The following is a 72,089-nucleotide window of genomic DNA, read 5'->3' on the forward strand; positions in this document are numbered from 1 at the left end:
TCCGAGGCCATGTCTGTACATGCTAGGCTCGTCAAGTCAACCTAAGTGTATTGCGTGTGTAAATCTGGCTTACACCCGTTGTATTCGAACGTTAGAATCTATCACACCCGATCATCACGTGGTGCTTCGAAACAACGAACCTTCGCAACGGTGCACAGTTAGGGGGAACACTTTTCTTGAAATTTTAGTGAGGGATCATCTTATTTAAGCTACCGTCGTTCTAAGCAAATAAGATGTAAAACATGATAAACATCACATGCAATCAAATAGTGACATGATATGGCCAATATCATTTTGCTCCTTTTGATCTCCATCTTCGGGGCTCCATGATCATCGTTGTCACCGGCATGACACCATGATCTCCATCATCATGATCTCCATCATCGTGTCTTCTTGAAGTTGTCTCGTCATCTATTACTTCTACTACTATGGCTAACGCTTTAGCAATAAAGTAAAGTAATTACATGACGTTTATGTTGACACGCAGGTCATAAATAAATTAAGACAACTCCTATGGCTCCTGCCGGTTGTCATACTCATCGACATGCAAGTCGTGATTCCTATTACAAGAACATGATCAATCTCATACATCACATATATCATTCATCACATCCTTTTGGCCATATCACATCACAAGGCATATGCTGCAAAAACAAGTTAGACGTCCTCTAATTGTTGTTGCAAGTTTTTACGTGGCTGCTATAGGTTTCTAGCAAGAACGTTTCTTACCTACGCGAAAACCACAACGTGATATGCCAATTTCTATTTACCCTTCATAAGGACCCTTTTCATCGAATCCGATCCGACTAAAGTGGGAGAGACAGACACCCGCTAGCCACCTTATGCAACTAGTGCATGTCAGTCGGTGGAACCAGTCTCACGTAAGAGTACGTGTAAGGTCGGTCCGGGCCGCTTCATCCCACGATGCCGCCGAATCAAGATAAGACTAGTAACGGCAAGTAAATTGACAATATCGACGCCCACAACTGCTTTGTGTTCTACTCGTGCATAGTAACTACGCATAGACCTAGCTCATGATGCCACTGTTGGGGAACGTAGCAGAAATTCAAAATTTTCTACGCATCACCAAGATCAATCTATGGAGTAATCTAGCAACGAGGGGAAGGAGAGTGCATATACATACCCTTGTAGATCGCTAAGCGGAAGCGTTCAAGTGAACGGGGTTGATGAATTCGTACTCGTCGTGATCCAAATCACCGATGATCCTAGTGCCGAACGGACGGCACCTCCGCGTTCAACACACGTACAGCCCGGTGACGTCTCCTACGCCTTGATCCAGCAAGGGGAGAAGGAGAGGTTGGGGAAGACTCCATCCAGCAGCAGCACGACGGCGTGGTGGTGGTGGAGGAGCGCGGGACTCCAGCAGGGCCTCGCCAAGCACTACGAGAGACGAGGAGGGAGAGGGGTAGGGCTGCGCCAACAGGGGAGGAACTTCATGTGTTGGGCTGCCCCTTTGCCTCCACTATATATAGGGGGAGAGGGAGGGCTGCATCCCCACCTAGGGTTTCCACCCTAGGGGTGGCGGCAGCCCCAATCCCCATCAGGGGTGGCGGCCAATTGGGAGGGAGAGGGAGGCGCACCAAGCATGGGCCTTCGGGCCCATCTACCCTTAGGGTTTGCCCCCTCTTCTCTCCAGGCGCATGGGCCTTGGTGGGGAGGCGCCCCAGCCCACCTAGGGGCTGGTCCCTTCTCACACTTGGCCCATGTATGCCTCCGGGGCTGGTGGCCCCACCTGGTGGACCCCCGGACCCCTCCGGTGGTCCCGGTACGCTACCGGTGATGCCCGGAACACTTCCGGTGGCCAAAACCATACTTCCTATATATCAATCTTTACCTCCGGACCATTCCGGAACTCCTCGTGACGTCCGGGATCTCATCCGGGACTCCGAACAACATTCGGTAACTGCGTACATACTTTCCCTATAACCCTAGCGTCATCGAACCTTAAGTGTGTAGACCCTACGGGTTCGGGAGTCATGCAGACATGGCCGAGACAACTCTCCGGTCAATAACCAACAGCGGGATCTGGATACCCATGTTGGCTCCCACATGCTCCACGATGATCTCATCGGATGAACCACGATGTCAAGGACTTAATCAATCCCGTATACAATTCCCTTTGTCTAGCGGTACGATACTTGCCCGAGATTCGATCGTCGGTATCCCGATACCTTGTTCAATCTCGTTACCGGCAAGTCTCTTTACTCGTTCCGTAACACATCATCCCGTGATCAACTCCTTGATCACATTGTGCACATTATGATGATGTCCTACCGAGTGGGCCCAGAGATACCTCTCCGTTTACACGGAGTGACAAATCCCAGTCTCGATTCGTGCCAACCCAACAGACACTTTCGGAGATACCTGTAGTGTACCTTTATAGCCACCCAGTTACGTTGTGACGTTTGGCACACCCAAAGCACTCCTACGGTATCCGGGAGTTGCACAATCTCATGGTCTAAGGAAATGATACTTGACATTAGAAAAGCTTTAGCATACTACACGATCTTTGTGCTAGGCTTAGGATTGGGTCTTGTCCATCACATCATTCTCCTAATGATGTGATCCCGTTATCAACAACATCCAATGTCCATGGTTAGGAAACCGTAACCATCTATTGATCAACGAGCTAGTCAACTAGAGGCTTACTAGGGACATGGTGTTGTCTATGTATCCACACATGCATCTGAGTTTCCTATCGATACAATTCTAGCATGGATAATAAACGATTATCATGAACAATGAAATATATATGAATAACTAATTTATTATTGCCTCTAGGGCATATTTCCAACAAAAGGTCCCATATAATCAAAGCCCCAAACATCAAACGGTTCAATAACAAGAGAATAATTCATAGGCATTTCTTGACGTCTACTAATATTACCAATTCTTTGACATTCATCACAAGACAAGACAAACTTACGGTCATCCTTGAAGAGAGTAGGCCAATAAAAACCAGATTGCAATACCTTATGTGCAGTTCTATCTCTAGCGTGGTGTCCTCCATAAGCCTCGGTATGACACTTGCGTAGGATCTGTTCCTGTTCATGCTGAGGTACACAACGTCTAATAACACCATCTACTCCTTCTTTATAAAGATGTGGGTCATCCCAAAAGTAATGTCTCAAGTCATAGAATTTTTTTCTTTTGTTGGTATGAGAAGCTAGGTGGTATAAATTTAGCAACAATATAATTAGCATAATCAACATACCATGGAGTACCACGAGAAGTACTTATAACATTTAATTGTTCATTGGGAAATCTATCATTAATAGGTAGTGGGTCATCAAGAATATTTTCTAACCTAGAGAAGTTGTCTGCAACGGGGTTCTCAGCTCCTTTCCTATCAACAATATGCAAATCAAATTCTTGTAGCAAGAGAACCCATCTAATAAGTCTCGGTTTAGCATCTTTCTTTTCCATAAGGTATTTAATAGCAGCATGATCAGTGTGAATAGTTACTTTAGAATCAACAATATAAGATCTGAACTTATCACAAGCAAATACAACGGCTAAAAGCTCTTTTTCAGTAGTAGCATAATTTCTTTGAGCATTGTCTAGAGTCTTACTAGCATAATAAATAACATTTAATTTCTTATCAATTCTTTGCCCTAGAACAGCACCTACAGCATAATCACTAGCATCACACATAATTTCAAAGGGTAAATTCCAATCAGGTGGCTGAACAACAGGTGCAGAGACTAATGCTTTCTTAAGTATTTTAAATGCTTCTACACAATCATCATCAAAGACAAATGGTATATCTTTTTGCAATAAATTAGTCAGACGCCAAGAAATTTTTGAGAAGTCCTTAATGAACCTCCTGTAAAATCCGGCGTGACCAAGGAAACTTCTTATACCTTTGATGTCCTTGGGACATGGCATCTTTTTAATCGCATCAACCTTGGCTTTATCAACTTCAATACCTCTTTCAGAAACTTTATGTCCCAAGACAATACCTTCATTAACCATAAAGTGGCACTTTTCCCAATTCAAGACAAGATTAGTTTCTTCACATCTCTGCAAAACTCGATCAAGATTGCTCAAGCAATCATCAAAAGAGGAACCATAGATGGAAAAATCGTCCATGAAAACCTCACAAATCTTTTCACAAAAGTCAGAGAATATAGCCATCATGCATCTTTGAAAGGTAGCAGGTGCATTACATAAACCAAAAGGCATACGTCTATAAGCAAAAGTACCAAAAGGGCATGTAAAAGTAGTCTTTGATTGATCTCTAGCCGATGCAGGTATTTGAGAGAAACCAGAATAACCATCTAGAAAGCAATAGTGTGTATGTTTGCATAATCTTTCTAGCATTTGATCAATAAAAGGTAAGGGGTAATGATCTTTCTTAGTAGCTTTATTTAATTTGCGGAAATCAATTACCATCCTATAACCTGTAATAATTCTTTGTGGAATCAATTCGTCTTTATCATTAGGAACAATAGTAATACTTCCCTTCTTAGGGACACAATGGATAGGACTTACCCACTGACTATCAGCAACGGGATAGATTATACCTGCCTCCAGAAGCTTGAGTATTTCTTTTCTTACCACTTCTTTCATTTTAGGATTCAGACGTCGTTGAGGATCACGAACTGGTTTGGCATCTGCTTCCAAATTTATTTTATGTTGACATAGAGTGGGACTAATGCCCTTAAGATCATCAAGAGTATATCCAATAGCAGCACGGTGCTTCTTCAGAGTTTTCAATAATCTTTCTTCTTCATGCTCTGAAAGGTTAGCACTAATAATAACAGGATATATCTTCTTTTCATCAAGATAAGCATATTTAAGATTTTCAGGCAACGGTTTAAGCTCAAACACGGGATCACCCTTGGGTGGAGGAGGATCCCCTAAAATTTCAACAGGCAAATTGTGTTGCAGAATAGGTTCCTGTTTAAAGAATACTTCATCTATTTCCCTTCTTTCATTCATGAACATATCATTTTCATGGTTTAGCAAATAGTGTTTTAAAGGATCACTAGGAGGTACGGCAATAGAAGCAAGACCAATAATTTCATCCTTACTAGGTAATTCTTCCTCATGATGTTGTTTACTAAATTTAGAGAAATTAAACTCATGAACCATATCATCCAAGCCAATAGTAACAACATTCTTTTTGCAATCTATCCTAGCATTAATAGTGTTCAAGAAGGGTCTACCAAATATAATGGGACAAAAGCTATCTTGCGGAGAAGTAAGAACAAGAAAATCAGCAGGATATTTAGTTTTCCCACACAGGACTTCAACATCTCTAACAATTCCAATTGGTGAAATAGTATCTCTATTGGCAAGTTTAATTGTGACATCAATACCTTCTAACTTAGCAGGTGCAATTTCATTCTTAATTTCTTCGTATAAAGTATGCGGTATAACACTAGCACTCGCACCCATATCACATAAGCCATGATAATAATGATCTCCTATTTTAACAAAAATAACAGGCACGCCTACCACAGGTCTATGTTTATTTTAGCACAAGGTTTAGCAATTCTAGCAGTTTCACCTTCAAACTGAATAACATGCCCATCAATATTATCAGACAAGAGATCTTTAACAATAGCAATATTAGGTTCTACTTTAACTTGCTCAGGGGGTGTATAAGTTCTAATATTGCTTTTACGAACAACAGTTGAAGCTTTAGCATGATCCTTTACTCTAACAGGGAAAGGTGGTTTCTCAACATAAGAAGTAGGAACAATAGGATCATTATAAGTGACAGTCTTTTCTTCAACTTTAATAGGTGCAACTACTTTTACTTCTATGGGAGGATGATATTTAAACCACTTCTCCTTAGGGAGATCAACATAAGCAGCAAAAGATTCACAGAAAGAAGCTACTATCTCAGAGTCAAGTCCATATTTCGTGCTAAACTTACGGAAAATATCGGTGTCCATAAAAGATTTAACACAATCAAACTTACATGTCATACCTGACTCCTTACCTTCGTCGAGGTCCCAATCTTCAGAGTTGCGTTTAATTCTATCCAATAAATTCCATCTGAATTCAATAGTCTTCATCATAAAAGAGCCAGCACAAGAAGTATCGATCATGGTTTGATTATTATGAGAAAGCCGAGCATAAAAACTTTGCATAATTATTTCTCTCAAGAGCTCATGATTGGGGCATGAATATAACATTGATTTAAGCCTCCCCCAAGCTTGAGCGATGCTTTCTCCTTCGCGAGGCCAGAAATTATATATATAATTGCGATCACGATGAACAAGATGCATTGGGTAATACTTTTGATGAAATTCCAACTTCAATCTTTTATAGTTCCATGATCTCATACCATCACATAGCCTATACCATATCAATGCGTCTCCCTTCAAAGATAAAGGGAAGTCCTTCTTCTTAGCAACATCGTCGGGTATACCTGCAAGCTTAAATAATCCACAAACTTCATCCACATATATTAAGTGCTCATCAGGATGCTTTGTTCCATCTCCTGTAAAAGGGTTAGCTAGCAATTTTTCCATCATACCCGAAGGAAATTCAAAAGGAGTTTCATTTCCAATAGGTTCAGTAGGTTGAGGAGCAACTCTTTGCTCTACTGGACGGGGTGAAGATACCCCGAACAAGCCCCTCAGAGAATTACTTTCCATAGTAGCAAGTGATAGTAAATTTCAGCACACTATATAAATTTTTCCTTACCAAATTCCACCTACCAAAGGCGCTACACTCCTCGGCAACGGCGCCAGAAAAGAGTCTTGATGACCCACAAGTATAGGGGATCTATCGTAGTCCTTTTGATAAGTAAGAGTGTCGAACCCAACGAGGAGCAGAAGGAAATGATAAGCGGATTTCAGCAAGGTATTCTCTGCAAGTACTGAAATAAGTGGTAACAGATAGTTTTGTGATAAGATAAATTGTAATGAGCAACAAGTAAAAAAAGTAAATAAAGTGCAGCAAGGTGTCCCAATCCTTTTTGTAGCAAAGGACAAGCCGGAACAAACTCTTATATAAGGAAAAGCGCTCCCGAGGACACATGGGAATATCGTCAAGCTAGTTTTCATCACGTTCATATGATTCGCGTTCGATACTTTGATAATTTGATATGTGGGTGGACCGGTGCTTGGGTGATGTTCTTACATGAACAAGCATCCCACTTATGATTAACCTCTATTGCAAGCATCCGCAACTACAACAAAAGTATTAAGGTAAACCTAACCATAGCATGAAACATGTGGATCCAAATCAGCCCCTTACGAAGTAACGCATAAACTAGGGTTTAAGCTTCTGTCACTCTAGCAACCCATCATCTACTTATTACTTCCCAATGCCTTCCTCTAGGCCCAAATAATGGTGAAGTGTTATGTAGTCGACGTTCACCTAACACCACTAGAGGCTAGAGAACATACATCTTATCAAAATATCAAACGAATACCAAATTCACATGACTACTAATAGCTAGACTTCTCCCTTGTCCTCAGGAACAAACGTAATTACTCACAAAGCATATTCATGTTCATAATCAGAGGGGTAATAATATGCATATAGGATCTGAACATATGATCTTCCACCAAATAAACCAATTAGCATCAACTACAAGGAGTAATCAACACTACTAGCAACCTACTAGCACCAATCCCGGACTTTGAGACAAGAATTGGATACAAGAGATGAACTAGGGTTTGGAGATGAGATGGTGATGGTGAAGATGTTGATGGAGATTGCCCTCTCCCGATGAGAGGAGCGTTGGTGATGACGATGGTGATGATTTCCCCCTCCTGGAGGGAAGTATCCCCGGCAGAACAGCTCTGCCGGAGCTCTAGATTGGTTTCGCCAAGGTTCCGCCTCGTGGCGGCGGAGTCTCATTGAGGGAGTCCTGGATTAGGGGGTGTTCGGGTAGCCGGACTCCTGGACTATGAAGATACAAGATTGAAGACTTCGTCCCGTGTTCGGATGGGACTTTCCTTGTCGTGGAAGGCAAGCTTGGCGATGCGGATATTCAAGATCTCCTACCATTGTAACCGACTTTATGTAACCCTAACCCTATCCGGTGTCTATATAAACTGGAGGGTTGTAGTCTGTAGGCAATCAACTCCATACACAACAATCATACCATAGGCTAGCTTCTAGGGTTTAGCCTCCTTGATCTCGTGGTAGATCTACTCTTGTACTACCCATATCATCAATATTAATCAAGCAGGAGTAGGGTATTACCTCCATCGAGAGGGCCCGAACCTGGGTAAAAAACATCTTGTCCCTTGTCTCCTGTTACCATCCGGCCTTGATGCACAGTTCGGGACCCCCTACTCAAGATCCGCCGGTTTTGACACCGACATTGGTGCTTTCATTAAGGGTTCCTCTGTGTCGTCGCCTTTAGGCCCGATGGCTCCTTTGATCATCAACGACGATACGGTCCAGGGTGAAACTTTTCTCCCCGGACAGATCTTCGTCTTCGGCGGCTTCGCTCTGCGGGCCAATTCACTCGGCCACCTGGAGCAGATCGAAAGCTACACCCCTGGCCATCAGGTCAGGTTTGGAAGCCTAAACTACACGGCTGACATCCACGGGGACTTGATCTTCGATGGATTCGAGCCACAGCCAAGCGCGCCGCACTGTCTCGATGGGCATGATATAGCTCTGCCGCCGAACAGCGCCTTGGAGGCCGCATACACATCGGTTTCGACCATTGATTCGGAGCATACTGCGCCGATCGAGGATCAGCGGTTAGACGCTGCCTCAGGGGCTGCGATCTCAGAGGCGATCGAGTCGAACTCCAGCCCCGCACTCCGCATGGCCCGTGACTCCGAGGATCCGGACTCCTCCCCGGACTCCGAACCCCCCGCGCCCCTGCCAATCGAATCCGATTGGGCGCCGATAATGGAGTTCACCGCCGCAGACATCTTTCAGCATTCGCCTTTTGGCGACATTCTGAACTCTCTTAAGTCTCTCTCTTTATCAGGAGAGCCCTGGCCGGACTACGGTCAGCGAGGGTGGGATACGGACGATAAGGAAATTCAAAGCCCACCCACCACCCACTTTGTAGCCACTGTCGACGATCTAACCGACATGCTTGACTTCAGCTCCGAAGACATCGACGGCATGGACGACGATGTAGGAGACAAACAAGAACCAGCACCTGTAGGGCGCTGGAAGGCCACCTCGTCATATGACATATATATGGTGGATACTCCAAAAGATGGAGATGGCGATGGAACAGTGGGGGATGACGCCCCCAAGAAACAGCCGAGGCGCCGGCGTCAGCGGCGCCGCTCTAAATCCCGCCAAAGCAAAAACGGTGATTCCGGCACGGGAGATAATACTACCCCGGATAATGCCGAAGAACACCCACCTCAGCAAGATTCGGCACAGGAAGATGGAGAAGCCAGCCCTCATGAGAGAGCGGCAGACCGAGAGGTCAAGGATGATAACTATACGCCTCTCTCCGAAGACGAGGCAAGCCTCGATGACGACGAATTTGTCATACCATCAGACCCCACCGAACAAGAGCGTTTTAAACGCAGGATTTTAGCCACGGCAAGCAGCCTCAAGAAAAAGCAGCAACAGCTTAAAGCTGCCCAAGATTTGCTAGCTGACAGATGGCCTGAAGTCCTTATGGCCGAAGAGTATGAACTCCAACGCCCCTCCAAGAGTTACCCGAAGCGCAGGCCGCTACCCCGATCAGAGGAGGAAGCACCTACATCACCAGCGCATGACATGGCAGACCGGCCACCTCGCGGCCGCGACAGAGAGGCCTCTCGGCCCTCCACCCAAGCCATGCCCCGACGCCGCTCAACTAAGGCACGGGAAAATGCGCCCGACCTGCGAGACATACTGGAGGATAAGGCAAGACAAACAAGATCGATCTACGGATCGCGCAGGCGCCCTACGGCATGTGACAATGATCTTCACTCCGGATACAACAAATCCGGCCGGGCCGAACACAACAGACATAGCGCTTCCGAGCTACGTCGTGATATAGCCCAGTACAGAGGCGCCGCACACCCGCTATGCTTCACGAATGAAGTAATGGATCATAAAATCCCAGAGGGTTTCAAACCCGTAAACATCGAATCATACGATGGCACAACAGACCCGGCGGTATGGATCGAGGATTATCTCCTTCACATCCACATGGCACGCGGCGATGATCTACACGCCATCAAATACCTCCCGCTCAAACTTAAAGGACCGGCCCGGCATTGGCTTAACAGCTTGCCAGCAGACTCAATCGGTTCTTGGGAGGACCTGGAAGCCGCATTCCTCGACAACTTCCAGGGCACTTACGTGCGACCGCCGGATGCCGACGACTTAAGCCACATAATTCAGCAGCCAGAGGAATCGGCCAGACAATTCTGGACACGGTTCCTAACAAAGAAAAACCAAATAGTCGACTGTCCGGACGCAGAGGCCCTAGCAGCCTTCAAGCATAACATCCGCGACGAGTGGCTTGCCCGGCACCTGGGACAGGAAAAGCCGAAATCCATGGCAGCCCTCACGACACTCATGACCCGCTTTTGCGCGGGAGAAGACAGCTGGCTAGCTCGCAGTAACAACTTATCAAAGAACCCTGGTAATTCGGATACCAAGGACAAAAGTGGCAGGACACGTCGGAATAAGCAAAAACGCCGCGTTAACAGCGACAGCAATGAAGACACGGCAGTCAATGCCGGATTCAAAGGCTATAAATCCGGTCAGCGGGAAAAAGCCATTCAAAAAGAATACTCAGGGCCCGTCCAGTTTGGACCGAATACTCGATCGCTTGTGCCAGATACATGGCACCCCCGAAAGGCCAGCCAATCACACTAACAGGGATTGTTGGGTGTTCAAGTAGGCAGTCAAGTTAAGGGCCGAAAACAGAGACAAGGGGCTGCACATCGACGACGAGGAGCCCAAGCCGCCGAACAACAATGGACAGAATGGCTTTCCCCCACAAGTGCGGACGGTGAACATGATATATGCAACCCACATTCCCAAGCGGGAGCGGAAGCGTGTGCTACGGGACGTATACGCGATAGAGCCAGTCGCCCCAAAGTTCAACCCATGGTCCTCCTGCCCGATCACTTTTGATCGAAGGGACCATCCCACTAGCATCCGTCATGGCGGCTTCGCCGCATTGGTTCTCAACCCAATCATCGACAGATTTCATCTCACAAGAGTCTTCATGGACGGCGGCAGTAGCCTGAACCTGCTTTATCAGGATACAGTGCAGAAAATGGGCATAGATCCCTCAAGGATTAAGCCCACAAGAACGACCTTTAAAGGTGTTATACCAGGTGTAGAAGCCAACTGTACAGGCTCAGTAACACTTGACGCGGTCTTCGGATCCCCGGACAATTTCTGAAGCGAAGAGTTAATCTTCGATATAGTCCCGTTTCGCAGTGGCTATCACGCCCTGCTCGGACGAACCGCACTTGCAAAGTTCAATGCGGTGCCGCACTATGCATATCTCAAGCTCAAGATGTCAGGCCCTCGAGGAGTAATTACGGTCAACAGAAACACGGAACGCTCCCTCCGTACGGAGGAGCATACGGCGGCTCTCGCAGCGGAGGTACGAAGTAGCCTTCTCAGGCAATTCTCCAGTCCGGCCATTAAAAAGCCAGACACTGCCAAGCGCGCCCGGAGTAACCCACAGCAGGACCGCCTGGCACACTCTGAGCAAGCGTAGCAATGCGGCCCCAACCCCAGCTATCGCGACATAGCGAAACCAGTACCTCGCGTACATAACTACGCCCTTGAAATACCATGGGCACAGGGGAAGGGGCACAATAACGGCACGCCCAGAATACGGCTTAAAACGTACTAGGGGCTGCCGGATTCTCTTTTTAATTTTTTCTTACCTTCAGGACTCCATACTTCGGATGACCTGTTCGGCAATTTGACTGCCGCACAAACGATGCAAGATCCAGGGAGGCAGACAAGCCATGCCGCACTATGGAACTCCCAGGTGGTCTCTGTTACGAGCGGTATACATGTTTTAAATACAATTCCGCGGCCTGCCCCCGGTCAGGACATACTGAATAGTCCAATATCTTTTGCTTACCGCACTATTTGTATCGTTCGGCTTTGATAAATAGCCTTTATATAAACAATGCATAGCTTTTGTCTATTTTCTGCATTACTCTCTTTTATATATGTTCATTAATGACATGTTGCACCCATACACTGTGGTACGGCAAGTACGCCAGGGGCTTCAGTACCCTTTAATATGGTGTGAGAAGTCCGTACACTTTCACAAGTGCGGCACCCCGAACTTATAGCACTATATGCATCGGCTCCGAATCATGATTTGGGTCAATAGTTGGGTTTGCCCGGCTCCTATGTTTTGGTGCCTTACGTTCCGCTATATCGGCTAAGGTAGCACTAGGAGAACCACTGCGATTGTGCCCCGGTTGAGCTGGGTTAAGCACCTCAGTGGAGAAAGCTAAAACTGACTGTCATGATGAGGCGAGAGACCGGTCGCTGTTCGAGAGGTTTTTTCGAGTCCCTAAAGACTTATGCCGCTTCGAGCGAGGAGCCGGATTTGTCCGGCCAAGGCGTGGATAGCGCCCCGAACTCGGTCTTCCGAACTAGGGGCTTCGCCGAAATTTAAAATTATAAAGTTCTATGGCTAAGTGAGAGTGTTCAAGCATTATAGTCCGATTGCCTGGTTCGTTGTGCTGAGCGCCTCCCTCGAAGGACCCAACTATGGGAAAAAGAGCGCTCAGGTTTATCCCGAACACCCCAGCACTAGTGGCATGGGGGCAGAAGCCGACGACTGGCCATCTCTCAATTTTTTGATAAACGGCCGCACAGAAAATAATATTTTAAATTCAACAAGCATTGCTTAAGCGCCTATGAACAAGTTTTCAGTGCACAGGATAAAAACGAGCGAGTTTATTCAAAAATTACATCCTTGGTACATTCATCCGCCACAAGGCGGGCACCCGCAAGAACATCCTTGTAATAGTTCTCGGGCTTGCGATGCTCCTTCCCCGGCGGCGGCCCATCCTTCACAAGCTTCTCACCGTCCAGCTTACCCCAGTGCACCTTTGCACGGGCAAGGGCCCGACGGGCACCTTCAATGCAGAAGGAGCGCTTGATGACCTTGAGCCTTGGACAGGCCTCCACCAGCCGCCGCACTAGCCCGAAGTAGCTCCCAGGCAGGGCCTCTCCGGGCCACAGCCAAACTATGAAGCCCTTCATGGCCTGTTCGGCCGCCTTGTGGAGCTCGACCAGCTGTTTCAGCTGGTCGCTCAAGGGCACAGGGTGTCCGGCCTCAGCATACTGAGACCAGAACACCTTCTCCGTCGAGCTGCCCTCTTCAGCTCGGTAGAATGCGGCGGCGTCGGGTACGCTGCGGGGAAGATCTGCGAATGCCCCTGGAGAACTCCGGATTCGGGTAAGTAACAAGTAGTTTACTTTTATATTTCTGCTTTGCATAAGAATGCCTTACCCGCTGCTATCTTCTTAATCTCCTCCAACTCTTGGAGGGCCTTTTGGGCTTCGGCCTTGGCAGACTTGGCAGTCTCAAGGGCCGCCGCGAGCTCGGACGCTTGGTTCTTTGACTCAAGCTCCAAACTCTCATGTTTTTTCATGAGAGCCTGAAGCTCTTGCTGCACCTCGCCGACCTGAGCCCCAAGTTTCTCTCGCTCAGTGTGCTCCGCGGCCGTTTTCTTTTCGGCCTTGGACATCGCCTGCTTGAGGGTCGCCACCTCAGTCGTGGCCCCTATAATAAGCAGTGCAATCCTGTTATTTTTTGCAATCACGCCTCTCTATAGGCACTTTTTCTGTAAGGTATTTCCTACCTTCTTTTTCCTCGAGCTACCGCTTGGCAAGGCCGAGCTCTTGCTCAGTCCGCTTGAGGTCCTGTTTCAGGACACCCACCTCCGCAGTCAGTGTGGCGGTGGATAGCAGCGAAGCCTACACACGCATATTGACTCTTTATTGTTAGATTCCTGCGAAATTTACTAGATCCTCTATTCGGCTTTTCTTTCCGAACGCCAAACAAAGTATCAGGGGCTACTGTCTATGCGGTTATATTTTTACATATTTTTACTTACCTCGAAGCCCGTTAGGAGGCTAGCGTAAGCTTCACTCAGTCCGCTCTTGGCGGACTGAACCTTCTGGATCACCGTACTCATAATAGTATGGTGCTCCTCGTCGATGGACGCGCCTTCAAGCACCTCGAGCAGATTGTCCGGCATCTCCGGTCGGACGGAGGCTGCCAGCTCAGAAGGCTTGCTCCTCTTGGAAGGAGTTCGCCTACCGCAGTTCGGAACTGTTAAAGATTCCGGCACGGTGTCCGGCACAAAGCCGGACTTGGAGCCCTGGGGGGTCTTGTCCCCTTTACTCCTGGGGTCCGGGAGGTCGCCCTGCGGCTCCTTTAGGACCACCTCCTCCTGCCCCGGAGCTCGTTGCGACGCCACTTCGGTGTCGTCCGCAATGCGGGGGGAGACAACGGGAGGAACTGAGTTCACGTCCGATGAATCCAGGGAGCCGCTCGACGACTCGTTGAGTTCGGCCCGGGGCGGGCTGCATAATTATGTTCGACATTAGGGAAAGCTGTGCAACAAAGGAACATCATGAGTTATTCTGATATTCGAACTTACGATTTCGCGGACGCTTGGCCCTGTTTGGCCACTCCTCTTTGCCCTCTTCGGCGTTGGGGGCGTAGTCCGGCGGAGGGGTCTTCCTTTTCCTAGACCCCTCGGCCTCCCCCGTTGAGGCGGCCTTCCTCTTCTCTCCTCCCCCCGCTGGGGGGAGAGGTTTCTTCTTCCTCCTCGTCGTCTTCACGGGGGGAGTGCGTCTCGGACTCGTCAAACGATGAGTCCGACACCACCATATGCCGGGAACTCTTTCGAGTCCCCGTGGCCTTCTTCTTCTTGGCCTTCTTCTCCGGCACCACATAAGGTGCCGGAACCAGTAGCTTCGCTAGTAGAGCGGGGGCTAGGTCTTCGGGCAAGGGAGCCGGACAGTTAATCGATCCGGACTTCGCCCGCCAAGCCTGTCAAAGGTAAGGGAGCTTAGATCCCGCATAGAGTCAAACTATGAAAAAACTTAACATCCTGTAAAAGGTGAAAATAGCTTACCTCGCTAGCGTGACGCTGCAAACTGTATCCGCGGTCCTCGGAAGTGGATGTGGAAGCCTCGGCGCCTTTGGTTAGCACCTTCCAGACATCTTCATACGTCGTGTCGAAGAGCCTGTTAAGGGTTTGGTGCTGCGCCGGGTTGAACTCCCACAGATTAAAGCCCCGTTGTTGACACGGGAGGATCTGGCGGACGAGCATAACCTGGACTACATTGACAAGCTTGATCGGCTTGCTCACCAGGGACTGGATGCATGTCTGCAGTCCGGTCACCTCTTTTTCGTCGCCCCACGACAGACCCGTCTCTTTCCAGGAGATAAGCCGCGTGGGGGGTCCGGATCGGAACTCGAGGGTTGCGATCCATTTCGGATCACGCGGCTCGGTGATGTAAAACCACCACGATTGCCACCCCTTTAGGGTCTCCATGAAGGAGCCCTCGAGCCATAGGACGTTGGCCATCTTGCCCACCATGGCGCCTCCGCATTCCGCCTGGCTGCCGCGCACCACCTTGGGCTTGACGTTGAAGGTCTTGAGCCAGAGGCCGAAATGGGGGCGGATGCGGAGGAAGGCCTCGCACACGACAATAAACGCCGAGATGTTGAGGACGAAGTTCGGGGCCAGATCGTGGAAATCCAGGCCATAGTAAAACATGAGCCCCCGGACAAATGGGTGGAGCGGAAAACCCAGTCCGCGGAGGAAGTGGGGAAGGAATACTACCCTCTCATGGGGCCTTGGGGTGGGGAGAAGCTGCCCCTCCTCGGGAAGCCGGTGCACGATGTCTTTGGACAAGTATCCGGCCTTTCTTAGCTTTTTGACATGGCCCTCCATGACGGAGGAGACCATCCACTTGCCTCTCGCTCCAGACATTGCTGGAGAAGGTTGAGGTGGGAAGTGCGAGCTTGGGCACTGGAGCTCGAGTGTGCAGGAGATGGATAGGCAAAAGAGGAAGAAGGCGTAGGTAAAAGGGTGGATCCTTATCCCCTTATATGGGCGAATGCGGTTGTGCGTCCCCACCAGCCTAGTAAGACTCGCTTGCCTCCCAAGCGCCATGATAAATGGTGCGGTTGGGTTACCCACGTCCGTATTGATGAGAATCCCGTAAAGGGGGTACACGATCTCTCCTTTGACAAGACGTGCCAAGGAAACCGCCTCGCAAAACATGCTGAGGTGGAAAAGTAAAAACGATTCGAGTAAAGGACTTGGCCGTAGTGTGATGACGCACTGCGGAATACGTCGGCAGATTTGATTTGTGTCAATATTATTCTCTCTATGGCAATATGTGGAAACTTATTTTGCAGAGCCGGACACTACTCTTGGTGTTTACAATCTTCTACGAAGGACTTGGAGGAGGAACCCGCCTTGCAATGCCGAAGACAATTTGCGCGCCGGACTCGTCGTCATTGAAGCCTGGTTCAGGGGCTACTGAGGGAGTCCTGGATTAGGGGGTGTTCGGGTAGCCGGACTATACGTTCAGCCGGACTCCTGGACTATGAAGATACAAGATTGAAGACTTCGTCCCGTGTCCGGATGGAACTTTCCTTGGCGTGGAAGGCAAGCTTGGCGATGCGGATATTCAAGATCTCCTACCATTGTAACCGACTTTATGTAACCCTAACCCTCTCCGGTGTCTATATAAACCGGAGGGTTGTAGTCTGTAGGCAATAAACTCCATACACAACAATCATACCATAGGCTAGCTTCTAGGGTTTAGCCTCCTTGATCTCGTGGTAGATCTACTCTTGTACTACCCATATCATCAATATTAATCAAGCAGGAGTAGGGTATTACCTCCATCGAGAGGGCTCGAACCTAGGTAAAAAACATCTTGTCCCTTGTCTCCTGTTACCATCCGGCCTTGACGCACAGTTCGGGACCCCCTACTCGAGATCCGCCGGTTTTGACACCGACACTCGTCCCGAAAGGTTCCTTCTGATTTTTTTCTCATCGAAAGACTTCATATAGCACAAGATGGACGTCGGAGAGCCACCAGGGGGGCCATGAGGTAGGGGGCGCGCCCTAGGGGGGGCGCCCCCCACCCTTGTGAGCAGGGTGTGGGCCCCCTGGCCTTCATCTTTGGCGAGGATTTTTCTTTATTTATTTTAAGATGTTCCGTGGAGTTTCAGGACTTTTGGAGTTGCGCATAATAGGTCTCTAATATTTGCTCCTTTTCCAGCCCAGAATTCCAGCTGCCGGCATTCTCCCTCCTTATGTAAACCTTGTAAAATAAGAGAGAATAGCCATAAGTATTGTGACATAAAGTGAAATAACAGCCAATAATGCAATAAATATCGATATAAAAGCATGATGCAAAATGGACGTATCACTTGCTATTCCTTTTGAAGTTCCTCTTTCTTTCTGTTTGCCCTTTTTCTTGAAACTAGTGGTCTTGTTAACCATCAACATTTGATGCTATTTGTTGATTTCTACCTTCGCCGATTTCAGCATCACGAAGAGCTTGGGAATTACTTTCGTAATCCCTTGCATATTTTAGTTCATCACTAAGTTCTAGTAACTTGGTGATAGTGACTAGAGAACTTTGTCAATTACTATCTTATCTGGAAGATTAACTCCCACTTGATTCAAGTAATTGTAGTACCCAAACAATCTGAGCACATGCTCACTAGTTGAGCTATTCTCCTCTATCTTGTAGGCAAAGTACTGTCAGAGGTCTTCTACCTCTCGACACGGGCATGAGTATGAAATACCAATTTCAACTCTTAGAACATCTTATATGCTCTGTGGCGTTCAAAACGTTTTTGAAGTCCCGGTTCTAAGCCGTAAATCATGGTGCACTAAACTATCAAGTAGTCATCATACCGAGCTTTACCAAACGTTCATAACTTCTGTATCAGCTCCTGCAATAGGTCCGTCACCTAGTGGTGCATCAAGGACATAATTCTTCTATGCAGCAATGAGGATAATCCTCAGATCACGGACCTAGTCCTCATCATTGCTATTATCATCTTTCAACATAGTTTTTCTCTAGGAGCATATCAAAAAATAAATGGGGAGCTACATCGCAAGCTATTGATATACAACATAGATATACAAATACTATCAAGACTAAGTTCATGATAAATTAAAGTTCAATTAATCATATTACTTAAGAACTCCCACTTAGATATACATCTCTCTAATGATCTAAGTGATCACGTGATCCAAATCAACTAAACCATGTCCGATCATCACGTGAGATGGAGTAGTTTCAATGGTGAACATCACTATGTTGATCATATCTACTATATGATTCACGCTCGACCTTTCGGTCTCCAGTGTTCCGAGGCCATATCTGCATATGCTAGGCTCATCAAGTTTAACCCGAGTATTTCACGTGTGCAAAACTGGCTTGCACCAGTTGTATGTGAACGTAGAGCTTATCGCACCCGATCATCACGTGGTGTCTTGGCACGATGAACTGTCACAATGGTGCATACTCAGGGAGAACACTTATACCTTGAAATTTAGTGAGAGATCATCTTATAATGCTACCGCCGAACTAAGCAAAATAAGATACATAAAGCATAAACATCACATGCAATCAAAATATGTGACTTGATATGGCCATGATCATCTTGCGCCTTTGATCTCCATCTCCAAAGTACGTCATGATCTCTATCGTCACCGGCATGACACCATGATTTCCATCATCTTTATCTCTATCAATGTGTCATCACATGGTCATCTCGCCAACTATTGCTCTTGCAACTATTGCTATCGCATAGCAATAAAGTAAAGCAATATTTGGCGTTTGCATCTTATGCAATAAAGAGACAACCATAAGGCTTCTGCCAGTTGCCGATAACTTCAACAAAACATGATCATCTCATACAACAATTTATATCTCATCATGTCTTGACCATATCACATCACAACATGCACTGCAAAAACAAGTTAGACGTCGTCTACTTTGTTGTTGCAAGTTTTACGTGGTTGCTACGGGCTAAGAAACAACCGTTCTTACCTACGCATCAAAAACCACAATGCGGTATAATGATTGCTTTTTGATATTCAGAAAGAACCCTGTTCATTGAATCCGATTCAACTAAAGCTGGAGAAACAGACACCCACTAGTCACCTGTGTGCGAAGCACGTCGGTAGAATCAGTCTTGCATAAGCGTACGCGTAATGTCGGTCTGGGCCGCTTCATCCAACAATGTCGCTGAATCAAGAATCAACTAGTGACGGCAAGCAATATGTATATACCTACGCCCACAACTCCTTTGTGTTCTGCTCGTGCATATGACATCTACACATAAACCTGGCTCTGATGCCACTGTTAGGGAATGCAGTAATTTCAAAAAGAATTCCTATGCACACGCAAGAGCATGGTGATGCATAGCAACGAGAGGGAAGAGTGTCGTCCATGTACCCTCGTAGACCGTAAGCAAAAGCATTATGACAACGCGGTTGATGTAGTCGTACGTCCTCACGATCGACCGATCCTAGTATCGAAGGTACGGCACCTCCGCGATCTGCACACGTTCGGCTCGATGACGTCCCACGAACTCACGATCCAGCAGAGTGTCGAGGGAGAGTTTTGTCAGCACGACGGCGTGATGATGGTGATGATGATGCTACCGGAATAGGGCTTCGCCTAAGCACCGCTACGATATGATCGAGGTAGATTATGGTGTAGGGGGGCACCGCACATGGCTAAAAGATCAATGATCAACTTGTGTGTCCATGGGGTTCCCCCTCCCCCGTATATAAAGGAGTGGAGGAGGGGGAGGGCCAGCCCTCTACTATAGCACGCCTTGGGGAGTCCTACTCCCACCGGGATTAGGATCCCCCCTTCCAAGTAATAGGAGTATGGGAGAAGGAAGGGAAAGAGAGAAGAGAAGGAAGGAGGGGGCGCCACCCCTCCCCCTAGTCCAATTCGGACTAGGCCTTGGGGGGGCGCGGCCTGCCCTAGGCAGCCCCTCTCTCTCTCCCCTAAAGCCCAATAAGTCCCATATACTCCCCGGCGAATTCCCGTAAATCTCCGGTACTCCGATAAATACCCGAACCACTCAGAACCTTTCCGATGTCCGAATATAGCATTCCAATATATCGATTTTTACGTCTTGAACATTTCGAGACTCCTCGTCATGTCCCTGATCTCATCCGGGACTCCAAACAATCTTCGGTACATCAAAACACATAAACTCATAATACCAATCGTCACCGAACATTAAGCGTGCGGACCCTACGGGTTCAAGAACTATGTATACATGACCAAGACATGTCTCCGGTCAATAACCAATAGCAGAACCTGGATGCTCATATTGGTTCCTACATATTCTACGAAGATCTTTATCGGTCAAACCGCATAACGATATACGTTGTTCCCTTTGTTATCGACATGTTACTTGTCCGAGATTCGATCGTCGGTATCCCAATACCTAGTTCAATCTCGTTACAGGCAAGTCTCTTTACTCGTTTCGTAATGCATCATCCCGCAACTAACTCATTAGTCACATTGCTTGCAAGGCTTATAGTGATGTGCATTGCCGAGAGGGCCCAGAGATACCTCTCCGACAATCGGACTGACAAATCCTAATCTTGGTCCATGCCAACTCAACAAACACCATCAGAGACACCTGTAGAGCACCTTTATAATCATCCAGTTACGTTGTGACATTTGGTAGCACACAAAGTGTTCCTCTGGTATTCGGGAGTTGCATGATCTCATAGTCATAGGAACATGTATAGTTATGGAGAAAGCAATAGCAACAAACTAAACGATCATCGTGCTAAGCTAACAGATGGGTCAAGTCAATCACATCATTCTCTAATGATGTGATCCCGTTAATCAAATGACAACGCATGCCTATGGTTAGGTAACATAACCATCATTGATTCAACGAGCTAGTCAAGTAGAGGCAAACTAGTGACACTCTGTTTGTCTATGTATTCACACATGTACTAAGTTTTCGGTTAATACAATTCTAGCATGAATAATAAACATTTATCATGATATAAGGAAATACAAATAACAACTTTAGTATTGCCTCTAGGGCATATTTCCTTCATGTGACCCAAAGGTGGTCCTTTCTGTCAATTCCACTCGGTAGGTGGTCGGTCCTTTTGGAGAAAAAAATCATATTTCTTTTTCATAGTTCATCCCCTATTTATTTGTTTATGTGCTAGTCATATATATTGTGTTCGTAGATGTTTCGGTTCTATGTTTAATACGTTCTGACATGTTCATGATTTACTTAGGGATTAAATCAATAAGAAATACTACTCCCTTGGACCTGAATTAATTGAAGCAACCTCTATAAAACATTGTCTAAGATGCTGCTCAATTAATTTGGATCGAAGGGAGTAACATTTACAGCAGAACATGTGTTGAACTGGAATGCATCAGGAATTTCCCAGAACCTTTACAACAACTTGGATAAACAACCTATTTCCTTGTATACATACTCCCTCCTTTCCGGTTTATAAGGCTCAATTCAAAATTCTCACCAACCAAGGTAGATGGTGAGTGGTGGAATACTTTTTGTAGTTTGCAAAAGCACCCAATTAATGCTTTTGTTTTCTTTAAAAAGTATGTTTACCAATGCATTAATTGCAATGCATGCATGCATAAATTACATGTATTGGTCAATTTTCTCTTAGTACTTGCATGCAATGATTTAATGCACCTTGAAATCTGAACATGTGATGGAAAACAACCAAATTGAGCCTTATGAAATGGAAAAACAAAATTTTTGAGATAAGTCCTATAAACCGGAAAGGAAGGAGTATATATGATATGAACCGAAAGCAATTTTGGGATCGGATTACATTTTTTCTTATCTACGTCCAGAACAAGATGATCCGAGAGAAAAGAGGACAAAAAGAGCATTCCTAATTTCCTATCCTATACTATACCCCTTGTCTACATACTGTAAAAAGTTTAGACATGAAGGAAAAATTACTCTAAGAAGATTCCTCTGAACTCTGAAGGCAGCATGCATCCACCCTGAAAAGCTTGCGCGTTCCCGAGAAGAATGTCTCTCGTCCTCCACCTCGCAGTCTCAAGTCTCAGAGTAAAAATTGCTGCAAATGGCGAGCAATCATGACCACGTACGCCACCTGCCGGCCGGTGCACGCACGCACCACGGGCAGGCTACGCTCTCGGCCGGGCTGGCCTCGCCTCTGTTTCAGAGAAAGCCGGCCGGCAGGCGTGCCGCGTGCGCCGGGACGGCCACCTTTTGAGGCTGCTGCCGTTTCTGTCCTTGTCTGTCGATGTTCACCTGTGTCAAAATCTGGAGGACCGGAGGCAGCGGCAGTCCCGCGGTGGCACGAGCCTCTCGACGAGCATCTCCTCCGCCTCGATCACCGCGCCGCCGCGTGTCACCGCCTCCCGCACCGTCGTCGACGTCATCGCCCTGCTGCCGGGTGGCCGCCTCCTGCCTTGCCGGCAGCACGTCTTGGCGGTGGCCGGCAGGCTGCTGCCGTCGTCGTCGGCGTGGTGGAGGCGGATGGAGAAGAGGGAGTTGACGGGGCGGTGGTCGGAGAACCGGGACTCGCCGCGCTCGTACCACGCCTGCTCCACGCCCTCGCCGCGCCACAGGATGCGGTCGCACCTGCAATACCACCACCCAATAAATTAACCATCAGCGACATGGTCGTCGAAGCCTCGAAGGAATTAGCAGACTAGTTTAGCCAGCAGTAGATTAATTAGCGCTAGGTAGATCATGGCGGCGAGTGGCCATTGGAGTATAGTTAACTACTACGTGCAGTGCATGCACAAAGCTTGCATCTGCTGCACCGCTAGGTAGGTAGATTCCTCATGGAGACTAGCTTGGCGCGACAAGGACTGGTCACCATGGAGTCTACGCCACCCTAGCTAGCCTCACTAATTAATTCAAGTCTGAGCTAATCGCAGAGCATGTGCCTAAGCTCAAATCATGCAGATGCAGTGTGCAGTGAGTGCTCCGCCATGATCTTCGCAGGTCTCGCATGAGCACGCACGGACCACGCCATGTGAGACCTCTGAACCTCTGATTGATTAGCTCCTAACCGAACTGACGCTCGCATGATCCTTGGGTCAGATGCACTTTTTAGCGCTGACAAATGGTTAATTACGGAGTAACAATTACGTACCATGCCGGCGTGCGCTTCTTCTTCTCCCGCGACGGCCTCCCGGCGGCGGCGGAGGAGCTCAGGGCGGCCATGGCGTAGGTGTCGGACTCGGCCAGGTACTTGTACGTGGGAGGGAACCGGATCTCCCCTTCCTCCCAACCGCCGCCGAACACACGCCCGGCCCTCTGCTCCGCGCGCAGCTGGTCGCGCTCCAGCAGCGCCCGCCACTCGTTCCGCTCCAGCAGCCCCCGCGTCTCGCCGTCGCCGCCGCCGCCGCCGCCCGTCGACGACAGACGGTAGTTCAGGTCGCCCAGCCAGATGACCTTGCTGCCGTTCCAAAACGCCACGGTCAGAGGCAGAGTCCAGTTCAGATGATCAGAAGAAGATGTGACTTTGGTTTGGTGTCGTACGTACTCGTGCTCCAAGATGGTCTCCGGCGACGACGGTGCTGCCGCCGGCAGTTTCGAGAAGCGGTGGGGGCGCGGGAACTTCGTCCGCTTGAGGATCTCGGCCACGTCACTGTTCCGGCGCACCTCGTCGCCGTCCTTCTCGCCGGACGCCAGGTGCGTGCACACGAAGCACAGGCTCGTCGACGCCGCCTCCGAGCTGCCACCTTGCAGCGTCAGGCTGATCGAGATGGACCCCTATCACATATCCGCAACCATTTCAGCAACAACTTTTCTGAATATCAACTCGCACAAATTAAATTTGCAAAATTTCATGATTCTATTATTTGCGGAAATTCACCTTGTTTCCCATGTACCCCATGATGCCCCTGCCAACACAAGAGACCCTGAGCCCGGTGACACGTGGCATAACATCCGCCCGGACCCACACGCAGAGGAAGATGCCCACCATCTGCTTGCTAGCAGCCAGTCGGTATCCATGACTCGCCCTCTCTCGCAACATCGTCGCAAACTCACTCGTCTCCTCCTCGCTGCTCGACTCTGGGTTCGACGTGGAAGGCTCGCTATCCTCCTCCCCCTCCTCCTCCTCCTCCTCAAGCTCTGATACTGCATCATCCATCACCGGTATGTCCGAGAAGATGACCTTGGCCTTTTGGCTACATTCAGGGTTCGCCTCCTCGGCAGCGGTGCACCGGTGACTGTGGTGATAACTGTTGGTTCTCTCCAAGGAGGAAGGATTCAAGGCTTGCCCAATAAGGTCGAGCCACTTGGAAGCAGGGCCCTTGTCCTCCGCGCCGAGAACATTCCCAGCGTTCAGCGGCACTATTTCCTGGAAGCTGTGACACAAGAATTAACTTAATCAAACTTCAGAATCACTCTATATACTTCATCATCATGTCACCGTTTCACACGACAGCATGACTTTGTTTACGCTGATCTAGTAAGTAAATTTAACTACATCAACCTCTCTCGTACTCACCTTGAACTACACCAATTATAGTTTTTGAGGAGTGATGGGATGACTAATCATGATTAGTTGCATAAGTCCAACTCTGAAACCCATGACAATATGTACTACAGGTAAAATACTCACTCCTATGCAAGTAAGGTAAGGTACACGACGTCCTGTCATGATTCTGGCCGGCATATGGGTTTGCGCTCTGCACTGAAATCCACACAAATTAAAGTTCACTCCTACCAATTCCTTTCAGTGGGTGTATTCAGGCTGGTCACAATGGGCAAGAACATAAGCTAGTAACATACACACTTTTCTAGACTATGTTACTATCTTCATAGTGGGTAGGAACATCTATGTAGTGTCATGCAACGATGTATTTATTAGGTTATAGACTCATTGTTTTTTGGAGTGCGTGATGTTCCGGTAACTTAGCTAGTTACCACAAGCACCTCTCTCTTCGTTAAATATGTGCCACATAAGCAAAGTTGTATTGGAGTGTGTGATGTTACTCCTAAGTTCCTCCCCATTGTGACCAGCCTCAGTACTCACTCAACAGCATTCCTTTGAGTGAGTGGCAATTTCAACCAGTACACTTTCCAAGTAACCCAATGTGTGCATCATTAGTTCATTACACTACGTATGTTATTTCCATAAATCATAACTGAAGGCTATATCCACCGATACAAAACGAAAGAGACAAACGAGTTCAACGCACTACCAGAAAACAGTATATCGACACGAGTAGTATGCACATACGTACCCGAGAACATAGATGTGGGGAGGTGAGGAAGAGGCATGTTGGTCGAGGAGCCAGTCGGAGAGGTCGAGCCCTTGGTGCGGAGCTCTGCCGCCCACGTTCCACGTCCCCACCAGCACCCTGTATTTTTTATAAACATACAAAAATACAGTTAATTACCGTACGGTATAAACTATCCAGAAATGAATCAACATGTCCCATTTTTGCGAATGGAATCGAAATGTTGTCTGCACATGAATCAACATGGTTTAATCAATCATTCAGTAAGCGCAAGTCCATCGCCTCAACTCAACCCCATCCGCTTAGTTGATATTCCGACTTTCTCTAAATATGCTACTACTGGTAGTAGGGTGTTTTCTCTCTGAACCCAATAATAGAAAAAAGATGCTCGGACTTTCAGAGAACAGGCTGTATTTTGTTCGTTTGCTTCACTAGGTATGGAGCTCTTGTTCCATATGCACATGATGCACGCAGATTTATATGCGTTGACAATCGACATGATAAGGAAAAAGCAATTGAAGTGCAGAGACATTGACGCATGAAGATCAGGGCTCGTGTGTGAGTCACTGACCTGAGCTCCTTGGGAGGCTGCCACGACGAGCCCGGCCCATACCGCGGGTGGGGAGGCATCAGATTCTCGCGCCCCTCCTCCACCAACCACCCTGCTTCACCTACGCACGCACAAACAAACAACAATCCAGACCAACAAGATATTCAGACCACGTTCGTTCATTCGGCTCCATTACAAAACTGTTCCATCTCGTGTGATGAAACAGTTGCTGCTATGTCTCTGTGTGTGTGTCTCTTTTGATGGTTTTATCTGGGGACAAAGATGTACAGAGCTGTTTGTTGTTGTTGTTGTTGTTGCCGTTGTTGCAGCTAACAGCACCAGCAGTTGCTGTGACAGTAAAAGTTTGGTAAGTGGTCCGTACCTGACAGATCTCGCCGGCTGCCATCCCTGTCCGAGCAGCTCTTGCGCCTCCCCTGCTCCTGCCCTCTGCTGCCAAACCTATCACCTGATCGAATTTTAGACAACACGCAGAGTTAGTTGATGTTCGTGTGATTAGTTAACCGTTGGAGAACTATCCTGTCGGAGGTTTTGTTAGATGGAACTCCAAGAACAATAATAGATAGAAATGGTTGTTTCTTTGATGGATCATGGCGATCGACTTACTGGTGCAGTCTGAATGGAAGGACGGCTCTGCGTTGCTCTTGAGGCTCAGCCATCTCCTCACCGCCGTCCTCGTCCTCCTCGGCCACGACGACGACTGCGCAAACAAACAAACGAACGAAAATTAGTCTCTGTATAAATAAAAGAAGGAAGAAATTTGAAAGAGAACGATGTTCCTGAATCCAGAGATTGATTCGAAACCATACCTTTGGGATTCTTGCATTGTCCGTCGCCATGATTCGATCTGCCGACCAGTCTCCTGGATGCTCTGTCCGCGTCCGTCAATCTGTAAAGAGATGATGATATGTGATGAGGGACTGACTACTCCAGGCCGGAATCGAATCGGATACAATACAACAGCTCCGATTCTTGGCTCTTTAACTAGGTGTAAAGAACGTCCCAAAAAGTGTTAAATCTCAAGCGGCACCAGTAGTCCAGTACTGACTAATAATCTACTTATTAAAAATGTAGGCATGTAGGGGAGGGAGGTGCGAATAAACTACTGGTGCTGAACTAAACTACTCCGGTAATACAGCTCTGCTGGAGCTGGAGGAGGAAGAGTAAAGTAAACGAGAGCTCAAGCAGAGCAGAGGAGAGCAGACCGGGCAAGAAGAATAAAGCAAAACCAACCAAGTGGAGGGGCGGTGCCAATCTGATACGTACTACTACTAGATAAATCTATCATGTTTGGCCGATCTAGTTCAGAAATCATCAAGCAAGCGAGCAGACGGAGCACATGCATCGACGGCCGGTTCAAGGCACCGGCCGGTACACATTCATCCCCAAAATCACCATTTGAACCGGCCGACATAGTCAGATTTTTTCTGTAAGTAGATGCAAGAACTGGAAAGACACCCATTTTCTCCACCACAATCTCTACTCTCCACAGCGTACACGGACCTAAATTCGCAAGAGCATCCCATGGCCGTGGCAGTGAAGAAAGCACGGGAAAGACTATGCGCTCAGTGGTGCGGTGCGGGGAAGAAGAAAAGTAGGAAACTGTTCTTGAAAGCAGAGCAGAGGTAGGCAAGAATCAATGGAGGATCGAGGCGGTAGCTCAGGGCTTTCAGGAGCGGTTACCTTGACTTGATCGAGCAATCTGCCGCGGGAGGGGGAGGAAGGAGGATAATGGGGTTGACGTGCCGCGAGAGCGAGGGAGAGAGGGGAGAGGTGGGCGGTTTGCTGGGATAATTTTATAGGTGCGGGAGGTGGGGGGAGGAGGAAGAAGAGGTGTGGGAGGTGGGGGACGAAGCGTGGGAGTGGGGGTGCGGCCTGCTGCCTTTATAGGTGCGGTGCGCACTGCCATGTGGGCCATGGGTTGAAAACGCTGGTCGCCACCCCGGTCTCTCTGCCTGTGGGCCCACACCACCAAGGTGCTAGTACGTAGCCTTTGTTGGTTGCATTTCCAAAATTGATTCATATATTCTGGCGTCTCAGGTTTTCCTTGTAAATAACAAGACGAATTTTTATTTTCTCTCTGCCGGCAAAATAATGTTTTCGTCGCGCTAATTATTCCCCGAGGAAATACAATCTGCGGATCATTCAGTTGGTTTTCAACTGTACATAATCGACAATCTGACTATAATGAACTCACAAAAAAAAATCTGACTGTAATGCATCTACTTACAGTGTGCTAACCAGTCCGAGAGGAAATACAACCTCTGGAAAATTCCTTATTTTGATGTTACTTGCCTAATCGACCATATCGGCTTTCCACGGGTAATACTTCGATCGGTAGTTTGACAATAATGCTAGATGGTCAACAAATGTAACTTCACTTCTGTAAATTGCCTTGTAGTACGATCTATTTGCACATCATTTTTGTTTTGGCAAATTTTCTCTCCATGTGGAAAGGTCTTGTAATTCATTGAATTCCAGAGCAAAACATTCCCATGTCCGAAAAACTAAAGAAAATGACACTTTGCCACTTTCATGTGGTCCTCTTTCATGTGGTGTTTGTTGTTTCAACTGTACATAGAAAATGTATGCAATTAATGCCTGGTAATTCTACAAATTCGCTATTTCATTTCATTTCTACTGTACCTCTTGTTGTCTGTCTATCACTGTATTATCGTTATGCCCGTCTCTTCGATCGTCTTGGTTATGAGCATGGGGCGGGGATGGAGATGGTGCCATGGATGACCGAGCGGCAGCCTTGGTGTGGTGGGAGCCTCGGTGATCGGGGGCGGAGCACGGGACTCAGATGATGTCTGGTGACCAGGGCCGTGTGGCATGGTGGTGGCCTGGGTGTGATGTCCGCTGTGGTGGTGCAGTCGACTGTGCCACAATTCGAGGACGGTGAGTGTTGGTCGGGGTGAGAACCTGTTATGACTTGTCAGGCCGTCGGCATCGGCGTTCTAGCGTCGTCCCATTTTTGAAGGCGGTGTCGCGGATACTCATTGTTCGCTGTGGTGCTAACCCTTATCCTCGAATTGAGCGATGGTGGCGCTTCGGCGTCGTTCCCTTCCTGAAGGTCCTGCCTTGAAGTCCATGGTTTATCATTCTCGGCCTTTGTCTCTTTGCAGTGGCTTGTCCACAGTTGAGGATCATCCCAGCGACTCCATAGTGATGCCTATTGTTCATCTGTTGTTGACTTGAAGTTGTTTGGGGCAGTGAGACCGTTCTCAGTGTTTTGTATCCTGCCTTGGGTGTGTTTGATGTGGTCGCGTGCGTTTGTATCTGTGTGGTTTGCATCGGTTGGCTCGGTGGTGGTTGCTTTATACTCTCTCCGGTCCTTTTTACTTCACATATAAGAATTGTCTGAAGTCAAACTTCACAAAGTTTGACCATATTTATATGGAAAAATATTAATATCTACCATGCTAAAGTTGTACAATATGAAACATTAAGTCATGACGTATCTACTGGAATTGATTTCATATTGTGAATGTTGATATTTTTTCTTATAAAGTTGGTCAAACTTTACAATGCTTGACTTCAGACAAATCTTATATGCGAACTAAAAAGGACCGGAGGGAGTGTATAAAGCGGGGACACCCCCTTTTTTAACGCAATACAATCGAAGTCGCTCACATACGTGAGCATACACTTACCCCTATGAACCCATACACGCACACCTTACCCCTATGAGCACCTCCGAGAGAATGAGTCGGCATAGCATCTTGAGATTTTACGAAGTCACCACAGGCGCAACGTAGTTGATGGGAACATCTTCTCCAACTGAACGAATATCCTCGGAAGCCTAAAATAAATCCAAGAATAATGCGAGTATCAATGTCAAGTCTAGAACTTCAACCCTGATGAGAAATGGATACACTGTCCTCCTAATCATCCAACCACAGATTAGTTCGCAGGAAAGTTTTTTCGATACTATCATTATGCAAGTAGTAAAAATGGGTGAAGCCTGGTTCAAAAAAACATGTAGGCAAATTGTAGTGCTTGCTGTGGTAGGATATTTGTCACTGACATGCCTGGCCGGGGTCGACGAGTTACAACCAATGAGCTCTTGACACCGAACCAAACCAAAAGACTGCCATTGCTTAAATTTTTTGGAGGCGTCTGAAGGTCGGCGGAGCGTAGCTTCTTGTTGACCCTTTTTACCGACGCTTTTGAGCTTTTTTTCTGACACCAGCACCGAGAGCTGGGCCCTACGCGTACGTACATCACGTAATAGCTCAATTCAGCAAGTCAGCAGTCTTGGGCGCGTTACTCCCTTCGTTTTTATTTACTTTGCATATTAGAGTTGACTGAAATCAAACTTTATAAAATTTGAACAAGTTTAAAAGTATAAGCATTTACTATAATTAAGAGCATCTCCAACGGACGCATGTTAGCGCGACCCATTAAAAAGGTTTTGCAGCGCTGAAATAATGTTTTTGCGCGCGGGAGGTTTAGCAGACGCAAAAAAACATGGCGCCCAACCCGGCGGTCCCACATGTAGCAGACCGCACGCACAAGCCGGCGCCTCAAATATGCAGCCCCACAGCCCGCGTGCACTAAATTTATGGCTTTGTTTTTGTGCGTGCTCTATTTTATAGCTTCTGCTGGAGCGCTTTTTTTGGTCGCGCACGCTATATAAGCATCTTTTCCAGCGTGCACTTTATTTGGCGCGTCTATTGAAAGTGCTCTAACAAATATATATGATGTAAAAATACATTCAATAATGAATCTAATGATATTATTTTGTTATTGTATATGTTAATGTTTTTGTTTATAAATTTTATTAAAGTTTACAAAGCTTGCCTTTGATTAAATCTAATACGTAGACTAAATAAAAACAAAGTGGGTACTTACCGAAAAGGAGCCGCTGGCATGCTGAATTGCTGACTCGACTTCCCGTACACCCACCGTGGCATACACAAGAAGAGATAAAGGGGGGCGGTATTTCATAATATTTGGGAGTTGAGCTAAAACTCTGACTAACTTAGCTTGGTATATATCCATTTCAAAAAAAAGGAAAAAGAAAAACTTACTCTTGGTAGCAATCAATTAGCGGCAGCTAATCGCCTGGCTGCATAAGTATATGTCACTTGGTGCGGCAAGCACACTGGTGCAAGTTGCAAGTAAAACAAGCAACACAAACAAACAAAAATGTTATCCTTTGGAACACTCGCTTTTGTACTAGCTAGTATTCCCTTTGTCCGAAAAAGCTTATTACTCAAGTAAATGTACATAGTATTAAGTTAGTGTTAGATACATTTATTTGAGTGACAAGTTTGGAACAAAAAATTTCTGGATCGGTTTTGCACGCATGCGTTCAATGCATGGGAGCCTGAAAGGGTCAACGGTTCCAACGTCGGCATTAACGCTGCCATTCTTCTGGATCGGTCCCTGCTGGCGGGCCCCACGTGAGTGTTGCTCCTCGGCCACCAAGACAAGTATAGGAGTACAGTCTGGCGTACGTTTACAGGAGAAAGAGAGGGCGCTAGCTAGGTCATCTTCCAGCTCAAGTCCAGCGTCGACCTTCATGGCTTTGCCTCTCGCGTGCATGGGATTGCATATTTTACTTCCCTTTCCGTCCATCGTTGCAGCCCAACAATGAACACTTTTCATTACGATTTGACGTCGATTACGCGGATCCATGTAGACACTGAGGTTAGTTCACCAACTAATTTTGTCAGCTAATCGCCTACATCGAAATGTACTCCTTTCGTTTCTAAATATAAGTCTTCTTAAAGATTGTAATATGCCCTACAAACGAAGCAAAATGAATGAATCTACACTCTAAACTACGTCTATATGCATACATCCGTATGTGGTTCATATTGAAATCTTTAAAAAACTTATATTTAAAAACGGAGGGAGTAGTACGTAAATCGTGGGTACTCATTGTTCGTCGTGGTGCTAACCCCGATCCTCGGATTGGGCGGTGGCGGTACTCCGGTGTCGCTCCCTTCCTCAAGGTGGCATCTTGGAGCCCATGGTTCATCCTTCTTAGCTTTGTCTATTCGCAATGGCTTGTCCACAGTTGAGGATCGTCCCAACTCCATAGTGATGCCTATTGTTCATCTGTTTTGTTGACTTGAAGTTGTTTGAGGCAGCGAGGCTGTTCTCAGCGCCTCTGTATCCGTGTGTTTTGTATCGGTTGGCTTGGTGATGGTTGCTTTACATATAAAACAGGGAAACCCCCTTTATTTAACACAGTATAATCAAAATCGTTTACATACGTGAACAAACATCCATTTCTATGAACGCACGCACACCCATTCTATCCCTATGAGCACTTTCGAGAGACTCAGCCGGCATAGCATCTTGAGATTTTCCGAAGTCACCAGGCAGTCGACGGGAACGTCTCCTACCACTGAACAAATATCGCCGGAAGCCTAAAATAATTTCAGAAATAATACGAGCACCAATGTCAACTCTAGAACTTAAACCTAGCTTGGTGTGCTAGTGATTTCACTGTCCTCCTAACCATCCAGCCACATATTGATCCGCAGAAAACACTTTATGCAAGTAGTAAAAATGGGTGAAGCATGGTTCGAAAAAAAGAATGTACACAAAGATAAGTGTTAGAGGAAGTTCCTGTAAAAAAATTTTGTTCAAAAAATTGTACTGCTTGCTAGTAGGATATTTGTCACTGGCATGCCTTCCCGGGGTGAGTGAAGTCTGAAATAAACTCTGAGGTTGTAGAGGCCGACGCAAATGAACCCTCACTTTTAAATCCCTAAAGTCTGTACCCTGACCTCTCTGATCCCGGTCTACTCGAACCCTAGATACGTTTGGCACACCGGGAAAAGCACAATCCTACCCGGGAACCTGCTTCTTTCACTGTTGGCGCTGATCAACGCATCATAGACATTCTTCCTCGTTCCCATCTATCTCCTGCTATTCCGTTTCCTTGGATCCATCAATGGCAATACCACATAGCACAACATGCCCGGCTTAAAAAAGAAGAAGCATAGAGCACAGCAAAGACGAGAGTGTCACCTTGTGTGAGCTTAGCATGTAGCATGTGCACATAGGAAAGCTGCTCTTTCCATGTGCACGGCGGCGGCGACACTAGTAGAAAAAGGGCCTGCAGTCCCGGTTCCCTCCACGTGGCCGCTGCCCGAAGGTCCACCTTTACTCTCGGTTGGTAACACCAACCGGTACTAAAGGTAATTTTCTGATTTTTTTTTGAAATTTCTTTTTTGAATTTTTTTGAAACTTTTTTATTTTCAAATTTTTGATTTATTTTAACCTCTAATCTCTAATCACCCCTCTCATCACTGCTCAATTTAATCTCTAATCACCCCTCACCATTCCAAATCATCTAACTTCCCGGATGGTCACCCATCCTCCCACTCCCCCAGCCTAAGCACGCTTAACTTCCAGGTTCTATTCTCCCTCGTTTCCAAGTCTGCACTCGTTGTTTTCCTGCAATAGTAAGATGTTAATCCTATTAACCCTCAGGATTTTAGCTTGAGCATGAAGTCACACATTTTACTGTTTGAGTTTGAAACTATTGTTCTAAAAAACAATAATTATTTAGTAACACTAATATTTCTTGAATAAGTAGTTTGACCACAGTTTGACCATAGTTTGACCAGATTTGACCAAAATTCAAAAAACTAAAATAATTATTTAATAACACTAATATTCTTGAATAATTATTTAGTAACACTAATACTTCTTGAATAAGTAGTTTGACCACAGTTTGACCATAGTTTGACCAGATTTGACCAAAATTCAAAAAACTAAAATAATTATTTAATAACACTAATATTCTTGAATAATTATTTAGTAACACTAATACTTCTTGAATAAGTAGTTTGACCATAGTTTGACCAGATTTAATGAAAATTTAAAAAAAAACTGAAATTTGAGCATAACTTTTTTCCTTTTGGAATTTGAGGACTCTACAAATTTGCAAACAGGCCGTAGGATCCTTTTGGAATTTGAGGATTCTACAAATTTGAGGATCCTTTTGGAATTTGAGGATTCTACAAATTTGAGCGTAACTCTTCGAGTAGATGATTTTTCATATAAAAAACTTTTTAATCCGAGTTCGTATGCAAAAGTTATGCCCATTTTACAAATTCCAGAGAGATTTTGTAAATAAAGTCAAAATTCATATTTGTAAATTTTCCCAACAACTAGACCACATATCACATGGGAAACTTATTTTATTTTACTTTTTTGACATTTTCATCATTTTCTTTTGTTTTTTTCTAAAACTGAAAAGACGGTCTAGGGGGGGGGGGGAGTTTGAAAATTGGACCTTTAGTACCGGTTCGTGCCATGAACCGGTACTAATGCCTCAAAGGCCATTAGTCCCGGTTGGTGCCACCAACCGGGACTAATGGGCATCGCACTCTTTAGTCCCGGTTCGTGGCATGAACCGGGACTAAAGGGCCCAGATGAACCGAGACTAATGCCTTAGCCGCACGAACCGGGACTAATGCACCCATTGGTCCCGGTTCTGGACTGAACCGGGACTAATGGGGTTACCCGGCCTAGACCAAAGCCCCCTTTTTCTACTAGTGCGAGCAGTAGCAACAGTAGATGGTAGATGGTACTGGCCAGCGTGGGCAGCGGTTGCTTATGGTCGGGGGCAGCACCAGCCACAATAGTACGCTGCGCCGGCGAGCGGCACCAACAGTACCATGCCCTTGGTGAGATGGGCCGACTTCGTCGACCAGGGCACCAACAGTACCTCGCCGTCCTCGCCTGCTTCAAGCAGGCTAGACTCACCGCGCGCCTCACGAAGTTCACGGAAGAACAAGACTTCTCCGGCCGCCGCCGGCGTTACCCTTGTCACCACCGTCGTCCGCGGGCTGGACAGGCCGGGCGAGGAGCTCGAGAGACGCCTGGATGGCATGCCCAAGCAGCTGCTCCGCTCTCTGAGGCTGCCGTAGCAAGGTTCTTCCGACAACTATCGATGGACTGACGCTGCCGCATGGGCACCTCAAGTCAGAGGGGGCGGCGCAGCTCCAGACAAACGAGGCGTCAATGGCCGAGGACGAGCTAAGCCTTCTACACTACACCACGTTCGTTTGTTTGTTTGGTGTACTTGCACACACCAATTAGCCGGCGGCTAGAATCGATCCACCGGCCATGCACTTGTGAGGAAGAGATTGGGGAAGAAGATGCGTATGAAATATGGGCCCACATAGTAAGTGACAGTAGAAACGATCCCGGCTGGGATCACACCTTTAATACTACGCCAAACATGATTTCACTGATACAGGGTTAGGATTAACTGGGATCTGTAAATACAGGGTATCAACTTCAGGGATTTAAAGATAAAGGTTTGTTTATGTAGGCCTCTACAATTTCAAGGTTTATTTCAGACTTCACTCTCCCGGGGTTGACAAGTTACAACCACTGAGCTCTTGACACCGAACAAAACCAAAAGGCTGCCCTTGCTTAAATTTTTGAAGGTCGGCGGTGTGTAGCTTGTTGTTGACTCCCTTTACCGACGCTTTTGAGCTTCTTTTGTGACACCAGCACCCAGAGCTGGGCCCTACGCGTACGTGCAGCACGTAGTAGCTCAGTTCAGCAAGTCAGCAGTCTTGGGTGCGTTACTTAGTTACAGAAAAGGAGATGCTGGCATGCTGAATTGCTGACTCGACCTCCCGTACATCCAGCGTGGCATAGACAAGAAGAGATAAAGGGGGGGGGGGGGGTATTTTATAAAGGCATGTACAATGATGCTATCTTAGGAGTGCCACGTAGGATAAATTATAAGGTGGAGGAGAGAGAACTCATAAGAAAAGGTTTGTCTTCTCTTATTTAAGAAAAGACAAGAGATGATCTCTTAGCATAATATGTCTCACCACGTTTTTAGGAATAGCTAGTTATTGAAGATAAGACTAAAAGATGACCCATTGTAGACTATTTTTATTGTCATCTCTAAATTATATGCAAGACTTAAGATAAGACTGTCTTATCAACCATTGTACATACCTTAATGTTTGGGAGTTGAGCTAAAACTCTGACTAACTTAGCTTGGTATCCGTTTCAGAAAAAGGAAAAAAAAACTTAGCTTGGTAGCTATCTTTTTTTTTTTGCAGGGATGGTAGCAATCGTCTAGCGACAGCTAATTAATCGCCTGGCTGCATAAGTATATACGTATATGTCACTTGATGCGGCGAGCACACTGGCGCAAGTTGCAAGTAAAACAAGCAACACAAACAAACAAAAATGTTATCCTTTGGTACACTCGCTTTTGTACTAGTACCACCTTTGTTCTCGATCGGTTTTGTACGTACGCGTTCAATGCATGGGATGGGAGCTAGCAGGAGTACTACTATCCTGCAAGGGTCAACGGTGAGAACATCTTCCCGATCGGTCCCTGCTGGCGGGCCCCACGTGAGTGTTGCTCCTCGGCTACCAAGTGATGCATGCCGATATGGTCGTATGGATGGATTTCAAAATCGGCACGCATATAGGACAACACCCTGGCGTACGTTCGGCCGGGGCCGGCCATCATATACGCCACTGCGTATGTCTATATATGTACGTGTAGGTCGGTCGGCCGGGAGCCCCGTCCCGGTTTGACACGCCAGCTAGCTAGGAGTAGCTGCATGTGTACAGCCAACGGTCGCCGAGGTGAAGGCGGCCGGCCGGCGGTGGCTCCTCCGGTTCCGACCAGTGGACTGCTCGTGATGCATGTCCCCCGTGTGCACGTGCACTTGCTAGAACGGCATGTATACTACGACGTAGGCTGTATGGGATGGAAGCGTCGTACGTACGTCGTAGGCATGCATGCATATACGGCGTTCACCGGTGATTGGCAACTCCGGCGAACGTTTACAGGAGAAAGAGAGGGCGCTAGGTCATCTTCCAGCTCCAGTCCAACGTTGATTACATGGATCCATGTAGACACTGAGGTTGATTATTACTGGCTGATCGGTCACCAACTAGCTAATAGAAACTAACAGTCGACTAATTTTGTCAGCTAATCGCCTACTCCCTCTGTCCACAAAAGTTGGTCCTTTAAATTGATGTATCTAGCACCAAGTTAGTGTTACATATATTCATTTAAGAGACAAGCTTGAAACAAGCTTTTTTGAACGAAGGGAGTACATCACAATTTAGTATGTAAATAGCACCTACAAAGGTTTACGTTTCTTTTTTATGGGTACCTACAAAGGTTTACGGAATTTGCCAAATGATTCTGTCTAGGTTATTTGGCCCATGAGTTCCTGCTGCTGCGCACCGTTCGCTAAGCGGAAACTGTCAAAGCGATCAAGCCCATCCAACTCGATCGATCAGTCGCACACACCAGTCAGGACACCATGCTCTCTCTCTTCCTCGAAAAATACACGTTCTCTCGTTCTCCAGAAATAACCACGCTATCTCTGAAATAAAGTACAGCACGCCATCATCTGCAGAGCTATAACTATCTACGTTTTCATGTTGTCAGTTTATGATGTAAATTTTCAGAGAATAGCTTTGCAATCTTTAATAGCATTAAAGCTTCATTATCCATATGTTTTCAGATTTATTTAAATATGCTTTGCATTTCCATCGTATTTGGATTAGTTTAAAATCATGTAAAATTATGAGTCTATTATTATTATTATTATTATGTAAAAGCTATTTTGATATTACATCAAATCATCATTAGTCTTTAGGGTTCGTCCCATCTTAAATTATATTTTTCGTCCTCCGCCACTGCACACACAGAACTACTTGTAGGAAAGAAAAACAGTCTGTAGGCCGGAGTTGACAACTTGGAACCACTGATAGAAAAGAAAAACTCACAACCACTGAGCTCTTGACACCGAACCGAACCAAAAGACTCCTGCTGCTTATTTTTTTGGAGGTGTGGCGATGAAGGGCGGCGGTGCGTGCATAGCTTACCCACGCTTTTGAGTTATTTTGTGGCACCTGCAGTGAGGGCGGAGGGCCCTACGCGTACGTACGTACAGCCGTTGCTACTCCGCTAGTGAAATTGCTCGCGTGCATGCACACGTAGGCATGCAGGGTGGACTGGTCAGCCACTCTCACCGCGTTACAGGAAACGAGTTGGCATGCATGCATGCTGACTCGGCTGGCTCCCGGTAACGTCCACCACCATGATAGACATAATCTCTTCGTTTTTAAATATAAGTTATTTTAGATATTTCAATACAAACTACATATGAATGTACGTAGACATATTTTGTCACATAGATTTACTCATTTTGCTTTGTATATAATCCGCATTGAAATCTTTATAGAAAAAATTATATTTAGAAACGGAGGGAGTACATAAAAAGTCAGAAAGGGAGTTGAGATAAACAGACAAAAGTAATTAGCTTGCTTGCAGGTAAAAAAAAGCTTAATTAGCTTGCTGCGCAATGGTTTGGCGACAGCTAACCACGTGGGTGCAATAAGTAAATATCAAGTGGTGGTCACTTGGTGCGGCGGCATGCACCAGATAGTAGCGGCGACGTATCCCGTGATATATGTTACTCCATCCCTTTCTAAATACGGAGTATATGTCTTTTTAGCGATTTCAATACAGACTATTTACGCATCAATATGAATAAATCTACATTCTAAAATATATCTATATATACATCCTTGAGGAAGGGGGGGAGTAATAGTAACTAACGGTGGAGGAAGTCGATCAATTAAAAGTCACTCACTTTGAGAAACTACATATGGTTGCATGGTTAAGAGGATGGTTGCAACCTAGCCCACCAGGGATCAAACCCTAGGTTTGACATCAGCATGTCTTACAAATGCAGATTACTCTTTTAGTGGGAGGCAACGTTTTCGTTAATAGCGAGGCACATGTGTGATGATTTTGTCAATCTTGAGACCCATCGGCTCAGTCTTTTAAAGATGCTCATAAGGATAAAGTTTTCATATGCGTGAGTGTATATGCGTGTACGTAAGGGTCTGCATATTTCTCAAGAAAGTAAGTGAAAGGATTTCATAAATAAATATATGATGTGCGTGTTACTTTATTAGTCAAACCAAGGTTAGACGAAACTAGGCGCATCGGTGCAAGTTGTTGCATGCAAAACAAAAAATGTATGTTATCCTCTGGTAATCATCTGTGTTGCTTTCCCCCATGTCACTAGCTTTTACCTTTTGTTAACGTACCTAGGCGTTCGTGCGTGCGTGTGGGCCCAGCTTGAGCCGTTGCCCGCATTCTCCCCTGCCCCTTCAATTCAAACATCATGAAAAGAGATGGGCTTGGATATGGATGAAATTCAAATCGTCACACATTTGTCCTTCTAGCATCCTGGCGTTTGGCCGGGGCCGGCCATACGGCCAGCTTACGTACGTCGGCCAGGATTCCGGGTTTGACACGCTCCTCTGTGTCCATGGGTTCATTTCTATCGGATTGATGTACGCTCACGTAGAGTTCCTTCATTTGCATGAGGAACCATGTATGATGCTGTGCCGAAATGAATAAAACAAAATGGTGAGCATAAGAACCAACAGTTGTTTCAGGTGAACCAATTACTTCCTCTGTAAACAAATATGAGACATTTTAGTCGATAATTTGCGTGTGTACGTGTGGCCACGCGAGGTCGTTATCACAGCCCCTTGCCCCCACGTGATTCGTGCTGATCAAATACATCCTTCGTGTATAACCTCCCGGGGTCAGCGTACACTAGCTCGTATTTGCCTCCGCACCCGCAATGAATGGCCCACATGGCACCACGCATTGGAACGTTGGGGTCATTGCTGGGAATTGATTGCACGGCGGTGTGTTGTGCATCCTGATCACACATCAGGCACAACGGCAGCTGCATGATGCTCTTCTCTGTCTATTTAAACGCCCTGCTCGCTTGCTTCAGCTTGCCAGTCGAAGTTGCTCCCCTTCCCCATCCCTATCAGTTTTTGCAGCGACTTCCAAAGCATGTGCTCTTCCATGTCACAGAACAGCTCAGCACCATCTCCATCACACCAAGCTGCCAATGCGATGCCTCCACTCCCACTCATCCGTTTCCCCAAATGCAACACCGGGTAAAATTTCATAAAAATCTATTCATTCCTTCTCCTCCACGTCGTGCTAATCTTTCCTCCCGCCGCAGCTTGGAGGGTGTAGATTCCGGAAGTGGAAGAACAAGTACATACAGTACTTCAGCGCGCGGTGGTGGCATCTGATTTCGCACGCGTCGGTCCATCGCGACGTTGCACTTCTCGAGCAGAACCAGTCGCTGCTGAAGAACATTTTCGTGTTGTACCTCCCGAATTTGGTGGTCATGGCCATGATCTTCATCCACAAGCTTTGATGCATCATTTCCCTCTGCGTACACTGTGTTGTAGACATATATGTATTTCTTCTTGTGCTCAGTGCACTGCATTTCCACACGATTTACCTTTGCGCTGTGGACTGCATGCACCCACCAGTATGTTAAGCTTGCTCACCCAGCCTGCGAGCTGGTCTATCAATAAATCATCTACTTACTGTTACAACTGTCCCAACATAATTAGTCAACCCATATTAAGAAAACAAACGTAACCATATATGTTCAATGCAATGGGTTGATTAGAAGATATTGGTGAGGTCACTTAATGCGGTAACTATTTGTAGAGACGTGCATCTTCGCTCGTGCGCCGCCAGAGGTTCTGCAATGGCTAGGATCCCATTTTCTTGCCAGACATGGCTGCAGCTAGCGCGGATCTGAGCTTTATCCGTGTATACGGCACAGCGCCTATTCTCACAATTGTTCTTTCACGCGGAACCCTTGCTCTATCCGTACTCAATAACTATGAAACTGACAAATCTTAGCACATGTTAAGAAGTATATTGTTGTAGTAGTTAAAGTTATCCTTACTACTCCATCCGTTCCTAAATATTTGTCTTTCTAAACATTTCAAATGACTACCACATACAGATGTATGTAGACATATTTTAGAGTGTAGATTCACTCATTTTGCTTCGTGTGTAGTTACTTGTTAAAATATCTAGAAAGACAAATATTTAGGAACGAAGGGAGTACTACATAGTAACATTTTTTTTTGCGAGGAATTGTAACATATTTCTACCATCTCTCTTTGGGTGACGTTCTGTGCATGCTACGTACGTACACACCTACCACATCTCACAAGGATTCACTGGATCGTGAAACAACGTCAAACGAGATCGACCTCGACGATTTGTAAGTTACCCGCGCCACTCAGTTACAATTGTCCCTGGATAATATACAATAGTCGCACTACACTAATACAAGTCTAATTCCTACAAAGAAATGTAAGCTTAATAATCTATACATATGTGCTACTTTCAGTATTGCAGTGGGTATCGTGCAAAGGTGACGGGCCATCATGCATGGTGGGCTAGTAGCCTGAGTAAAGAGAATGAGAGATGCACACACTACAACTTCATATCTCCCTAGTAAAATTGGTTACCTTTTGCTCATCATTTGACGCTTTTTGTGTCACCTTTAGCTCTACTATTAAAGTAGTTTTTCTATGGACCACAATTTACATTAGTTAATACATGCGAGAAAGTAGCTAGCATTGTTGCAAAAAAAGGAAAAAAAACTGCTTACGGGTATAAGCGTATTCTTGTATCTAACTGTGCCTACTCCATTAATAATGGTCCCATGCAAAGAAATGTGTGTTTTCATGCTATATACGAATGCATTATTTTCTTTGTTTGTTTGGTAGGAGAGTCCCGGCCTCATGGCACATATGTACATGGATGTAGTAAGTTGTGATGTCTTCTGGTTTTTTACCGGTTGTAACTTGGTACTTTTTCACTCAATTGCATTTCCGTAGGTAAGTGCGCAGGTTATATTTCGGCACTATTTAAGAATTCACCCGGTTAATCAGTTAACGGGCTAGTTAATCGCTACTCATAGCATGACCGAATCGAATAACACCTATCATAGCGTTAACTTGCCAGGCCGATTAATTGGCCAGTTAGACTGATGAATCAGTTGTCAAGCCGATTAATCCCCGCTGGCCCATTAACAGGTGGGGAAACAAAGCCCAAATTTTTGGCTCATAACACCTTCCAGCCCCATCCCGCTCCTTAATAGTTAGGATTAATAATTTTAGCTCCTCTCTATGCTTTTCATATGTGCACGACAACATATTTTGGTATACTACATAGTTGAAAGCATGAGAGTATGGTATAATACATAAAAAAATCTAGATATATGTTGGAAAGTTCCTATTCAATCTATAGATTAACGGTCGACCGATTAATCCAGTTAATAGGCCGATTCACCGATTGATCGCTACTCGTAAAGCGACCGAGCAGATACTAGTTAACGATTTCTTGAACATTGCATTTCGGTGAACTGAGGTTACACTTTTTTGAAATGGTTAGCACTTACACAAATCTGAGTCGATTCAGACTTAACATGCACCACAAGGAAAATCTTCAATGTTAAGTATCAAAAATACCCTGTGAAGACCTAAGAATAGTCAACAACTTGTTTGCCGAGTGTTGCACTCAATGAATATGGCTCGGCTTACACCATGTCGGTAATGCAGTTTAAGCCCAGTGTCTTTTGTCAGGCACTCAAGAAAGTCTTTGCCGTGTGCAATATAGGGGGTGCTCGGCAACATAAAGGGCCCTGAATGCGGTCTTAACGGAGGTTCCATGTGGTACCTCTCTTTGTCGAGTGTCTGTTGCATGCACTCGACATACATGGCAGATGTCAGGTTGCAACGTGTCCCAAACATAAGCCGAGTATCTTGCCATGCCTACTCAGCATAGATGTTCTTCGATTGTTGGTACTTGGCACAACCCTATTATCTCCATATGTTGCCACATGTCCATGCTATAAGTCGAGTTCCTCATAGCCGGTAATGGGCATAGCTCTTTGCCGAGTGTTGGCGCTTGGCAAACAACTATCCCCGATTGTTGCCACGTGCTCATGCTATAAGCCGAGTTCCACACACACAGTACTCGGCATTGCTGTTCGTTGATTGTCGGGACTCAACAAACAACTTTGGTGTGCGGTGCCATATGGCCCAATGTTCCCCGGTGGTGCCACATGGTACATTTTCCTAGTGTAACACTCGGCATACACCTCTTTGTCAAGTGTAACACATAACACTCTGCAAAGTGTCAAGTAGCCTTCACACACACACACACACACACGCACACACACACACGCACACACACACATGCACACACACACGCACACACACGCACACACACACACACACACGCACACGCACACGCACACGCACACACACACACACACACACACACACAAGCATGTGCATGTTTGACCAAATTTTTAGAAAAAATATATCAATATCTATGACAACAAATTAATATCTGTTGATCCATCATGAAAAGTATTTTTATATTTTACCTATTAGGTATTGTAGATGTTGATATTTTATTTTATAATTTTAGTCAAAGATTCAAATGTTTGACTTGCACAAAAATCAATACGTCCTATATTCTGGAAGAGAGGGAGTATATACCATGATACAATTGAGCACATATTATAGAACAAGCACATATAGCATAATAACATATAGGTCCATAGAAGAAACAAGTCACATATATAAGTATATAGCACTCTGCAACAATGGTTTAGAAGTACATGTGGCATAACATGCCTACAAGCAAAAGTTCGCATATATGAACAAGAAGTTTAGAACCAACAAGAAGCATAGGTATCAGTGAGGTCACTTGATGCGGTAACTATCAGCAGAAGCGTGCCTCTTCACTTGTGCGCCGCCAGATCTTCTGTAGTGGCTAGGCTGCCATTTTCTTGCTGAATATGACTGCGCAGCTAGCGTGGATCCATGCATATATAGCACAACTCTTATTCCCACGATTGTACTTTCACGCGCCCTTGCTCTATCCATATCCTAGAAACCGTAAAACTGTCCACACCGCTCAGATACGACCATCCCCCAATGAGTACTACACTACAATACTTCTAATTCCTGCAAAGGAATGTACACTTAGTAATCTTTACATATCTGCTACTTTTTGTATTGCGGCGCAGTGTATCGTTCAAAGGTGAAGGGCCATCATGGTGGGCTACTAGCTAGAGTAAGAGAGAATGAGAAATTTACCCACTACAACTTGATACCTCCCTCATAAATTTATCATCTTTTGCTCATCATTCGATGCTTTCCATGTCACCTTCCACATCACTTTGAAAGTAGTTTTTCTATGGATCACAATTTTACATCAGCTAATATGTGCAAGAGTATCAACAACATGGTAGCTAGCGTCATTAACAAAAATAAAACACCACTTATACACATAAGCATATTCTTGTATCTAAGTGTACCTGCTCCATTAACAAGGGTCCGGTCGTTCGTGCCTAGAAGTGTGTGTTTATGATATCTACGATTGTATTATTTTCTTTCGTTTTATTGGCAGGGGAACCATGGGCTCATGGCTTATGTACATGCATGCAGTAAGTTGTGCAGTTTTTTTGCCTTTTCGCCAAATTGTAACTTGGTATTTTTTCACCCCGTTGCACTTCTGCAGTTAAGAGTACAAGTTAAAATCTTCAATGAACTGAAGTTGCACTCTTCTCAACCGGTTGACATTTACAGAGTCGATTTTGACGTAACATGTATGTTGCACTAGTTTTCAATCTAATTGGCGAAGGAATGTTTCCATATTTTGAGTGTATGTGCATGCATGCATGTGTAGGTTGAACCCTGGTTATTTTACCAAGAAATCAAGGAAATATTGCTGCACACCTGAACTTTGGCTTCACATGTGTACTATCCACACAGAAGGCAGAGGAGTATCTTTTTCGTACTATCCCTACATTCTTTAAAGCCTCTAGAAGGGAGACCCCTTGTTTTTCCAGGGAGTGTGGCATGCGTGGGACCAGCCTATCGACCAATGAGAGAAATGTAACGTTCTTACTGTCGGACCCACATTCCACAACTCAATCAAATGTGCCATATACATATGTAGAGACATATATGAAAGTGTCAGGGTTTTGGTGCTGCTAATGGTCCTGGCAGCATAAGTAAATACCAATTCTGAGGTCATTGTGTGCGGCACCATCAGCAGCGACTTCACATGCTTTAATTTTCAGGGTGATTAATTAATTAGATGAAGCACAATGCACAATCAACCTTGAGGATTTTTTTTTGCGGAAGAGGATTTATATGTTTACCATGTATCACTCAGATGGCTTTCCCTGACACAAAACTATCCTTTTTGTTATACAATACATACTGTGTCTCTCGATGATATGTCGTAGGATATCGCTCGATCGATCTAAAGTGACTGATCATATACAATACGTGTGTTAATGAATATAGTGAAAGCACAGGTTGTACGACGCTGGACACCGAATATCTTGGAAGTTAAAAAATATGTTTATCTATTGGTAATGATTTGAGACGCTTTCACCCGAGTCACTTTACAATAGTTCTACATTACTTAACACCCGCACACACACACACACACTAATTATGTATGCATGTGAGCTAGCTTTCCAGTACTACTATCCAACAAGCCAATGGTAACACCGCCAACATTAATATTGAGCATTCTAGAGAACGGGAGAAACACCATCCACCGTGTATGGGAGGTATATTCTGATCAAGTGTGTGCTCCATCAGTCTTCCAGTTGCTAAACAAGTGTTTGATGGTGCGAGGGCTTAGTTTGGATATCAGCTGGGCTACTAAAGGGCATGTAACTCCCTTCTTCCGTAGGGTAGAGAGGTGGATGAGTGGTGAAGGCTAGTTTTGTACCGGTAACAATGTAAACTTTGGTGGAGGCACTCTTTGCCTTTTCTTCTTTAATATATGATATGCACACTCGTGCATATTCGAGAAAAAAGTGTGTGCTCCATCGGTTAATTAGTATTCTGATAATCAATTAAGGGTTTAGTTTTTTGAAAAGAATAAGTAAAAGCAGAGCAGTATATATAATTCCGCATCCATGAAGAATATGAATAATCAGACAATCAGACAATAGAGAATGAGTCAATATGCGAGATAGAGGAGGAAGAAAGGGAAGTGGTTGGAATTGTACTTGCACACCAGTGGTGGTGCTACCTAGTTGTATTTGTATGTTGATAAATAGTGTTTCAACAATCTTACAGTGCAGATGTAGTCGTGAAAAATTGTGGAGAGAGGGATGGTGTATGAAGAGATCTTGTTATAGCAATGAAGACAATGATTCTATCTAGGTCCCATGTCGTGCATTGTAGGCGTGGTATTTTTCTCTCAGCACCGGCCACCTCCGCAGCTGTCTTTGCCGCCACCTCCCACTGCCTCCGGTGGCGGTCCTTCCGGGCAAGGTTCCCCACCTTGCAAGGATCCGCCACCAGGCCAGACAGCCCAACCGATTCCGTGAAGGCATCATCCGTGGCCATGCACTAGTGCAGAACCGGGCAATAACACCGGTTCGTAAGGCCCTTTAGTGCCGGTTCGGTAACCGGCACTAAATTGTGGGCACTAAACCCCCCCCCCCCCTTTAGTACCGGTTCAGCATGAACCGGTGCTAAAGGGCAACCACGTGGCACGAGCCAGCTCCGTGGGCGCGTAGGACATTAGTACCGGTTGGTAACACCAACCGATACTAAATGTTTGGGTGTGTTTTGGTTTTTTCATTTTTACTTTAATTTTGTGTTTTCAATCTAATTTAGTGATTGTTTTACATTATAATGAGTTGTTAAATCATTTGGTGAATGTACCGCAGATTAGTTTGACTGGATGTGTGGATCCTAGATAAGTCATCAAGTATATGTCATATCCATATTATATATACTTGATCACCTAATTACGTGATCGAGGTAATATGGATATGGCATATACTTGATCACTTAGCTAGAATCCATCCAGTTGAAATTAATATGCAGTTTCTTTCATAAATGATATAATAACTCATCATCATCATCATCATATTAATATAAAAACTCTTGCATCATATATATCATCACCAACGGTTTTCATAGCAAAAATATCATCGAGTTCAACATGGTAATGATATTATAAGCGTTCATACACCACAAAAGCAAATCACTCTTTGAGATTAAGTTCAGGACGAAGAACACGGACATGAGAGGACAAGTACTAAGAGCATGAACTAGCTAATTAATCACTCCTGCTGCTCTCTCTCAGGTAAAATAGCATAGAACATGTATAGCTTTGCTGATTCATCATATTGGAGCATGCAGATGAACCTGTCTCCTAATCGTGGGTTGCGCTTCTGATTGCTGCCCCCTAGTACTTCTCTGTGATCGTTCACAATTTTGCTCCAGTCTTTTACTATTAAGCATTCCTCGCTATTAGAAATCCTGAATGCACTAAAGTGCATTGTAGGATATCTTGGCCGTAAGCTAACAATATTCATGGTACCTTTAGTCTCGATCCAATCAGGCACAACATTCATCGGGAGTCCCTGTTGAAGAACATCGTATAGTAACATACTTAGCAATGAAGTTTAGCTTAAAAAATAATGTATGCAAAAGATGCACTGAGGAGAAATAGTAGAAATCTTACCATCTTTCCTAAATATATGTGACCGTAGTTCAGTACGAACACTATTGGTCGCACGTTTTGAGTACTAACATTTCTAAGTGCAGGAAAGAAATTTGTCTTGACAGCATCAAGATCCTCAAGCCATGAAACATAATGACTTGTCTCCTCGCAGTTTAGTTCAGCCCCGGGACAGTGGACGGTCCTGTCTACCAAGCGCCGGACATGTTTGCTTGATTGGAAGTAAGCTGTCAATATAAATTGAGATCTATTAATTATTCAACTGGTTCAAATAATCTCATATCGAAGACATAAATATGGTTGAGAAACTCACATAATGGTAGAACTGGAGGCGTCTGCACATCGACCCAGATGTCTCTATTACCTTCAATATCATCTTCCGGACGAATATCAAAGGTGATAACCATATCAGGCTCAAATGCATAAGCCTTGCATAGTGCTTGCCAAGTTTTGCATTCAAAATAGGTGTATGTGTCTGCATTGTATAATTTGACGTTGAAGGTATAACCATGCTCAGTCTTCAAGTAAACTCTTTTTACCTCCATAGTTTCGTTAGGACTGAAACCTATCTTATCCAAGACAAAAATTCTTGCATGGCAGGGGATACGCTAGTAGAATAGTGAAAAATTAAAATTAAAAGTTGAAGCAAATGAAGCATAAGTCATGCTTAATTACGAAAAAAGACTTGTCGTTGTGACTTACTGTATCCACTTCGAAGTTCTTATCCAGCTTGATGCTGAAGCGTCTATCATCAACTAAAAAATTTCTGCTGCACAGGCCGCACTGGTCTTCGCAGTATTCGCACATAATGAAATCGTGTTCGTCGTCAGACGACATTCCTATGTTCATAGGTGAAACATTAAACACTTATTAGTTCTATTAATTCAACTAATTCTGTTAATTCAACTAGTTCAACTAATTAATTGAACTAATTCAACTAAGCACTTACGAAGAATATACCTAATTAATTGAACTAATTCAACTAACTAGTTCAACTAATTAATTCAACTAAACTAGTTCTATTAATTTTCTTACTAAAAATAAGGTAGCTAGTTCTATATAATAAAATATTAATTAGATAATGAAATCTCATATAACTAAATTAAATATATATCTAACATATAATTTATATCTAATTCATCTAACATTTGACATTAATATCTAACATATGTTCATATATAGGTGAAACATTAAATACTTAGTAGTTCTATTAATTCAACTAAATAAACTAGTTCTATTAATTCAACTAAGTATTTACTAAAAATAAACTAGTTCTATTAATTTCTTACTAAAATAAAGTAGGTAGTTCTATATAGTAATATTTTGATTAGATCATCAAATCTCATATACCTAAATTTTTTTACTAAAAATAAACTTGTTCAATTAATTTTCATACTAAAAATAAACTAGTTATATTGATTCAACTAGTTCAAATCTCATATATATACCTAATTAATATCTAGCTAATTCATCTAAAATTGACATTAATATTTAACATCTTTTCCATATAATTCATCTAACATTAACATTCTAACATTATTATCTACGTAATTTATCTAACATTAATATAAACAACAGAAAATAGAAAATAAGTAAAAACAATGTGTGTGTGTGTGTATGTGTGTGTGTGTGTCTGTCTGTGTGTGTGTATGTGTGTGTGTGTACAAGCGGGGGGCGGCGGCGTACGGGCGGCGGCGGGCGATGCGACGGGGACGGGCGGCGGGCGAGGCGGCGGCGACGGGCGGCGGGGACGACGGCGGTGACGGCGACGACGGGTGGCGGGGGCGACGGCGACGACGGGCGGCGGGGGCGGCGAGGGCGGCACGCGATGGGCGACGGGCGCGGTGAAGAAGTTGGATCGAGAAGAAGTGGTGGTCGATGAAACTGAATTTCTCGTAAGTGCCATATATATAGGAGGGTCTTTAGTGCCGGTTGGAGTCACCAACCGGTACTAAAGGCCAACTTTCGCCAGGCCAAGGGGCGGGAAACGACCCCTTTAGTACCGGTTCGTGCCACGAACCGGTACTAAAGGCCCAATCATTAGTACCGGTTGGAGCCACCAACCGGTACTAATGGTTGTGCGCTGTCACCGGTGGTGCACAATGTTTAGTCCCACATCGCCGAGCAAAGAGCAGTCGCACTGGTTTATAAACCCAGCCGCGGCTGCTCCTTCGAACTTCTCTATATAGCAGGTTTCTGGGCCTAACTAGGGCGCGCTGCCCTGTGAGTCTGCTGGCCCTTTTGGGCCTGCATTTGCACACCCTAGGTCTGGCAGGCCCACTGGGCAGCGCCCCAACAATTTTTTTATATAGTTTTTTCTTTTCTGCATTATTTATTTTCTTCTATATATTTTTTGAGTAATTTTTTCTTTTTTACTTTTCTGCATTATTCATTTTCTTCTATTTATTTTTGAATAATTTTTATATAGTTTTTTCTTTTCTGCTTTATTTATTTTCTTCTATTTATTTCTGAGTAGTTTTTTTGTGACCCTCTCTACTCTTTCGCACATGCTATGCGGGTGAAATGATAATACCATTGCAAGTTTCAACATTTTCAGAATTCATTTTGTAGTGATTTTCCATTTCACGGTCATTTAGCTCTCTAAACAATTAGGTAAATGACTGAAAAACAACAAATGATGTCAGAACATATTGGAAATTGATGACGTCGCTTTGAATGCTGCATACTGAACACAAAAAAAGTCCGGAGTTCAAATAAGTTTAAAAAACATTGAAGTGCCCGTGTAACAGATGAGTTCTCGTCCGAAACCCTGATACTCCGAAAAAGATTGTCCAGTTTGTACACGAAGTGCGTCCAGTTTTTGCCATGACCCTCTCTACACTTTAGCACATGCTATGCGGGAGAAATGATGATAACATGCCAAGTTTCAACATTTTCAGAGTTCATTTTGTAGTGATTTTCAATTTCACGGTCATTTAGCTCTCTAAACAATTAGGTAAATGACTGAAAAACAACCAATGATGTCAGAACATGTTGGAAATTGATGACGTCGCTTTGAATGCTGCATACTGAACACAAAAGAAGTCCGGAGTTCAAATAAGTTTAAAAAATATTGAAGTGCCTGTGTAACAGATGAGTCTCGTCCGAAACCCTGATACTCCGAAAGAGATTTTCCAGTTTGTACACGAAGTGCGTCCATTTTTTGCCGTGACCCTCTCTACTCTTTCGCACAAGCTATGCGGGTGAAATGATGATACCATGCCAAGTTTCAACATTTTCAGAGTTCATTTTGTAGTGATTTTCAATTTCACGGTCATTTAGCTCTCTAAACAATTAGGTAAATGACTGAGAAACAACCAATGATGTCAGAACGTGTTGGAAATTGATGATGTCACTTTGAATGCTGCATACTGAACACAACAGAAGTCCGGAGTTCAAATAAGTTTAAAAAACATTGAAGTGCCCGTGTAACATATGAGTTCTCGTCCGAAACCCTGATACTCCGAAAGAGATTGTCCAGTTTCTACACTAAGTGCGTCCAGTTTTTGCCGTGACCCTCTCTAGTCTTTCGCACATGCTATGCGGGCGAAATGATGATACCATGCCAAGTTTCAACATTTTCACAGTTCATTTTGTAGTGATTTTCAATTTCACGGTCATTTAGATCTCTAAACAATTAGGTAAATGACTGAAAAATAACAAATGATGTCAGAACATGTTGGAAATTGATGACGTCGCTTTGAATGCTGCATACTGAACACAAAAGAAGTCCGGAGTTCAAATAAGTTTAAAAAACATTGAAGTGCCTGTGTAACAGATGAGTTCTCGTCCGAAACCCTGATACTCCGAAAGAGATTGTCCAGTTTGTACACGAAGTGCGTCCAGTTTTTGCCGTGACCCTCTCTACTCTTTCGCACATGCTATGCGGGTGAAATGATGATAACATGCCAAGTTTCAACATTTTCAGAGTTAATTTTGTAGTGATTTTCAATTTCACGGTCATTTAGCTCTCTAAACAATTAGGTAAATGACTGAAAAACAACAAATGATGTCAGAACATGTTGCAAATTGATGACGTCACTTTGAATGCTACATACTGAATACAAAAGAAGTCCGGAGTTCAAATAATTTTAAAAAACATTGAAGTGCCCGTGTAATAGATGAGTTCTCGTCCGAAACCCTGATACTCCGAAAGAGATTGTCCAGTTTGTACACGAAGTGCGTCCAGTTTTTGCCGTGACCCTCTCTACTCTTTCGCACATGCTATGCGGGTGAAATGATGATAACATGCCAAGTTTCAACATTTTCAGAGTTCATTTTGTAGTGATTTTCAATTTCACGGTCATTTAGCTCTCTAAACAATTAGGTAAATGACTGAAAAACAACCAATGATGTCAGAACATGTTGGAAATTGATGACATCGCTTTGAATGCTGCATACCGAACACAACAGAAGTCCGGAGTTCAATAAGTTTAAAAAACATTGAAGTGCCCGTGTAACATATGAGTTCTCGTCCGAAACCCTGATACTCCGAAAGAGATTGTCCAGTTTGTACACGAAGTGCGTCCAGTTTTTGCCGTGACCCTCTCTACTCTTTCGCACATGCTATGCGGGCGAAATGATGATACCATGCCAAGTTTCAACATTTTCACAGTTCATTTTGTAGTGATTTTCAATTTCACGGTCATTTAGCTCTCTAAACAATTAGGTAAATGACTGAAAAATAACAAATGATGTCAGAACATGTTGGAAATTGATGAGGTCGCTTTGAATGCTGCATATTGAACACAAAAGAAGTCCGGAGTTCAAATAAGTTTAAAAAACATTGAAGTGCCTGTGTAACAGATGAGTTCTCGTCCGAAACCCTGATACTCCGAAAGAGATTGTCCAGTTTGTACACGAAGTGCGTCCAGTTTTTGCCGTGACCCTCTCTACTCTTTCGCACATGCTATGCAGGTGAAATGATGATAACATGCCAAGTTTCAACATTTTCAGAGTTCATTTTGTAGTGATTTTCAATTTCACGGTCATTTAGCTCTCTAAACAATTAGGTAAATGACTGAAAAACAACCAATGATGTCAGAACATGTTGGAAATTGTTGACGTCGCCTTGAATGCTGCATACTGAACACAAAAGAAGTCCAGAGTTCAAATAAGTTTAAAAAACATCGAAGTACCCGTGTAACAGATGAGTTCTCGTCCGAAACCCTGATACTCCGAAAGGGATTGTCCAGTTTGTACACGAAGTGCGTCCAGTTTTTGCTGTGACCCTCTCTACTCTTTCGCACAGGCTATGCGGGAGAAATGATGATACCATGCCAAGTTTCAACATTTTCACAGTTCATTTTGTAGTGATTTTCAGTTTCACGGTCATTTAGCTCTCTAAACAATTAGGTAAATGACCGAAAAACAACATATGATGTCAGAACATGTTGGAAATTGTTGACGTCGCTTTGAATGCTGCATACTGAACACAAAAGAAGTCCGGAGTTCAAATAAGTTTAAAAAACATTGAAGTGCCCGTGTAACAGATGAGTTCTCGTCCGAAACCCTGATACTCCGAAAGAGATTGTCCAGTTTGTACACGAAGTGCGTCCAGTTTTTGCCGTGACCCTCTCTACTCTTTCGCACAAGCTATGCGGGTGAAATGATGATACCATGCCAAGTTTCAACATTTTCAGAGTTCATTTTGTAGTGATTTTCAATTTCACGGTCATTTAGCTCTCTAAACAATTAGGTAAATGACTGAAAAACAACCAATGATGTCAGAACATGTTGGAAATTAATGACGTCACTTTGAATGCTGCATACTGAACACAAAAGAAGTCCGGAGTTCAAATAAGTTTAGAAAACATTGAAGTGCCCGTGTAACATATGAGTTCTCGTTCGAAACCCTGATACTCCGAAAGAGATTGTCCAGTTTGTACACGAAGTGCGTCCAGTTTTTGCCGTGACCCTCTCTACTCTTTCGCACATGCTATGCGGGCGAAATGATGATACCATGCCAAGTTTCAACATTTTCACAGTTCATTTTGTAGTGATTTTCAATTTCACGGTCATTTAGCTCTCTAAACAATTAGGTAAATGACTTAAAAACAAAAAATGATGTCAGAACATGTTGGAAATTGATGACGTTACTTTGAATGCTGCATACTGAACACAAAAGAAGTCCGGAGTTCAAATAAGTTTAAAAAACATTGAAGTGCCCGTGTAACGGATGAGTTCTCGTCCGAAACCGTGATACTCCGAAAGAGATTGTCCAGTTTGTACACGAAGTGCGTCAAGTTTTTGCCGTGACCCTCTCTACTCTTTCGCACATGCTATACGGGTGAAATGATGATAACATGCCAAGTTTCAACATTTTCACAGTTCATTTTGTAGTGATTTTCAATTTCACGGTCATTTAGCTCTCTAAACAATTAGGTAAATGACTGAAGAACAACCAATGATGTCAGTGTTGGAAATATGCCCTAGAGGCAATAATAAAATGGTTATTATTATATTTCTTTGTTCATGATAATTGTCTATTGTTCATGCTATAATTGTGTTATCCAGAAATCGTAATATATGTGTGAATACATAGACCTCAACACGTCCCTAGTGAGCCTCTACTTGACTAGCTCGTTGATCAAAAAATAGTCATGGTTTCCTGACTATGGACATTGGATGTCATTGATAATGGGATCACATCATTAGGAGAATGATGTGATGGACAAGACCCAATCCTAAGCATAGCTCAAAGATCGTGTAGTTTGTTTGCTATAGCTTTTCCGAATGTCAAGTATCATTTCCTTAGACCATGAGATTGTGCAACTCCCGGATACCGTAGGAGTGCTTTGGGTGTGCCAAACGTCACAACGTAACTGGGTGACTATAAACGTACACTACAGGTATCTCCGAAAGTATCTGTTGGGTTGGCACGAATCGAGACTGGGATTTGTCACTCCGTATGGCGGAGAGGTATCTCTGGGCCCACTCGGTAATGCATCATCATAATGAGCTCAATGTGACCAAGTGGTTGATCACGGGATCATGCATTACGGCACGAGTAAAGTGACTTGCCGGTAACGAGATTGAACAAGGTATTGGGATACTAACGATCGAGTCTCGGGCAAGTAACGTACCGATTGACAAAGGGAATTGTATACGGATTGATTGAATCCTCGACATCGTGGTTCATCCGATGAGATCATCGTGGAGCATGTGGGAGCCAACATGGGTATCCAGATCCCGCTATTGGTTATTGACCGGAGAGGCGTCTCGGTCATGTCTGCATTCTCGAACCCGTAGGGTCTACACACTTAAGGTTCGGTGACGCTAGGGTTGTAGAGATATTAGTATGCAGTAACCTGAAAGTTGTTCGGAGTCCCGGATGAGATTCCGGACGTCACGAGGAGTTCCGGAATGGTCCGGAGGTAAAGATTTATATATAGGAAGTCCAGTTTCGGCCATCGGGAAGGTTTCGGGGGTCGCCGGTATTGTACCGGGACCATCGGAAGGGTCCTGGGGGTCCACCGGGTGGGGCCACCTATCCCGCAAGGCCCCATGGGCTGAAGTGGGAGGGGGAACCAGCCCCTGGTGGGATGGTGCGCCCCCCTTGGGCCTCCCCTGCGCCTAGGGTTGGGAAACCCTAGGGGTGGGGGCGCCCCCCACTTGGCTTGGGGGGGGGGGGGTGGGGAAGCCACCCCTTGGCCGCCGGCCCCTTGGAGATCCATCTCCTAGGGCCGGCGCCCCCCAAGGCCCCTATATATAAAGAGGGGGGAGGGAGGGCAGCCGCAACCCCCTTGCTCTTGGCGCCTCCCTCACCCTCCGTAACACCTCTTTTCCCTGCTTGCGCTTGCGAAGCCCTGCCGGGATCCTGCTGCATCCACCACCACGCTGTCGTGCTGCTAGATCTTCATCAACCTCTCCTTCCCCCTTGCAGGATCAAGAGGGAGGAGACATCTTTCCAACCGTATGTGTGTTGAACGCGGATGTGCTGTCCGTTCGGCACTTGGTCATCGGTGATTTGGATCACGACGAGTACGACTCCATCAACCCCGTTTTCTTGAACGCTTCCACGTGCTGCCAACACATGAGTTTCTGACCTCTCCCTGGCGCAGCCCTACCTCTCTTTCTCCTCATATCTCGCGGGTGCTTGGCGAAGCCCTGCTGGAGTACCACGCTCCTCCACCACCACCACACCGTTATGTTGCTGCTGGATGGAGTCTTCCTCAACCTCTCCCTCTCTCCTTGCTGGATCAAGGCATGGGAGACGTCACCGGGCTGTACGTGTGTTGAACGCGGAGGTGCCGTCCGTTCGGCTCTAGGATCTCCGGTGATTTGGATCACGACGAGTACGACTCCTTCAACCCCGTTCTCTTGAACGCTTCCTCTTAGCGATCTACAAGGGTATGTAGATGCACTCTCCTTCCCCTCGTTGCTGGTTTCTCCATAGATAGATCTTGGTGACACGTAGGAAAATTTTGAATTTCTGCTACGTTCCCCAACAGTGGCATCATGAGCCAGGTCTATGCGTAGTTTCTATGCACGAGTAGAACACAAAGTAGTTGTGGGCATTGATTTTGTTCAATATGCTTACCGTTACTAGTCCAATCTTGATTCGGCGGCATTGTGGGATGAAGCGGCCCGGACCGACCTTACACGTACTCTTACGTGAGACTGGTTCCACCGACTGACATGCACTAGTTGCATAAGGTGGCTAGCGGGTGTCTGTCTCTCCCACTTAAGTCGGATCGGATTCGATGAAAAGGGCCCTTATGAAGGGTAAATAGCAATTGGCATATCACGTTGTGGTTTTTGCGTCGGTAAGAAACGTTCTTGCTAGAAACCCTTAGCAGCCACGTAAAACATGCAAACAACAATTAGAGGACGTCTAACTTGTTTTTGCAGGGTATGCTATGTGATGTGATATGGCCAAAAGGATGTGATGAATGATATATGTGATGTATGAGATTGATCATGTTCTTGTAATAGGAATCACGACTTGCATGTCGATGAGTATGACAACCGGCAGGAGCCATAGGAGTTGTCTTAATTTATTTGTGACCTGCGTGTCAACATATAACATCATGTAATTACTTTACTTTATTGCTAAACCGTTAGCCATAGTAGTAGAAGTAATAGATGACGAGACAACTTCAAGAAGACACGATGATGGAGATCATGATGATGGAGATCATGGTGTCATGCCGGTGACAACGATGATCATGGAGCCCCGAAGATGGAGATCAAAAGGAGAAAATGATATTGGCCATATCATGTCACCATTTGATTGCATGTGATGTTTATCATGTTTTACATCTTATTTGCTTAGAACGACGGTAGCTTAAATGAGATGATCCCTCGTTATAATTTCAAGAAAGTGTTCCCCCTAACTGTGCACCGTTGCGAAGGTTCGTTGTTTTGAAGCACCACGTGATGATCGGGTGTGATAGATTCTAACGTTCGAATACAACGGGTGTAAGCCAGATTTACACACGCAATACACTTAGGTTGACTTGACGAGCCTAGCATGTACAGACATGGCCTCGGAACACGGAAGATCGAAAGGTCGAGCATGAGTCGTATAGAAGATACGATCAACATGAAGATGTTCACCGATGTTGGCTAGTCCGTCTCACGTGATGATCGGACATGGCCTAGTTAACTCGGATCATGTTTCACTTAGATGACTGGAGGGATGTCTATTTGAGTGGGAGTTCATTGAATAATTTGATTAGATGAACTTAATTATCATGAACTTAGTCTAAGATCTTTACAATATGTCTTGTAGATCAAATGGCCCACGTTGTCCTCAACTTCAACGCGTTCCTAGAGAAAACCAAGCTGAAAGACGATGGCAGCAACTATACGGACTGGGTCCGGAAGCTGAGGATCATCCTCATAGCTGCCAAGAAAGATTATGTCCTAGAAGCACTGCTAGGTGAGGCACCTGTCCTAGAGAACCAAGACGTTATGAATGCTTGGCAGTCACGTGCTGATGATTACTCCCTTGTTCAGTGCGGCATGCTTTACAGCTTAGAACCGGGGCTCCAAAAGCATTTTGAGAGACACAGAGCATATGAGATGTTTGAAGAGCTGAAAATGGTTTTTCAAGCTCATGCCCGGGTCGAGAGATATGAAGTGTCCGACAAGTTCTTCAGCTGTAAGATGGAGGAAAATAGTTCTGTCAGTGAGCACATACTCAAAATGTCTGGGTTGCATAACCGCTTGACTCAGCTAGGAGTTAATCTCCCGGATGACGCAGTCATTGACAGAATCCTTCAGTCGCTTCCACCGAGCTACAAGAGCTTTGTGATGAAGTTCAATATGCAGGGGATGGAAAAGACCATTCCTGAGGTATATTCAATGCTGAAATCAGCGGAGGTGGAAAATCAAAAAGGAACATCAAGTGTTGATGGTGAATAAAACCACTAAGTTCAAGAAAGGCAAGGGTAAAAAGAACTTCAAGAAGGACGGCAAGGGAGTTGCCGCGCCCGGTAAGCAAGCTGCCGGGAAGAAGCCAAAGAATGGACCCAAGCCCGAGACTGAGTGCTTTTATTGCAAGGGAAGTGGTCACTGGAAGCGGAATCGCCCGAAATACTTAGCGGACAAGAAGGCCGGCAGCACTAAAGGTATATGTGATATACATCTAATTGATGTGTACCTTAGCAGTACTCGTAGTAGCTCCTGGGTATTTGATACCGGTGCGGTTGCTCACATTTGTAACTCAAAGCAGGAGCTGCAGAATAAACGGAGACTGGCGAAGGACGAGGTGATGATGCGCGTCGGGAATGGTTCAAAGGTCGATGTGATCGCCATCGGCACGCTGCCTCTACATTTACCTACGGGATTAGTTTTAAACCTCAATAATTGTTATTTAGTGCCTGCTTTGAGCATGAACATTGTATCATGATCTCGTTTAATTCACGATGGCTACTCATTTAAATCCGAGAATAATGGTTGTTCTATTTATATGAGAGATATGTTTTATGGTCATGATCCATTGGTGAATGGTTTATTCTTAATGAATCTCGAGCGTAATGTTACACATATTCATAGTGTGAATACCAAAAGATGTAAGGTTGATAATGATAGTCCCACATACTTGTGGCACTGCCGCCTTGGTCACATAGGTGTCAAACGCATGAAGAAGCTCCATGCAGATGGACTTTTAGAGTCTCTTGATTACGAATCATTTGACACGTGCGAACCATGCCTCATGGGTAAAATGACCAAGACTCCGTTCTCAGGAACAATGGAGTGAGCAACCAACTTATTGGAAATCATACATACTGATGTGTGCGGTCCAATGAGTGTTGAGGCTCGCGGTGGCTATCGTTATGTTCTCACCCTCACTGATGACTTGAGTAGATATGGGTATGTCTACTTAATGAAACACAAGTCTAATACCTTTGAAAAGTTCAAGGAATTTTAGAGTGAGGTTGAGAATCAACGTGACAGAAAAATCAAGTTCTTGCGATCAGATCGTGGGGGAGAATACTTGAGTCAAGAATTTGGCACACACTTAAGAAAATGTGGAATAGTTTCACAACTCACGCCGCCTGGAACACCTCAGCGTAATGGTGTGTCCGAATGTCATAATCGCACTCTATTAGATATGGTGCGATCTATGATGTCTCTTACCGATTTACCGCTGTCATTTTGGGGCTATGCTTTAGAGACTGCCGCATTCACTTTAAATAGGGCTCCGTCGAAATCCGTTGAGACGACACCGTATGAATTATGGTTTGGGAAGAAACCTAAGCTATCGTTTCTAAAAGTTTGGGGATGCGATGCTTATGTCAAGAAACTTCAACCTGAAAAGCTCGAACCCAAATCGGAAAAATGCGTCTTCATAGGATACCATAAAGAAACTATTGGGTATACCTTCTACCTTAGATCCGAAGGCAAGATCTTTGTTGCCAAGAATGGGTCCTTTCTAGAGAAAGAGTTTCTCTCGAAAGAAGTAAGTGGAAGGAAAGTAGAACTTGATGAAGTATTACCTCTTGAACTGGTAAGTGGCGCAGCTCAAGAAAATGTTCTTGAGGTGCCTACACCGACTAGAGAGGAAGTTGATGATGATGATCATGAAACTTCAGATCAAGTTGCTACTGAACTTCGTAGGTTCACGAGGACACATTCCGCACCAGAGTGGTACGGCAACCCTGTCTTGGAAATCATGTTGTTAGACAACGGTGAACCTTCGAACTATGAAGAAGCGATGGCGGGCCCGGATTCCGACAAATGGCTGGAAGCCATGAAATCCGAGATAGGATCCATGTATGAAAACGAAGTATGGACTTTGACTGACTTGCCCGATGATCGGCGAGCCATAGAAAATAAATGGATCTTTAAGAAGAAGACAGACGCGGATGGTAATGTGACCATCTATAAAGCTCGGCTTGTCGCTAAGGGTTATCGACAAGTTCAAGGGGTTGACTACGATGAGACTTTCTCACCCGTAGCGAAGCTGAAGTCCGTCCGAATCATGTTAGCAATTGCCGCATTCTATGATTATGAGATATGGCAAATGGACGTCAAAACGGCATTCCTTAATGGTTTCCTTAAGGAAGAATTGTATATGATGCAGCCGGAAGGTTTTGTCGATCCTAAGAATGCTGACAAGGTGTGCAAGCTCCAACGCTCGATTTATGGGCTGGTGCAAGCATCTCGGAGTTGGAACATTCGTTTTGATGAGATGATCAAAGCGTTTGGGTTTACGCAGACTTATGGAGAAGCCTGCATTTACAAGAAAGTGAGTGGGAGCTCTGTAGCATTTCTCATATTGTATGTGGACGACATACTATTGATGGGAAATGATATAGAATTCTTGGAAAGCATAAAGGCCTACTTGAACAAGTGTTTTTCAATGAAGGATCTTGGAGAAGCTGCTTATATATTAGGCATCAAGATCTATAGAGATAGATCGAGACGCCTCATTGGTCTTTCACAGAATACGTACCTTGACAAGATATTGAAGAAGTTCAAAAAAGATCAGTCAAAGAAGGGGTTCTTGCCTGTATTGCAAGGTACGAGATTGAGCACGGCTCAATGCCCGACCACGGCAGAAGATAGAGAAAAGATGAGTGTCGTCCCCTATGCCTCGGCCATAGGGTCTATCATGTATGCTATGCTGTGTACCAGACCTGATGTAAACCTTGCCGTAAGTTTGGTAGGAAGGTACCAAAGTAATCCCGGCATGGAACACTGGACAGCGGTCAAGAATATCCTGAAGTACCTGAAAAGGACTAAGGATATGTTTCTCGTTTATGTAGGTGACGAAGAGCTCGTCGTAAAGGGTTACGTCGATGCTAGCTTCGACACAGATCTGGATGGCTCTAAGTCACAAACCGGATACGTGTATATTTTGAATGGTGGGGCAGTAAGCTGGTGCAGTTGCAAGCAGAGCGTTGTGGCGGGATCTACATGTGAAGCGGAGTACATGGCAGCCTCGGAGGCAACACAAGAAGCAGTCTGGGTGAAGGAGTTCATTACCGACCTAGGAGTCATACCCAATGCGTCAGGCCCGATGACTCTCTTCTGTGACAACACTGGAGCTATTGCCCTTGCCAAGGAGCCCAGGTTTCAGAGGAAGACCAGGCATATCAAGCATCGCTTCAACTCCATTCGTGAAAGTGTTCAAAATGGAGACATTGAAATTTGTAAAGTACATACGGACCTGAATGTGGCAGATCCGTTGACTAAACCTCTCCCTAGAGCAAAACATGATCAACACCAAAACTGCATGGGTGTTCGATTCATCACAATGTAACTAGACTATTGACTCTAGTGCAAGTGGCAGACTATTGGAAATATGCCCTAGAGGTAATAATAAAATGGTCATTATTATATTTCGTTGTTCATGATAATTGTCTATTGTTCATGCTATAATTGTGTTATCCGGAAATCGTAATACATGTGTGAATACATAGACCACAACACGTCCCTAGTGAGCCTCTAGTTGACTAGCTCGTTGATCAAAAGATAGTCATGGTTTCCTGACTATGGACATTGGATTTCATTGATAACGGGATCACATCATTAGGAGAATGATGTGATGGACAAGACCCAATCCTAAGCATAGCTCAAAGATCGTGTAGTTCATTTGCTATAGCTTTTCCGAATGTCAAGTATCATTTCCTTAGACCATGAGATTATGCAACTCCCGGATACCGTAGGAGTGCTTTGGGTGTGCCAAATGTCACAACGTAACTGGGTGACTATAAAGGTACACTACAGGTATCTCCGAAAGTATCTGTTGGGTTGGCACGAATCGAGACTGGGATTTGTTACTCCGTATGACGGAGAGGTATCTTTGGGCCCACTCGGTAATGCATCATCATAATGAGCTCAATGTGACCAAGTGGTTGATCACGGGATCATGCATTACGGCACGAGTAAAGTGACTTGCCGGTAACGAGATTGAACAAGGTATTGGGATACCGATGATCGAGTCTCGGGCAAGTAGCGTACCGATTGACAAAGGGAATTGTATATAGATTGATTGAATCCTCGACATCGTAGTTCATCCGATGAGATCATCGTGGAGCATGTGGGAGCCAACATGGGTATCCATATCCCACTGTTGGTTATTGACCGGAGAGGCGTCTCGGTCATGTCTGCATGTCTCCCGAACCCGTAGGGTCTACACACTTAAGGTTCGGTGATGCTAGGGTTGTAGAGATATTAGTATGCAGTAACCTGAAAGTTGTTCGGAGTCCTGGATGAGATCCCGGACGTCACGAGGAGTTCAGGAATGGTCTGGAGGTAAAGATTTATATATAGGAAGTCCAGTTTCGGCCATCGGGAAGGTTTCGGGGGTCGCCGGTATTGTACCGGGACCACCGGAAGGGTCCCGAGGGTCCACCGGGTGGGGCCACCTATCCCGAAGGGCCCCATGGGCTGAAGTGGGAGGGGGAACCAGCCCCTGGTGGGATGGTGCGCCCCCCTTGGGTTATCGTCTGGAACCCTGATACTCCGAAAGAGATTGTCTAGTTTGTACTGGAAGTGCGTCCAGTTTTTGCCGTGACCCTCTCTACTCTTTCGCACATGCTATGCGGGTGAAATGATGATACCATGCCAAGTTTCAAGATTTTCAGTGTTCATTTTATTGTGATTTTAGATTTCACGGTCATTTAGCTCTCTAAACAATTAGGTAAATGACTGAAAAACAACCAATGATGTTAGAACATGTTGGAAATTGATGACGTCGCTTTGAATACTGCATACTGAACACAAAAGAAGTCCAGAGTTCAAATAAGTTTAAAAAACATTGAAGTGCCCGTGTAACAGATGATATCTCGTCCGAAACCCTAATACTCCGAAAGAGATTGTCTAGTTTGTACACGAAGTGCGTCCAGTTTTTGCCGTGACCCTCTCTACTCTTTCGCACATGATATGCGGGTGAAATGATGATACCATGCCAAGTTTCAACATTTTCACAGTTCATTTTGTAGTGATTTTCAATTTCACGGTCATTTAGCTCTCTAAACAATTAGGTAAATGACTGAAAAACAACAAATGATGTCAGAACATGTTGGAAATTGATGACATCGGTTTGAATGCTGCATACTGAACACAAAAGAAGTCCAGAGTTCAAATAACTTTAAAAAACATTGAAGTTCCTGTGTAACAGATGAGTCTCGTCCGAAACCCTGATACTCCGAAAGAGATTGTCCAGTTTGTACACGAAGTGCGTCCAGTTTTTGCCGTGACCCTCTCTACTCTTTTGCACATGCTATGCGGGTGAAATGATGATAACATGCCAAGTTTCAACATTTTCAGAGTTCATTTTGTAGTGATTTTCAATTTCACGGTCATTTAGCTCTCTAAACAATTAGGTAAATGACTGAAAAACAACCAATGATGTCAGAACATGTTGGAAATTGATGACGTCGCTTTGAATGCTTCATACTGAACACAAAAGAAGTCCGCAGTTCAAATAAGTTTAAAAAACATTGAAGTGCCCGTGTAACAGATGAGTTCTCGTCCGAAACCCTGATACTCCGAAAGAGATTGTCCAGTTTGTACACGAAGTGCATCCAGTTTTTGCCGTGACCCTCTCTACTCTTCCGCATATGCTATGCGGGTGAAATGATGATAACATGCAAAGTTTCAACATTTTCACAGTTCATTTTGTAGTGATTTTCAATTTCACGGTCATTTAGCTCTCTAAACAAATAGGTAGATGACTGAAAAACATCAAATGATGTCAGAACATGTTGGAAATTGATGATGTCGCTTTGATTGCTGCATACTGAATACAAAAAGAGTCCGGAGTTCACATAAGTTTAAAAAACATTGAAGTGCCCGTGTAACAGATGAGTTCTCGTCCGAAACCGTGATACTCCGAAAGAGATTGTCCAGTTTGTACACGAAGTGCGTCCAGTTTTTGCCGTGACCCTCTCTACTCTTTCACACATGCTATGCGGGTGAAATGATGATACCATGCCAAGTTTGAACATTTTCACAGTTCATTTTGTAGTGATTTTCAATTTCACGGTCATTTAGCTCTCTAAACAATAAGGTAAATCACAGAAAAACAACCAATGATGTCAGAACATGTTGGAAGTTGATGACGTCACTTTGAATGCTGCATACTGAACACAAAAGAAGTCCGGAGTTCAAATAAGTTTAAAAAACATTGAAGTGCCCGTGTAACAGATGAGTTCTCGTCTGAAACCCTGATACTCCGAAAGAGAATGTCCAGTTTGTACACGAAGTGCGTCCAGTTTTTGCCGTGACCCTCTTTACTCTTTCGCACATGCTATGCGGGTGAAATGATGATAACATGCCAAGTTTCAACATTTTCAGAGTTCATTTTGTAGTGATTTTCAATTTCACAGTTATTTAGCTCTCTAAACAATTAGGTAAATGACTGAAAACAACAAATAATGTCAGAACATGTTGGAAATTGATGACGTCACTTTGAATGCTGCATACTGAACACAACAGAAGTCCGGAGTTCAAATAAGTTTAAAAAACATTGAAGTGCCCGTGTAACAGATGAGTTCTCGTCCGAAACCCTGATACTCCGAAAGAGATTTTCCAGTTTGTACACGAAGTGCGTCCAGTTTTTGCCGTGAGCCTCTCTACTCTTTCGCACATGCTATGCGGGTGAAATGATGATACCATGCCAAGTTTCAACATTTTCACAGTTCATTTTGTAGTGATTTTCAATTTCACGGTCATTTAGCTCTCTAAACAATTAGGTAAATGACTGAAAAACAACAAATGATGTCAGAACATGTTGGAAATTGATGATGTCGGTTTGAATGCTGCATACTGAACACAAAAGAAGTCTGGAGTTCAAATAAGTTTAAAAAACATTGAAGTGCCCGTGTAACAGAGGAGTTCTCGTCCGAAACCGTGATACTCCGAAAGAGATTGTCCAGTTTGTACACGAAGTGCGTCCAGTTTTTGCCGTGACCCTCTCTACTCTTTCGCACATGCTATGCGGGTGAAATGATGATAACATGCCAAGTTTCAACATTTTTAGAGTTCATTTTGTAGTGATTTTCAATTTCACGGTCATTTAGCTCTCTAAACAATTAGGTAAATCACTGAAAAACAACCAGTGATGTCAGAACATGTTGGAAATTGATGACGTCGCTTTGAATGCTGCATACTGAACACAAAAGAAGTCCGGAGTTCAAATAAGTTTAAAAAACATTTAAGTGCCCGTGTAACAGATGAGTTCTCGTCCGGAACCCTGATACTCCAAAAGAGATTGTCCAGTTTGTACACGAAGTGCGTCCAGTTTTTGCCATGATGCTCTCTACTCGTTTGCACATGCTATACGGGTGAAATGATGATACCATGCCAAGTTTCAACATTTTCACAGTTCATTTTGTAGTGATTTTCAATTTCACGGTCATTTAGCTCTATAAACAATTAGGTAAATGACTGAAAAACAACCAATTATGTCAGAACATGTTGGAAATTGATGACGTCGCTTTGAATGCTGCATACTTAACACAAAAGAAGTCCGGAGTTCAAATAAGTTTAAAAAACATTGAAGTTCCCGTGTAACAGATGAGTTCTCGTCCGAAACCCTGATACTCCGAAAGAGATTGTCCAGTTTGTACACGAAGTGCGTCCAGTTTTTCCCGCGACCCTCTCTACTATTTCGCACATGCTACGCGGGAGAAATGATGATACCATGCCAAGTTTCAACATTTTCAGAGTTCATTTTTAGTGATTTTCAATTTCACGGTCATTTAGCTCTCTAAACAATTAGGTAAATGACTGAAAAACAACCAATGATGTCAGAACATGTTGGAAATTGATGACGTCGCTTTGAATGCTGCATACTGAACACAAAAGAAGTCTGGAGTTCAAAAAGTTTAGAAAACATTGAAGTGCCCGTGTAACATATGAGTTCTCGTCCGAAACCCTGATACTCGGAAAGAGATTGTCCAGTTTGTACACGAAGTGCATCCAGTTTTTGCCGTGACCCTCTCTACTCTTTCGCACATGCTATGCGGGTGAAATGATGATACCATGCCAAGTTTCAACATTTTCACAGTTCATTTTGTAGTGATTTTCAATTTCACGGTCATTTAGCTCTCTAAACAATTAGGTAAATGACTTAAAAACAACAAATGATGTCAGAACATGTTGGAAATTGATAACGTTGCTTTGAATGCTGCATACTGAACACAAAAGAAGTCTGGAGTTCAAATAAGTTTAAAAAACATCGAAGTGCCCGTGTAACGGATGAGTTCTCGTCTGAAACCCTGATACTCCGAAAGAGATTGTCCAGTTTGTACACGAAGTGCGTCCAGTTTTTGCCGTGACCCTCTGTACTCTTTCGCACATGCTATGCGGGTGAAATGATGATAACATGCCAAGTTTCAACATTTTCACAGTTCATTTTGTAGTGATTTTCAATTTCACGGTCATTTAGCTCTCTAAATAATTAGGTAAATGACTGAAAAACAACCAATGATGTCAGTGTTGGAAATATGCCCTAGAGGCAATAATAAAATGGTTATTATTATATTTCTTTGTTCATGATAATTGTCTATTGTTCATGCTATAATTGTGTTATCCGGAAATCGTAATATATGTGTGAATACATAGACCTCAACACGTCCCTAGTGAGCCTCTACTTGACTAGCTCGTTGATCAAAAGATAGTCATGGTTTCCTGACTATAGACATTGGATGTCATTGATAACGGGATCACATCATTAGGAGAATGATGTGATGGACAAGACCCAATCCTAAGCATAGCTCAAAGATCGTGTAGTTCGTTTGCGATAGTTTTTCCGAATGTCAAGTATCATTTCCTTAGACCATGAGATTGTGCAACTCCCGGATACCGTAGGAGTGCTTTGGGTGTGCCAAACGTCACAACGTAACTGGGTGACTATAAAGGTACACTACAGGTATCTCCGAAAGTATCTGTTGGGTTGGCACGAATCGAGACTGGGATTTGTCACTCCGTATGGCGGAGAGGTATCTCTGGGCCCACTCAGTAATGCATCATCATAATGAGCTCAATGTGACCAAGTGGTTGATCACGGGATCATGCATTATGGCACGAGTAAAGTGACTTGCCGGTAACGAGATTGAACAAGGTATTGGGATACTGACGATCGAGTCTCGGGCAAGTAACGTACCGAGTGACAAAGGGAATTGTATACGGATTGATTGAATCCTCGACATCGTGGTTCATCCGATGAGATCATCGTGGAGCATGTGGGAGCCAACATGGGTATCCAGATCCCGCTGTTGGTTATTGACCGGAAAGGCGTCTCGGTCATGTCTGCATGTCACCCGAACCCGTAGGGTCTACACACTTAAGGTTCGGTGACGCTAGGGTTGTAGAGATATTAGTATGCAGTAACCTGAAAGTTGTTTGGAGTCCCGGATGAGATCCCGGACGTCAGGAGGAGTTCCGGAATGGTCCAGAGGTAAAGATTTATATATAGGAAGTCCAGTTTCGGCCATCGGGAAGGTTTCGGGGGTCGCCGGTATTGTACCGGGACCATCGGAAGGGTCCTGGGGGTCCACCGGGTGGGGCCACCTATCCCGCAGGGCCCCATGGGCTGAAGTGGGAGGGGGAACCAGCCCCTGGTGGGATGGTGCGCCCCCCTTGGGCCTCCCCTGCGCCTAGGGTTGGGAAACCCTAGGGGTGGGGGCGCCCCCCACTTGGCTTGGGGAGGGGGGGAAGCCACCCCTTGGCCGCCGGCCCCTTGGAGATCCATCTCCTAGGGCCGGCGCCCCCCCAAGGACCCTATATATAAAGAGGGGGGAGGGAGGGCAGCCGCAACCCCCTTGCTCTTGGCGCCTCCCTCACCCTCCATAACACCTCTCCTCCCCGCTTGCGCTTGGCGAAGCCCTGCCGGGATCCTGCTGCATCCACCACCACGCCGTCGTGCTGCTGGATCTTCATCAACCTCTCCTTCCCCCTTGCAGGATCAAGAAGGAGGAGACGTCTTTCCAACCGTATGTGTGTTGAACGCGGATGTGCTGTCCGTTCGGCACTTGGTCATCGGTGATTTGGATCACGACGAGTACGACTCCATCAACCCCGTTCTCTTGAACGCTTCCGCGCGCGCGATCTACAAGGGTATTTAGATGCACTCCTCTCTCCATCGTTGCTAGATGACTCCATAGATTGATCTTGGTGATGCGTAGAAAATTTTAAAATTTTGCTACGTTCCCCAAAAGTGGCATCAGAGCTAGGTCTATGCGTAGTTTCTATGCACAAGTAGAACACAAAGCAGTTGTGGGCGTCGATATTGTCAATTTGCTTACCGTTACTAGTCTTATCTTGATTCGGCGGCATCGTGGGATGAAGCGGCCCAGACCGACCTTACACGTACGCTTACGTGATACTGGTTCCACCGATTGAGATGCACTAGTTGCATAAGGTGGCTGGCGGGTGTCTGTCTCTCCCACTTTAGTCGGATCGGATTCGATGAACATGGTCCTTATGAAGGGTAAATAGAAATTGGCAATTCACGTTGTGGTTTTGGCGTAGGTAAGAAACGTTCTTGCTAGAAACCTATAGCAGCCACGTAAAAACTTGCAACAACAATTAGAGGACGTCTAACTTGTTTTTGCAGCAAGTGTTTTGTGATGTGATATGGCCAAAGGATGTGATGAATGATATATGTGATGTATGAGATGATCATGTTCTTGTAATAGGAATCACGACTTGCATGTCGATGAGTATGACAACCGGCAGGAGCCATAGGAGTTGTCTTAATTTATTTGTGACCTGCGTGTCAACATATAACATCATGTAATTACTTTACTTTATTGCTAAACTGTTAGCCATAGTAGTAGAAGTAATAGATGACGAGACAACTTCAAGAAGACACGATGATGGAGATCATGGTGTCATGCCGGTGACAACGATGATCATGGAGCCCCGAAGATGGAGATCAAAAGGAGCAAATGATATTGGCCATATCATGTCACCATTTGATTGCATGTGATGTTTATCATGTTTTACATCTTATTTGCTTAGAACGACGGTAGCTTAAATGAGATGATCCCTCGTTATAATTTCAAGAAAGTGTTCCCCCTAACTGTGCACCGTTGCGAAGGTTCGTTGTTTCGAAGCACCACGTGATGATCGGGTGTGATAGATTCTAACGTTTGAATACAACGGGTGTAAGCCAGATTTACACACGCAATACACTTAGGTTGACTTGACGAGCCTAGCATGTACAGACATGGCCTCGGAACACGGAAGATCGAAAGGTCGAGCATGAGTCGTATAGAAGATACGATCAACATGAAGATGTTCACCGATGTTGGCTAGTCCGTCTCACGTGATGATCGGACATGGCCTAGTTAACTCGGATCATGTTTCACTTAGATGACTGCAGGGATGTCTATTTGAGTGGGAGTTCATTGAATAATTTGATTAGATGAACTTAATTATCATGGACTTAGTCTAAAATCTTTACAATATGTCTTGTAGATCAAATGGCCCACGTTGTCCTCAACTTCAACGCGTTCCTAGAGAAAACCAAGCTGAAAGATGATGGCAGCAACTATACGGACTGGGTCCGGAAGCTGAGGATCATCCTCATAGCTGCCAAGAAAGATTATGTCCTAGAAGCACTGCTAGGTGATGCACCTTTCCCAGAGAACCAAGACGTTATGAACGCTTGGCAGTCACGTGCTGATGATTACTCCCTCGTTCAGTGCGGCATGCTTTACAGCTTAGAACCGGGGCTCCAAAAGCATTTTGAGAGACACAGAGCATATGAGATGTTCGAAGAGCTGAAAATGGTTTTTCAAGCTCATGCCCGGGTCGAGAGATATGAAGTCTCCGACAAGTTCTTCAGCTGTAAGATGGAGGAAAATAGTTCTGTTAGTGAGCACATACTCAAAATGTCTGGGTTGCATAACCGCTTGACTCAGCTAGGAGTTAATCTCCCGGATGACGCAGTCATTGACAGAATCCTTCAGTCGCTTCCATCGAGCTACAAGAGCTTTGTGATGAACTTCAATATGCAGGGGATGGAAAAGACCATTCCTGAGGTATATTCAATGCTGAAATCAGCGGAGGTGGAAAATCAAAAAGGAACATCAAGTGTTGATGGTGAATAAAACCACTAAGTTCAAGAAAGGCAAGGGTAAAAAGAACTTCAAGAAGGACGGCAAGGGAGTTGCCGCGCCCGGTAAGCAAGCTGCCGGGAAGAAGCCAAAGAATGGACCCAAGCCCGAGACTGAGTGCTTTTATTGCAAGGGAAGTGGTCACTGGAAGCGGAATTGCCCCAAATACTTAGCGGACAAGAAGGACGGCAACACTAAAGGTATATGTGATATACATGTAATTGATGTGTACCTTACCAGTACTCATAGTAGCTCCTGGGTATTTGATACCGATGCGGTTGCTCACATTTGTAACTCAAAGCAGGAGCTGCAGAATAAACGGAGACTGGCGAAGGATGAGGTGACGATGCGCGTCGGGAATGGTTCCAAGGTCGATGTGATCGCCGTCGGCACGCTGCCTCTACATTTACCTACGGGATTAGTTTTAAACCTTAATAATTGTTATTTAGTGCCAGCTTTGAGCATGAACATTGTATCAGGTACTCGATTAATTCAAGATGGCTACTCATTTAAATCCGAGAATAATGGTTGTTCTATTTATATGAGAGATATGTTTTATGGTCATGCTCCGTTGGTGAATGGTTTATTCTTAATGAATCTTGAGCGTAATGTTACACATATTCATAGTGTGAATACCAAAAGATGTAAGGTTGATAATGATAGTCCCACATACTTGTGGCACTGCCGCCTTGGTCACATAGGTGTCAAACGCATGAAGAAGCTCCATGCAGATGGACTTTTAGAGTCTCTTGATTACGAATCATTTGACATGTGCGAACCATGCCTCATGGGTAAAATGACCAAGACTCCGTTCTCAGGAACAATGGAGTGAGCAACCAACTTATTGGAAATCATACATACTGATGTGTGCGGTCCAATGAGTGTTAAGGCTCGCGGTGGCTATCATTATGTTCTTACCCTCACTGATGACTTGAGTAGATATGGGTATGTCTACTTAATGAAACACAAGTCTAATACCTTTGAAAAGTTCAAGGAATTTTAGAGTGAGGTTGAGAATCAACGTGACAGAAAAATCAAGTTCTTGCGATCAGATCGTGGGGGAGAATAGTTGAGTCAAGAATTTGGCACACACTTAAGAAAATGTGGAATAGTTTCACAACTCATGCCGCCTGGAACACCTCAGCGTAATGGTGTGTCCGAATGTCGTAATCGCACTCTATTAGATATGGTGCGATCTATGATGTCTCTTACCGATTTACCGCTGTCATTTTGGGGCTATGCTTTAGAGACTGCCGCATTCACTTTAAATAGGGCTCCGTCGAAATCCGTTGAGACGACACCGTATGAATTATGGTTTGGGAAGAAACCTAAGCTGTCGTTTCTAAAAGTTTGGGGATGCGATGCTTATGTCAAGAAACTTCAACCTGAAAAGCTCGAACCCAAATCAGAAAAATGCGTCTTCATAGGATACCCTAAAGAAACTATTGGGTATACCTTCTACCTCAGATCCGAAGGCAAGATCTTTGTTGCCAAGAATGGGTCCTTACTAGAGAAAGAGTTTCTCTTGAAAGAAGTAAGTGGGAGGAAAGTAGAACTTGATGAAGTATTACCTCTTGAACTGGTAAGTGGCGCAGCTCAAGAAAATGTTCCTGAGGTGCCTACACCGACTAGAGAGGAAGTTGATGATGATGATCATGAAACTTCAGATCAAGTTGCTACCGAACTTCGTAGGTTCACGAGGACACGTTCCGCACCAGACTGGTACGGCAACCCTATCTTGGAAATCATGTTGTTAGACAACGGTGAACCTTCAAACTATGAAAAAGCGATGGCGGGCCCGGATTCCGACAAATGGCTGGAAGCCATGAAATCCGAGATAGGATCCATGTATGAAAACAAAGTATGGACTTTGACTGACTTGCCCGATGATCGGCGAGCCATAGAAAATAAATGGATCTTTAAGAAGAAGACAGACGTGGATGGTAATGTGACCATCTATAAAGCTCGGCTTGTCGCTAAGGGTTATCGACAAGTTCAAGGGGTTGACTACGATGAGACTTTCTCACCCGTAGCGAAGCTGAAGTCCGTCTGAATCATGTTAGCAATTGCCGCATTCTATGATTATGAGATATGGCAAATAGACGTCAAAACGGCATTCCTTAATGGTTTCCTTAAGGAAGAATTGTATATGATGTAGCCGGAAGGTTTTGTCGATCCTAAGAATGCTGACAAGGTGTGCAAGCTCCAACGCTCGATTTATGGGCTGGTGCAAGCATCTCGGAGTTGGAACATTCGTTTTGATGAGATGATTAAAGCGTTTGGGTTTACGCAGACTTATGGAGAAGCCTGCATTTACAAGAAAGTGAGTGGGAGCTCTGTAGCATTTCTCATATTGTATGTGGAC

At 44.8% G+C, this 72,089-nt stretch overlaps 1 protein-coding gene across 1 annotated transcript; it reads right to left on the minus strand.

The window, feature by feature from the left end:
- Positions 1–21,975: 21,975 nt before the first annotated feature.
- LOC123076964 (type I inositol polyphosphate 5-phosphatase 8) lies at positions 21,976–27,639 on the minus strand. The gene is made up of 10 exons (XM_044499159.1): positions 27,476–27,639; positions 26,602–26,681; positions 26,399–26,492; positions 26,157–26,240; positions 25,796–25,895; positions 25,228–25,344; positions 23,850–24,345; positions 23,517–23,746; positions 23,124–23,429; positions 21,976–22,603 (listed from the first exon to the last, which is right to left on the minus strand). The coding sequence occupies exons 2-10, from the start codon at positions 26,629–26,631 to the stop codon at positions 22,276–22,278; spliced, it is 1,785 nt and encodes a 594-aa protein (XP_044355094.1). The 5' UTR covers positions 26,632–26,681; positions 27,476–27,639; the 3' UTR covers positions 21,976–22,275.
- Between the last annotated feature and the right edge of the window lie 44,450 nt (positions 27,640–72,089).

Source organism: Triticum aestivum, chromosome 1A (genome assembly GCF_018294505.1).
Source record: "Triticum aestivum cultivar Chinese Spring chromosome 1A, IWGSC CS RefSeq v2.1, whole genome shotgun sequence".
NCBI classification, from domain to species: domain Eukaryota; kingdom Viridiplantae; phylum Streptophyta; class Magnoliopsida; order Poales; family Poaceae; genus Triticum; species Triticum aestivum.

What these genes read in the sequence shown, in the direction of transcription:
- LOC123076964 (XM_044499159.1), bottom strand. Translation starts at nt 26,631, where the DNA reads ATGGCGACGGACAATGCAAGAATCCCAAAG. An exon ending in CTTCCATTCAGACTGCACCA is followed by an intron (nt 26,241 to 26,398) that starts GTAAGTCGATCG and finishes AAATTCGATCAG; the next exon opens with GTGATAGGTTTGGCAGCAGA. An exon ending in CAGCCGGCGAGATCTGTCAG is followed by an intron (nt 25,896 to 26,156) that starts GTACGGACCACT and finishes GTGCGTGCGTAG; the next exon opens with GTGAAGCAGGGTGGTTGGTG.